The sequence below is a fragment of the Macadamia integrifolia genome, chromosome 1 (genome assembly GCF_013358625.1).
Source record: "Macadamia integrifolia cultivar HAES 741 chromosome 1, SCU_Mint_v3, whole genome shotgun sequence".
NCBI lineage: Eukaryota > Viridiplantae > Streptophyta > Magnoliopsida > Proteales > Proteaceae > Macadamia > Macadamia integrifolia.
The window spans coordinates 8,657,656-8,729,744 of NC_056557.1; the positions used below are offsets into that span (position 1 = coordinate 8,657,656).

Below are 72,089 nucleotides of genomic sequence, written 5' to 3' on the forward strand. Positions count from 1 at the left end.
ATAGAGACCCATGGTTCACATCTAAATTCTAGAAGAGCCTCCAGCATGCTATGGGGACAAAGGTGAACCTAAGCACTGCTTTCCATCCACAAACTGACGGACAATCTGAGAGGACTATACAAATACTGGAAGATATGTTTAAAGCCTGTGCAATGGAAATGAGTGGTAGTTGGGAAGAAAACATACCTCTTATGGTGTTTTCTTATAATAATAACTATCAAGCCATAATTGGAATGGCTCTATATGAGGCATTGTATGGTAGAAGGTACAGAACTCCCTTATATTGGGATGATGTGGGAGAACGGTGAATACTTGGGTCAAATATGATACAAATACTATGAGACTAGGTTGATGTCATTCAAAAGAAAACTAAGGTGGTCCTGTCACACCCCGTTCACACCGAACCGGACCAGTGACCAGGTTAACACCGGTTAACCCAAACCTGACAGGATCATCTGATACAGTATTCCACCACAGCATACACACAACTAATAAAAGCTTATCAGTTCAGCGGAAGACTTGGTTTACCTGTGAATATTCCCGTAATACTTGATACCCGAATTGTGATACAATAGTTATGTACATGTGGGCCCAAAGGCATGATATTTACACAATAAGAGTACAATTCACATATCAAGTACATAAAAGAAATCATCAAAAATCAGAGTATACAACTCGGCTCGGTATCAGAACCTAGAGCTCAACTCGGTATCAAAGGTTGAGCCCAGCTTGGCTTCACCAGGTAGAGTCCAGCTCGGCACCAAAAGTGGAGCTCAGCTCGGCCTCAAAACTATGATCCCGCAGCACAACTCTTGCACGAGCAATCAGTGCCGTGCCCTAACTCCTCAGGGGCCCACCAGTCCTCTTCAGGGAACTCAACCGTGGGACCCACCCCGTGCTCATCTGGTTGATGACCTGTAAAATCATCTAAAAGAGGTGCACACGTGGGATGAGCTCACTAGCTCAGTAAGTGGAAAGATGGACCACACAGCAATCCACACAACAAATCATAATCATATGCACTACATGCTATGCAATACATTTTAAATCACATCCACCTAAGAAACATTATTAATTCTTTGGTTTAGTGCTACTACAGCCACAGTGCGCGTATACTTCGGGTATGAGCCGCGAACTCTATCCCACGATATGCCCATAGGATTATCGGAGAAGGCCCACCGTGAGTACTCAGAAAAATAAAACATGCCGGCCACCGGCTCTCAACATAAAATAAATGACAGAAATTAAAGGTGTTGACTCCAGCAATTTAAAAGCAGTACGATTGGCCCTCTTGAATATACCGCCGGGGTTGTCGACTATCCTAATGACCAGCCGGGCATAATGTCTAATCGTCACAGTGACCCAACAACCGCGACCACTGCTTCCCCCCAAATGGTAACCCAACACCTTAACCCCTATTGGGAAGGGTCGTAGCACGGGAAGGTGATAATCCTAAACCGCATGCTCCTATATGACAATAGTACGATTGCATAGTGCCACCGCGTCCCATACCACGGGGCACCAATGCACTCGTTTCCAAGCCGACTACGACATCTAGTCTATTAATGCATCATGCACAATGATGTTAACATTCACCACATAAGCATGTCATCACTTGATAATTAGAAAATAAACACAACACCCATGGCATAACAATATGAGGATGACTAATCTACATAGCATTTTCATGATGACATGGCTAGTCTAGATACGATTAAATAAATTCCAAACAATGCCTTGAAACAAGGCCAAACATCCTCTCCCCACTTACTTGTAGTGTACAAGGATTCACGCTCGATACGGGTGAGATCCGGTGCGTGAAGCGTACGATTTGGTGAATCTATCATGAGTGAGTGGGGTTAGTACTTCACCACTTTGGAATCAAGATTAACATGATCCAATGACAAGATCATGTTTAGAATCCTAAAATAAGGTCACACGTCCGATTTGGGTCCAATCGGACGTAAAAATCACGTTCGGAGCCTCTCGGATGGGTCAGACAGCCCACCTATCTGACCCACCAGTCAGACCCACCGTCTGGACCGGTGGGTAGGTCGGCCCATCGGTTGGCCCATCGATCTGGCCCACCGATTGGGCCAGAGGGTCTGCTAAGACCGGGGGGTAGGGTGGCCCGCCGGTTGTGCCCGAGGGCCCTGCCCTCTCAGGCGGGTGCCCACAGGCGGGTCAGATGGCCCACCGGTCTTGGCGGGAAACCTACTATTTCTTTCTAACTTCCCCCAATCTTTGGAGATCCAAATGGGGCTTTTCCAAACCTATTCTTCACACATTCAAGGTCTTATAGGATGGTTCTAACCTATATCTAGGTTAGATTTAAGGAATGGGAAGCCATCTTACCTTCTTTGCTCAAGAACACCTTCAAAATCTCAAAATCACTTCAAATCCACAATGCTTCTCCAACCTTATAAATACTTCTTCGAATCCTTCAAGATCAACACATAAATCATCCATTAAACCTTAGATTCATCATTTTAAAGGGGACTTACAAGATCTTGAGAAACCCTACCCAAATCAAGGATTTTACTTGGGTATGGTGAAAATTTAAGGAACCCAACCCTTGCTCACCTCTAAACGTAGATCTAGTGTTGGAGATTACTCTTCTGGCGTCGGAATGGGAAGATCACGCTTCGGCGCCGTTAACATCCATCTCTTCTTCTTCTTCCTTCTCTTCTCCTCTTCTTTCCTTTCTTTTCTCTCTCCTCTTTACTCTTCTCACCAACGTCCGAGTGTCATAAATGAGGAAGAAAAGAAAATAAATGTTATATATATATATATACTTCTTTAAAACACTAAGTAATTCACATGGGTGGGTCACTCAGGTGGGTGGATGCGCCCACCTGTCCGCCCACCTGAGGGCCAAAACTTGGGATTTTGACATAATTCGGCCCTCGGTGCGAATCTCACTCTTGGCATACGATGTAATATACGTATACACCTTAATATACGGCTACATACCTGCTTTATCCGTACATGGCCTTATGATAGGTGCATGTGCACGGCTTGGGTATTCCCGTCTCTTCTGGCACTGGCTCGGACTTGTCGGGCCAGCCGGTGTTTAAGGTCACCCTTGCCATCATAGTCCATAAGGAACCCACTCTAATTCTCTCCGATTCGGGTCCTGCATGGTTAAACCGGGTCGACTGTGTAATCAGACCGAGTTTAAGAAGTAGGGTATTACAGGTCCAATCACACCAAAAGAGCTATGCGGACAACTGTAGGAAAGACATTGAATTCCAAAAGGGGGAGAAGGTATTTCTGAAGATCTCTCCTACCAAGGGCTGACATAGGTTCCATAGGAAGGGCAAGTTAAGTCTAAGATATGTTGGCCCGTTTGAGATCTTGAAACGGGTTGGCTTAGTAACATATATGCTAGCCCTTCTACCTTCATTCAACATAAAGACCCATGGTTCACATCTAAATTCTGGAAGAGCCTTTAGCATGCCATGGGGACAAAGGTGAACCTAAGCACTGCTTTCCATCCACAAACTGATGGACAATCTGAGAGGACCATACAAATACTGGAAGATATGTTTAAAGCCTGTGCAATGGAAATGAGTGGTAGTTGGGAAGAAAACATACCTCTTATGGTGTTTTCTTATAATAATAACTATCAAGCCACAATTGGAATGGCTCCATATGAGGCATTGTATGGCAGAAGGTGCAGAACTCCCTTATATTGGGATGATGTGGGAGAACGGCGAATGCTTGGGTCAGATATTATACAAATACTATGTGATTAGGTTGATGTCATTCAAAAGAAAATTAAGGCGGTCCAATCATGCCAAAAGAGCTATGCGGACAACCGTAGGAAAGACATTGGATTCCAAAAGGGGGAGAAGGTATTTCTGAAGATCTCTCCTACCAAGGGCTGACATAGGTTCCATAGGAAGGGTAAGTTAAGTCCAAGATATGTTGGCCCGTTTGAGATCTTGAAACGGGTTGGCTTAGTAGCATATATGCTAGCCCTTCTGCCTTCATTCAGCATTGTTCACAACGTATTCCACATTTCAATGTTCAAGTGGTATGTCAATGATCCATCACACCTGCTAGCTATGGAACTAGAGTACTTAGAGGCTGATATGACTTATGAAGAATAGCCTACTGAAATCCTGGACCAGAAGATAAAGACCCTTTGCAACTGATTCATTGCTTTTGTAAATGTGAGATGGGCCAACCATTCACTTGAGGAAGCATCATGGGAGAAAGAAGATGAAATCCAAGCAAAATATCCTCAGCTTTTTGGATAACCAGGTAACTTCAATTTCGAGGATGAAATTTTTAAAGAGGTGGGCAGATGTAGAGCCCTGCTCTTTAAACCAGATTTATTGACCAGTTGGTTCGGTTTGGTCTTGTAGGTCCCAAACTGGAAAGAGTCCATGCTAGTGGCCGGACAAGATTGAGCCTGTACCCTATGTGACTCGCATGCCTAAACCATGTCCTTGCACATATCACAAAGTCATGTATGAATAGAAAAGGTATGTTGTCATGTTGAATGATAAGAACTTAGTCCATAACACATGACGAGAGCGAGATAGATGTTAAGATTCTATTTCCCTCCAAAATACAGCAAGGTTGGCTTGTGTTGGCCAACTGGTGGGTGTCACTGGTAGGTGCAAGACCCACCAGTGTGACCCACCTATATAGGTAACGTAGACCCCAACATGCCCAACTTAGGTGAGCACGTGTATTTTGACCTCCTCATCATAATGAGACCCCGTACGCCCAATAATGTCGGCTATTTTGGCTAGTATCACAATTTGATTACGTTTTGGTTCCTAAAGAGGCAAAACCAAATAGGCCTTAGAAAATATTTATTAGCCAAGGCATAAATAGCATATATGCCTTCTCTCTCTCCCATTTATGATTTTCAGCAAAGGTTGGTGAGAGGAGTAAAGAGGAGGGAGAAAAGAGGAAGAAGAAGAGAAGGAAGGGGGAGGAAGAAGGTTTCCCCTTGGTTTTCAGGGCGGCAACTTAGCTTTTTACTATCGAAATAGTCACCAGTGTTTGGAGATTTACATTTTGAGGTAAGCAACACCCTAAACCATTGGAATGTGATGAAACCCTTTTGTGTATAGTTAAATTAAAGGGATAATGGAACCCTTGTCTGATTTTCTTGAAGATTTGAGGAAAGGGAAACAAAGATTTGGAGTTATTGAGGTGACATTTCGAGTTTGGAAAGGAGATCTTAAGTTTTAGGTTTTTCGAGCTAAGGTATGATTTCTTTCTCCAAATCTTGATGATGACTTAGATCCATGGAATAATTAAGTAAATGAAGCTTAGAATGTATAGGACATGAAGTGGGAACAACCCCCTTGGGTCTCCATGAGGAGAAATGAAGAAAGGAAGAAGAACAGCAAAACCAGCAAAACACTAGTGCGTAGCACCCGGTCATCAGACTTACCAGTGTGACCTCTCAGTCTTGCCTGAGCTTTTGGGCCTACTGATGGGTAGCACTGACGGGTACCCTGACCCACCGATATAACCCACCAGTCTCACCAGTGCTTCTAGGCCTACCGATGGGTACTAGATCCGTCAGTAGCATCCATTAATTCCCTTGGACTTACTGGCAGGTAGGACCTATGTGAACCAGACCTATCAGTATGACCCACCAGTCTAGGAAATTTGCATAGGTTCACCTACCCACCTGTATGACCCACCTATTGCCCAAATGAGCTCCGTTGGAACTCAAACTCGTCGACAACCTCCTTCATGCTATTACACGTGTCATGACCATAACTTATGTCATTTATAATTCCAAAATGGACGTATTCTAAACTCCTATCTTTGTTAGGTTTTGAGACCCTCGTCTTCATTCTGGATCTTACCCGTACTGCAACTACATATTCTCCTATAAGAATAAGTAAGTCGGGAGAGGACTTTGAACTTATTTTGGTAGCATTTTTTGGCATCTTATTCATTCATATATTATCATGACATTACGAGTGCTTTTCTCATGCATATGCTTGATTTATGTTGTATGCATTTAGAGATGAACATGTTGTATCTTTATATTCTCGATGATTGTTACTTGCTATGAATCTGAGCATGGATTGTTAATGATGGATTATGATGATGATTTACCAGACATGTATGGGATTTCTAGAATAGATGCCATAGTTGGCTTGGAAATGAATGCATTAGTACACCGTGGTTTGGAACGTGGAAGTACTATACTGTCATATTATCTTATATAGGAGCATTTGGTTAGGATTTCACATTCCCTCATGCTATGACCCTTCCCAATAGGGGTTTATGTGTTAGATTATCACTAGGGGGAAGCACCAGTGGTGGACCGTTGTGGAGGTTAGAAGTATGCCTAGCTGATCATTAGGACAATTGGTAACTTTAGTGATATATTCAGAGGGCCAATCGTACTGATTTTATTTTCTACTATGATTCGGCCATGATTTATATTTTTCCTGTGGTTCGGCGACGATTTACTTTTTTGAGTGCTCATGGATTGCCTTCTCCGACAACCCTATAGGTATATACCGGGGTGGGGAATGGTCTCATACCTGGGGCATACGCGCACTGTGGTTGTGAGTAGTATGAAACCTATGACCTTGTAATAATTGCCTAGGTGAAAATAGGTTAAATGAATCTTATGCATATATTATTGATGAGGCCAAATATGTCCCTGTCCTCAGCACGATTGAAGCTTGTTTGCACCAGTACAGATGGCCAGCCTGCCATCTCGGTCTCCCCTCAGGACAACCTACCACCTCGGTCTCTTGATGGGCCGACCCATCACCTCAGCTTTGCACAATCAAGTAAGGTCCTCAGAATTGTGCACACTTCCACTCCTACATTCAAGGGACATGACCCCTAATTATAGGGGCAGCACTCAATCCACTCACATCGCCAAAAGTGTCCACCCTTCTCACGACTTGTGTCTTTAGGGTAAGAGAAGAATATTCCTGGAACATGCCCTGGAATCCAAAATATTCCCGGAATCATAGAGCCATTCTCCTTAAGGACTCCACGGTTAACAGGACTCTCCACAAATGTCTCTCCTTCTCTCTCCATCAGCAACCTATAAATATCAAGGTAAGTTGTTTGAGATTTTAAATGTAACCGCAAGCATACGGATCAGTGTAGCTACGGGTCGAACATAGGGAGAGCAGCCACTTTATTTTTTTACTTCTTTTAATAATACGAAAGTGAACCGATTAATGGTTGTGATATAATTCTAATTATCGTCCTAAACATATGTATCTAAAATAAATTCCTAACCATTCGTCATCCAAGAATTTAAAGACGCAAGCCATGCAATTAAAATTAAATAAATAAATAACTAAAAATAAACAACCCACACAATCAAAAAAAAAAAAAAACAATAAAGGAAAAAATGCTGAAATAAAAATAAAGTAAAAGAAAGGGGAGAAAGCTAGAGAGAGACTCACAAGTAGGTTTCTCTACTTTGCCCGAGGGAAGCATCATAATATGGGAGATCGAACATAACTCTCTGTACTGTGCCCATATTTAACACATACGATGGCACCACGGACCCCTACAATCATCTCCTGTACTACAGTTCAGACATGATAGTCTATGGGAGATCAAACGTAACTCTCTACCAAGCCTTTGCAGCTTCACTAAAGGGTGCCATACTAGTGTGGATGTCGAACTTGAGGCCCCGGTCCATCCGCAACTATGAAGAACTGACGAGGGTGTTCCTCACTCATTTTCAAGCTAGCATGAAGCAGAAGTAGACCTCACAAAACGTGATAAACATGAGACAGAGATCAGGGGAGACTATACAGGATTTTCTTACTCGATTTACCAAAGCGACACTAGAAGTGCAAAAAATTTCCAGAAGGAGTAGCATAAAGCTTGTTGTGTAATGGGATTACCTACCCTAATCTGGTCCTATCTCTGGCCTTGAACTTACCAGACACAATTCCTGAGCTACTAAGAAGGTGTAACTAGTATGCCAACATGGAAGAGGTCCTAGCCTCCAGGGGGATAGTCGACAGGAATGAGCTACAAGAAAAAAAAAAGAGGCTAGAAAGGCCTAAGGATGACTCCCATGAGCCAAAGAAAAATAGGACAGATCGGTCACTTGACACAGCTGAACCCGAATTGTATGAGCTCAATCGTTCATGGAAAAATTTACTTCTGGACATCCAAGACTAGAAATACTTCTGCTGGCCTAGACCAATGGTAGCTAAGCTAGAGGAGAGGAACCCTAACAGGTACTGTCGATACCACTAGGACTGTGGATACAACACTAAAGATTGCAAGTCCTTGAAAAGGGAGATTGATGAGCTCATTAAGGCAGGGTACCTCAACAAGTACTTGAAGAAGAAGTATAATGGAAACTAGCCCAAACTGAGGAGAGATGAGGCCGGGCCGAGTAGAGATAGGGCCAAGCTGCCCAAGGAGCTAGGCACGGACCTAGCTGACACATTTGACAACCAACCTATGGGTCCAACCATATTGATTATCATGGGAGGACCCACAGCGGAATCAGTAAGAAAGGTCAAGGCTCATGCACGGGTTGTGTGCATTACGAAACAACCCGTCAAGACCCTTAGGGAAGATCCTCTTATCACATTCTCAGAGAGGGACCTGGAAGAGCTGAATTGGCCTCACAATGATGCTGTCATGATCTAGTTGATGGTGTCCAACCACCCCTTCCATAGGGCACTAGTAGACACGAGAGCATCCATCGACCCTATGTCCTATGAAGGCTTCATGAAATTAGGGCTTGGCACTGGATCCTTAAAGTCCACCCCTGGGCCTCTGTACGGATTCTTAGGTGCACTTATAGAGTAGAAAGGTAATTGACCTATCAGTAACCATCGATTAGGGAGCTCAAACGACCACCACTATGGTCACATTCATGGTCGCCAAGATAGCCTCACCCTATAATGCGATCCTTGGCTGACCCGGTCTTAATGGCCTGGGAGTAGTTGTGCCCACTAAGTATATATAGGTCAAGTTCCCCACTAGCAAAGGAATTAGGGAATGCAGGTCCAGTCAAAAGGAATCTCGAGAATGTTATGCCAACTTCATAAAGTCTATCAAAAAAACTATGTTCTGGCCTAGCATGCGTGGTGGAAATCATCGATTGCCATGACAAAAGTCTTCTGCACTGAGTTGAGACTAGCCTATGGAACAGTTGCTCAATGTCCCACTGACTGAGGCCAAGCCAACAAAGACTATCCAGTTTGAAGCATTGTTGAGCTCCCAATGTCGCGATGAAATCATGAACTTCCTCGACGAAAACTCTGATATCTTCGTGTGGAAGGCTTCTGATATACTAGGCATCCCAAGGGACATGGCTAAGCACAATCTGGACATTAATCCTAGCTTCAAGCCTTTTCAACAGAAGCTCAGGAACTTTACAATCGAGTGGAACACAATTATTAATGAAGAAGTTGACAAGCTCCTAGCCGTGGGGTTCATGAGAGAAGTAAAATACCCAATCTGGATGGCTAATGTTGTTATGGTCCTAAAGTCCAACGGGAGGTCGAGGATTTACGTACAGTACACTGATCTTAACAAATCTTGTCCCAAGGACTGCTATCCCTTACCCAAGATCGACTCCTTCATAGACTCAACAACATACCACGAGATGCTGACCTTCATAGATGCATACTCCAGCTACAACCAGATAATAATGAAAGTTGAAGATGAGGAGAAGACAGTGTTTCTCACCACTTAGGGTAACGATTGCTACACTATAATGCCCTTTGGCCTAAAAAATGTAGGTGCCACTTTTCAAAGAATGGTCAACACTATGTTTTGAAGCCAGATCAGAAGAAACATGGAAGTCTACGTCAATGACATGCTGGTCAAGAGTGCAAAAGGCACCAATCATGTGTTGGATCTGAGGGAAGCCTTTGATGTTCTGCGACAAAACTAGATGAGGTTAAATCCTACCAAGTGCACATTCGGAGTGACCTCTTGGAAGTTTCTGGGCTTCCTAGTATCGCAAAGGGGAATAGAGGCAAACCCTTCTAAAATTGAAGCCATTCAAGAGATGCGTCGGCCAAGAAACATCCGTAAAGTCTAGAAGTTGATGGGATCCCTGGCTGCGCTGAACAGGTTTTTTTCCCAAGCTGGAGACAAGTGTCTTCCATTTTTCAAGCTGCTGAAAGGAGGAAAAGGACATTAGTAATTCTGCTAGATGGATGAATGTGAAGTGGCATTTGAGGAAGTCAAATCCTGCCTGACCAGGCCCCCTCTACTAGGTAAACCCGAGCCAAGAGAGGTTTTCCAATTATACCTTACTACATTCTTGGTGGCCGTTAGCGCAGTCCTCATAAGAGTAGAAGAAAAACTCCAAAAGCCTGTCTACTACGTAAGTCATGTGTTCCTTGATTCAGAGACACGATACCCAAGGATTGAAAAACTTGCATTGGCATTGGTCATGGCAGCTAGGAAACTAAGTCCTTACTTCTAAGCACACACCATATATGTACTGAAGGATCAGGCACTGAGGAAGTCACTCCACAACCCTATTCTAGTAAGGTGGATGGTAAGCTGGGCAGTTGAGTTAAACGAGCATGACATAGAATTTTAACCCAGGAGTGCAATCAAAGGCTAGGCACTGGCGGACTTCTTGGTAGAGTGCATGTAGGTAGAGGAGGGATCAAAAACGGAGATCGAGCCGAATAGGAAGTGGAAGCTCTTTGTTGATGGGTACATCACCTCAACGAGGAGTGATGCAGGACTTATACTGCAGAGTCCAAAGGCATTTGTAATACAGTATGCCCTCAGATTTGTATTTCTCGTAACAAACAATGAAGCAGAGTATGAAGCCCTGATAACGGGAATTAAGCTAGCAAAGGCAGTAATGGCAGATGACCTAATTGCACATAGTGACTCCAACTGATTATGAACTAGTTCAATGGGCAATATAAGGCCAAGGAAGAGAGAATACTCAAGTACCTGAAGGAAGCTCGTCACCTGATCACTAGCTTTAGTACATTTGAAATGGTGCAAGTTCCACGAGAAGAAAATACCGTGGCAGATGCCCTCTCCAAACTGGCTGCAGTGGAACTCAATGACTGCGCAAGCTTAGTATACTTTGAGGTGCTAGAAAAGCTGACTTATGAACAAGAAGTGATATGTAGTAATGATCCACAAGTAGCTGAGCCAAGCTGGATGGATCCTATTACAGCCTACTTACGAGATTGGCACCTCCCGGGAGATCAGACCGAGGCAAGAGTAGTTAAGAGAAGAGCATCCAACTACACCCTCCAAGGAGGACTACTGTTCAAAAGGGTAATATCTTGGCCCTTGCTGAAGTGACTCACACCAAGCCGGGCTGAAGAGACACTTCGAGAGGTCCATGAAGGAATTTACAAAGACCACATGGGAGGAAGGGCACTGGCCTACAAGGTATTACACCAAGAATTATATTGGCCCAAGATGCAGCAAGATGCAATGAAGTTCATCCGGTGATGCTTTAAATGTCAGGTGTACGCCCTGATACCGCATGTCCCAACCATAGAACTTAGCTCCATAATCTTCCCGATTCCATTCATAATGTGGGGAATGGATATCTTAGGACAGTTTAAGAAAGGCAAGGGTGATGTCTAGTTCTTGATTGCTACCATAGACTACTTTACAAAATGGGTGGAAGTAAGTCCCTAGCAAGGATCACCGAGCAGGCCGTGGAAAAGTTCATAAGAGACGACGTCATATACCACTACGGTGTCCCAAAAGTGCTAGTAACTGACAATGGATTACAATTCGACAATAGGAAATTCAGGTTCTTTTACAAAAACTTCAACATTGATTTTTGAAACACTGCAGTCGCACACCCTCAGTCAAATGGCCAGGCAAAAAAGGCCAACCATACACTTCTGGATGGAATCAAGAAAAGTTTGGACTGGGAGAAGAAAATTTAGGCCGACCAACTACTTAGTGTGCTCTGGGCTTATCGCACCTCAGCTTTAACCCCTATAAAGGAAACTCCTTTCTGGCTAGCATATGGGACTGAAGCCTTAGCCCCTGTGGAGATGACCCAAGCTTCGTTTCGTTCGACGGTATTTGATGCATCACAAAACAAGGTAGGACTTTAAGCAAACATCGACTTCATAGACATAGTTCGAGAAGAGGCATTAATATGAAATGAAGCCTATAAGAAAAAGGTGCGGCAGTATCTCAATCGAAAGGTTCGGTCATGAGGATTCCTAGTAGGTGACCTAGTACTCAGGAAGGCAGTGGCAGCAGATCCGAGAAGGGAAAGCATGCTAAGTGCAAACTGGGAGGGCCCTTATATAGTCTCCAAAGTGGTTCATCCCGTTATTTACCACTTGCAGACTTAGGGGGTACAACTATACCAAGGGCATGGAATGTCAAGAATCTCAAATTTTTTTATCAGTAGATCACATTGAAGTCCCACACGTTTGGGTGTTAGTCTTATAGGTTTCATGCTTTCAGTACCTTAGTTTTGATATTGCATTATTCAATTTCATTCATGGAGTAGTTTTGACTCTATTTCGAAGCAATGTATTTGTTATAAGTGCATGCCACCTAATAATAGACAAAGAAGTTCTCTCTCAAATACTTGCTCACTGTTTAAAAGATCGAGCCCCAGATCGGCGCTACTAAGACCAAATCCAAGTTTGACACTTCGAAAGACCTTAGCACCTAAGGTGCCAAGACCGAGACCTAGCTCGACATCCTCTAAGGTCGAGCCCTAGCTTGGCACTACTAAGACTAAACCCAGGTGTGGCACTTTGAAAGACTTTAGCATCTAAGGCGCTAAGACCGTGCCCCAACTCAGCACCTACTAAGATCGAGACCCAACTCGACATCCTCTAAGACTGACCCCAGCTCGGTGCTACCAGGACCAAACCTAGGTTTGGCACTTCCAAAGACCTTAGCATCTAAGGCACCAAGATTGAGCCACAGCTTGGCATCCTCTAAGATCGAGCCCCAGCTTGGCACCTATTAAGATTAAGCCCCAACTCAACACTTGCCAAGACCGAGCCCCAACTCGACGTCCACTAAGATCGAGCCCCAGCTCAGTGCTACCAAGACTAAACCCAGGTTTGGCACTTCAAAAGACCTTAGCATCTAAAGCGCCAAGACCGAGACCTAGCTTAGCATCCTCTAAGGCTAAGCCCCAGCTTGGTGCTACCACGACCAAACCTAGGTTTGGCACTTCGAAAGACCTTAGCATCTAAGGCGCCAAGACCTAGCCCTAGATCGGCACTACCAAAACTAAACCCAGGTTTGGCACTTCAAAAGACCTTAGCATCTAAGGTGCCAAGATCGAGCCCTAGCTCGGCATCCTCTAAGATTGAGCCCTAACTCAACACCTGCTAAGACTGAGCCTTAGCTCGGCGTCCACTAAGATCGAGCCCCAGCTCGGTGCTACCAAGACTAAACCCAGGTTTGGCACTTCGAATGACCTTAGCATCTAAGGCACCAAGACTGAGACCTAGCTCAAAATCCTGTAAGACCGTGCCAAAGCTCGGCACCTGTTAAGACTAGCCCCAGCTTGGCATCCTCTAAGATCGAGCCCTAGCTCGGCGCTACCAAGACCAAACCCAGGTTTGGCACTTCGAAAGACCTTAGCATCTAAGGTGCCAAGACTGAGCCCCCAGCTCAGCACCTGCTAAGACCAAGCCCTAACTTGGCATCCACTAAAACCGAACCCCAGCTCGGCGCTACCAAGACTTAACCCAAGTTTGGCACTTCGAATGACCTTAACATCTAAGGCACCAAGACCGAGACCCAGCTCGGCATCCTGTAAGACCACGCCACAGCTCGAAACCTACTAAGATTCAACTTGGCATCCTCTAAGACAAAGCCCCAGCTCGGTGATACCAAGACCAAACCCAGGTTTGGAACTTCGAAAGACCTTAGCATCTAAGGATCCAAGAGCGAGCCCTAGCTCGGCAACCTCTAAGACTGAGCCCCAGATCAACACCTGCTAAGATAGAGCCCGAGCTCGGCACCCACCAAGACTGAGCCTGAGCTCGACAGCCACCAAAATCGAGCCCCAACTTAGGGGCACTAAGACCGAGCCCTAGCTCAATGCTACCAAGGCCAAACCCATGTTTGACACTTCAAAAACACCTAATGCACTGAGATTGAGCCCTAACTTGGCACTACTATGGACAAGCCTATGCATGACACTTCCGATGTCAGCCAGATAATGGAGCCACAATCCGACGGCTAGGTGAATCATTATTCTTTGAAAAAAACACTCATTTGTTGCCGCACTTAAAGTACAAGAAAATAGGGAAGTACAAAATTTCTGAGAAGCAAAGACATCAGAGAAAATACTTTTCATTCATAAAAGAGAGGTAAAAACCCTCAAAGTACATCACTCCCAAAGGAGACATTTACATAAAAAAGAAAAAGAAACAAGAGAGAAAAAAGAGAGGAAAATAGCAACAAAATTACAGGGCTTGGGGGGCTGGTCCATATGCTTGGCTCTTCACTTGGTTGAGGAGTCCTTAGGGTCGGCTTGGGTCACCTCCTCACTAACGTCGGCCTGGCCACTGAGCTACATTGAAGGAGTGGGGGTGAGAGCACGTTGCTTATAATCCGTTAGATTATAGCCTGGCATCTTTCATAGGATGAACTGGATGGCATTGTCCGAGATGGCATTGAAGGAAGCAATTTAGACGTCAATCGGCCACTTCTGACCAGCTTCACAGTTCAGCTATCTCTCAATAGCAGCTTCATCATTGGCCTCCAGCTCTACCCGATGTGACCTTTTCATGTCATAAATCTGAGTTGCGTGCTCTACCTCTTTCCTCTTACCAGCATCCTGAGCCTCAGCCAGCTCGCTCTGGAGGGCATCCTTCTCCTTAATCAGGTCACTATTGGCTCTGAGCTACTTAACAACCTCGTGCTCCAGCTCGCCAGCCCTCAACTCGGTATCATCAGTGCGAAGCCCCTCAGATCGGGCCTTCTTCTTCTCAGCCTCCAACTGGCCCACACTTATGTGCAGCTCCCCCCTGGAGGCACTTCACCTCAGCCTCCGCCTTCGAACAGGAGACGACCATGTTCTTAAACCACTAAGTAGCCTTAACCAAGAAATAAAAGCCCTACGAAGACCCAATATAGCAGTTAGAAACACCCAAAACTCAGGAAATGCAAGATAAAGGCAGTGGAAACTCACGTCGCCAATAAGCGTGTACATCAGGTCCGTAAAATTGATGTTGAAAATCTCCTTGGCATGAGTAATGTCCCTCCTGGGATAGCTCTGACAGCACCAGACCCGAGCATTGTTAGGGTCCAGCAAGGTGCCATTCTCTATTAGGTCCTCCCACGTCGACGGAGTCCTATCCCGCGTCTAAGCAGCCTTGGGTGGGTTGCTAGGTTGTGCTCCCTCATCAGGTGAGTGCTTTCTCTTTTGACGCTCCTGGCCAGTGATAGCTTAGCCTGGCGTGCCAGTCTGCCCTTGGGCCTTATCTCTAGAAGGATCCTCTGGCCCCCTGGATGAGCCTTGAGCTTCGTGCCGAGGAGTATACTTGACGTGCTCCACCCCAGACTTGCCCTCTATGATGATTGGTGAGGACTTATAACCTACATCAGTAGGCAAAATTGACTTTTTGCCAGCGCCATGGCTCGGGATGGACTTGCCCTTGTCTGCACTCTTCTTAATGGCCTACTCAGCCACCTCCTTCTTCCTAGCCTTCGCCACCGCCGCGACAAGTACCTTGTTGTCTACCTTCATGTTCACCACTGCAAAACAGAGACAAGACAAGCTAAGTTAGCACAAAGATCGTGCTAAGTAGATAATGTGACCAAACTCGATTGGACCCTCACCAGGGATCTCACTCAGCTCCCACTCTCGGAGGAAGTCCTGGTCTTGCAACATCCGGATGTCCAGGGCCTCCCCACCCAAACATATTTGATAAGTTTGGAGATCGGCCATAGATAACTTTAGAGCTCAATTCAGTGTTGACAAAGTGGGCTTTGTCCAACTGCCCTTAAAAGGATTCCCCTCCATTGCCACGCAGAAGTACCTTTCCTTCCATTTCTTCACCGAGGAAGGCATATTGGTAAACACCTTTACCTTACTGTAGGGACCATCCCTGTCCCTCTTGGTAAAGTAGTACCACCCCAAGGTGTGCCTCTTCACCAAGAATAGCTTCCGAAAGACCGCCAATGTTGCAGTTAGGCCCAGCTTTGAGACGAACACCTCAAAGCCAAGAAGAATGCACCAGGAGTTTGGGGTAATTTGGCTCAAGGTGAGGCCCCAGTACTCCAAAGCCAAGCTGACTAGTTCGGGCATCGAAATCCTGAGTCTATTCTGAAAGACAACATCATAGAGGGCCACCTTGTTCCCAAAAGCATCTACATGCTCGTCGTCATCAAGGACGTGCATCACCACATCCTCGGGGATATCATACCGACCCTGGATCAGGTCTAGGACCTTGGCCGTGAGTATACTCTATGTGTTGATAGCAGTCTTTTTTCCACCAGAGGAAGTGGCCAAGCCTTCCCCCTCAGACTCTGCTGGGCCTCCTTTTGAGCCTCCAGCACTAGATGGCCTAGCCATCGAAGTACCCTTTGCCGCAGCACTGGGGGGTTGAGCTGGGGCCCCGAGCCAAGATTAACCCTATTCAAGGCTGTCACTGGTGAGACCACCTCAACAAACTTAGTATCTAAGATACAAACTCAATACCTGAGCTGCTGTCATAGCCCAAGCCACTTGAAGTATTACTGTTAGAGGATGAATCATCGGGGATGAGGCACTCCGGGTGCTCGTCCCCAGGCTTTACGACGTGAGAGGAGTTTGGTGGATAGAGTCCGAATCATGGTCAGATGCCATGTTGGGATCACCTGGTTTGACCCTAGGAAGAATAGAAGGATGAGCAGAAGTAGAACAAGTCAGGACCATGGTATGGGAGCTACTTACTGGTTGAAGAACAGGTTAAAGTCACAAAGCAAAGCTGATCTGTGACTCTAAAGATGACCACGCCGAAGCTATGAGCGAGCTGAACTAACTTGATCTCTCGAACAAACGCGGTTTTCTAGGTAGAAGAGTGCTCCATTTATAAGAAACTTTGGCGGAGATTGAACGGCTGGATCTGGCAGAAATCAACAGTTACCTAGAGCAGCCTCTTTGCTTGCCCGAGGAGAATTAACGATGGGGTGCCATGCGACAGACGCAATGAGTTTCGTGCCAAACGAGCAACACACACTTATAAGGTCGAATTAAAGCTCTAATAGTCTGATCCGAATTGCTAGAGCGGGGGGCTGGTGATGACGCCAAATATGTCCCCATCCTCAACAGGGTTGAAGCATGTTTACACCAGTACAGATAGTCGACCTGCCACCTCGGTCTCCCGTCTGGATGACTTGCCACCTAGGTCTCCTATCAGGCTGCCCTGCCACCTCGATCTCCCAGCGGGCTGACTCGTCACCTCTGCTTGGCACAATCAAATAAGGCACCTAGAAACATGCATATGTCGACCCCTACATTCAAGGGATGTGACCCTAATTATAGGGGCAAGACTCAATCCACTCATATTGCCCAAAGTGTCCAACCTTCTCATGGCTTGTGTCTTCAGGGTAAGAGAAGAATATTCTCGAAACATGCCCTGGAATCCATAATATTTTTGGAATCATAGAACCATTCTCCTCAAGGACTCCATGCCGAAAAGGACTCTCCACAAAGGTCTTTCCTTCTCTCTCCATCAGTAACCTATAAATATCAAGGTAAGCCTCCCTCACGGGGGATCGAACACTTTTTTTGATTGAAAACTCTCTTGAGCAAACTATTGTGGAAAGATCTGACTTAGGCATCGGAGAGTCCCCCATCGATCAGCCCAGCTCTCCCCTATCTTTTCTTCTGTGCAGATCGACTAGAGCATTAGGAGTTGCAAAGAAGATCGGCTGGTCAATTTTTACCACATCAAGTATCATTTGAATTGTAATTGCTTGTGTACGTCTTTCTTTCCATTTACTGAGCTAGTGAGCTCACCCCTCATGTACATACTTTTTTTCAGATGATTGTGCAGGCTACTCGGTAAAGGAACCCATGTTGGGTCCCATTGACGAAACCCAGTGGGGGATTGGTGGGTCCCAGAAGGATTCGACCACAGTGACTGTTGCCCGTGCGAGAATTATGTTACGGGGCAATAGCAGCAGACTCGAATTACAGTTCTCCTTTTTTATTCTTTTGGTATACACCTTTTTTGTACTTACGATAGTTAAATTGTTATTTCTTGTGTAAATATCATGCCTACAGGCCCACATGTAAATATACTATATTAAACAATTTGGATATCAAGAGTATATGGGGATTTACAGGTATTTATATACGACAAGACTTTCCGCTGAATTTCATTACTTTATTTCATGTTACTTGTGGCTTGCGGGGTTGTAGTTACTATATCAGATGATCCTAGTGGTTTTGGGTTACCCGAAGGGAATCCGGTCACTGGTCCGGTTCTATGTGAACAGGGTGTGACACTATAAGGCACAACTTTGGAACCATATTCAGGTATGGTTTTATCACATTAAGTAATTTATAATCCAACATTTAATGTGATTAGTGTATTGGGGTTTTTGTTGTTGGTCTTTAATGTCTAATATTTTGCTATTGCAGTATAATATGAAATACTTATACCCAATTTTGCTATTGTTGTTGGTCTTAGGATATATTTTCCATATTTTATGAGATTTGATATCTTTAGGTTTTTTTTTTTTTTTTTAATTCTACAAATTTTATAGAGGTCAAGAATATGGTGGGAACTATATCTTTTTACATCACAAAATTTTGATGATGAACTATTAGTTTATTGCTACCAAGCAAAAATGAACTTATATTTTACTTTTTATGCCAAGTTATTTGTGTGGTGGAAACTACATTGTCTCACATTTCATAACTTTTAGAGGCAAGATTGCTTTTAACATATTATTGTAATCTCTGTATATTGAGCTTGACTGGACATCGGAACAAGTAAGATGAAGAATTATGCTTATAAGTTCTTTTAAAAAAAAACTCTTGTTATTTTACTTGCAAGTTGAAGTATATTTGGCCTTGCTTGGCAACGCAGCCTCTTCTTTGTCAGATCTTGTGAACGATCTTAGAGTAAGTTAACTGAAGTATCATTTATTTGTTCAGTAGCATAGCCTTAAGAAAATTTGCCTCTTTGTTTTTCCCAACCAAGTAGTAGAGATGATCGACGCTTACAACATAAGATATCTATGTTATTTACTAATTTATGTTGTTTTTAGGAATTGGATACATTTACTTTCAGTTTTATCAATCTTTCTATTAAAAAGTCTTCTACCCCATTCTTTTTGTAGGATTTATGACAGCTCTCTTTTGGGGAAAGCAAATGGAAAGTATCTTTTATTCCACACTGAAGTATATACTTTTTAAAACCTCTTTCTACTGAAATCTTCATTTGCATGAAAAGTATTATGATACTGTATGTGGTACACTAGGTTTGATGCTTCAATATGGTTGATGGGTTCTTTTCTAGGGTTATTCCCAGGACTGTCATGCCTAGAAAGATATGTACAAGAAGCTTTGATTGACAAGCCCCCCCCCCCCTTCTTTTTTGTTGTTCTTATTGTCGAGCACAACCTTTCCTAGACTAGACTGGAAAGAAATGACTCTAGAACCATAAAGTTAATCTATAAGGGCTGTTTGTCAAGAACTTGGAGTACTAGATGTCAATTTCTTAAGAAAATTTTCACCCTTAAGTGGGTAATTAATCTCCCATTTGACTCTTAATTTAAGATATATTTTTCTTACTATTATAAATTATAATTTAAGATATGTTGGGTTGTAAATTCCTTTCAATTCTTTCTCATATAATATTGCCCCTTTCTTCCTTTTCTTCCCTTTGCGCATAGAGAGAAGGCAACCCCATGAAAGGCACCTCAGTTCCCTATTCTGAACACACAGGTATGCTCTTCGATTTCTTCTCTACTTTCTACTTCTGTTCTTCTACTCTCTTCCATCTTCTTCTCAACTTCAGTTCCTGAATTTTTTTTGGTAGCAAAACTTTGCTATTGAGTAGAGGGAAGAGAGAGCTCCTCTGCCTCCGCCTCCGCCTCCGCCTCCGCTCTGGTTCTGAATGCAGGTATGACTCCTCTCTTTTATTCTCTTTCTACTTCCTCTCATCTTTGGTTCTTTATTTTTTTAAACCCTGCTCTTGCGCAGAGGTAGAAGGAAGCCTATATTTTCTTCTTTTATTGTGACTTTTAAGTTTTCAATTTTTGGTGGTCTTCTTCTTATCAAAAATTGTGATTCTTATCTTAAAGTTTGAATTGTTACATTGTTGTATGATCAGATAGTTGTTTCTAGCTCTAGCTGAGTAGGGTAATTCAATGGAGGAGTCACAGAGGTAATTTGATGATAATGGTTTGAATAACTTCGAGGGGACAAGAATGGTTATGTGAAATAACAAAATAACACTTATCACCATCCTTGTAAAACGACTTGAAACTAATGGAGAGAACAAGAAATCAAAAGTAGTTTTATATTCCAGTTTATGGTGTTCGAGCTTGTTATTTACCTTGTTGAAATTTTAAACCTTTTCCCTGATATCTGTTAGAAAATTGATTATGATGTCTGATTTATTACTAAGTAGCAAATGAATGAAATCTTGTACTCCATTGTTGAGCCTAGAGCATTCTAAACTAACTTCTTTAACCATTGCAAGCCTTTATTCTTGAGAATGTCTACTGGAAAGAACTTAGCCTTTTTTATTGTCTGGATTGTATTTCTTGCTCTGCAAATCACTAAAGTAAACTCTTTGTGATGTCTTTCTTTCAAAAAGCAACACTTGGGCTGTGCTCATGCTTCTACTAATCCATTGGCTAACCAAAGCATAACCTTTGCCTTTGAATATAGAACTACACAACAGCCTGTTCGATAGTGTATTAGGTATTGAACTTATCACAAGTACTTTCTATTTTTTCATTAGTTTCAAGTGGTCTGTGGTTATTCCTTCATTCTCCAATTCATTTGCTTGTTAATTTATACACACTCAAGTTTCCTAATTTTCTTTTAATCTTGTAAGTGGCAGGAGTATGTCCCAAAATATGATGAGATTACATCCAAGTTGACTTGGCAAGTGGAGAGACCAAGTTATGTTCCTGAATCAAGTCTGAATTGTTGTATATCCTTTTTTGGCTCAAAAGCAATTATAGCTAAAACTACCATACATATCTATAGTACCCCACACACTATCGGTCCATTGTTGGAGTGCTCCATTATGTCACTCCCACTCGCCCTGATGTTGCCTTCGCCATCAACAGAGTCTGTTAGTATATGCACTCGCCCAAGGACTTTGACTGGACAACAGTGAAACGCATCTTGCACTATTTGAAGCACGCTTTGAATCATGGCTTGCTTATCACACACTCTTCCAGTCGTTTCCTACAAGCATTCTCTGATGCTAACTAGGTAGGAAACAACTCAGACTGACTCTCCACTGGTGCCTATACAATTTTTCTTGGTCCAAGTCTGATCTCCTAACATTCTCTTAAGCAAAAGACCGTTGCCCGGTCTTCAACAAAGTCTAAATACAAGGCCTTGGCTGATGCGTCAGCTGAGTTGATCTAGCTTGAAGTACTCTTCCTTGACCTGGGTTTTCCATTGAAGGGCCCTCCTATCCTGTGGTGTGACAATATTGGCGCTACATATTTGTCTGCCAATCCTGTCCTTCATGCTCATACAAAGCATATTGAGATAAACTACCATTTTGTTCGTGAGTATGTGGCCACCAACAAATTATCAGTTCAGTTCATCTCCACCATAGATTAGATTGCAGATGCTCTTACCAAGCATCTCTCTACGGCTCTTTTTCAATTTCTCAGACAAGCTAAAGGTCCATTGAGCTGGTCCCCCACCTTGAGGGGGTGTATTGACCAAGATAGCAGCCTCTTTCTATACCTGGAAACCAGATATTCTAGTGCGCTCTCTTTAGGACTCTAGTAGGTCCATATCTTCTAGGAGACGAAGTATTATCACATGTGATAATACCAAATCAATTGTATTCTTCTGAAATCCTGTCCTAGTTTGTAAGGATCGACTAGGGCATTCCTGTGTACTCTATATATTGTCTCTATTGAGATCATTCAAATTAATGAAATACCAATTCTGATACTCTCTCTATATGAGCTGCGTAATGCCTCTGTCTTTTTCTGTCTCTTTGAGCTGCGTAACACCTCTTTCTATCTCTGTCTCTCAGAGCTGTGTGGCATCCCCCGTCTCTCTCCTCACTCTGAGCTGTGTAACGCCTCTTTCTATCTCCGCTTTCTCTCAGCTGTGGTGGCTTATTTGTGCTATCTCATGGAAGTATCTTATATTTTTGTTAAGAAATCATAGCATCTTAACGCGCGATGCATCTTAACCAGTCCAGTCTCCAGCTCACTTTCCCGTTCCTGTCTTACCAGCTCAAAATCCAGAAAAAGAAACGTAAATCCAGCTCAACTACTAATTGGTCGCACAAATTAACATATAACCTCCTCTGCTCCTCCTCGCGATTCTCCTCCTCTACTCCCCTATTTGAACCCCTCCTCCCCTCACTTCACAAATCATCACTTTCTCTCTTTCTCTCATAGACTATGGAGTTGGGTTTGTTTTCTAAGGATTCAAGCTGGTGGGTCTTTACCCTCCCTGCAGTTTTAGGGATCACTAACCCAACGGATCCATGGGTTTTGTTTTCTATCCTTGTAACTTTCGTTTCCCTTGCTTTCCTTACATGGGCTTTGACCCCTGGTGGCCGAGCTTGGAGGCACGGCCATAACCAAAGGGGACTAGTTTCTATTCCCGGTCCTAGAGGTCTCCCGTGTTTGGTAGCTTATTCAACTTAAGCCGTGGCTTAGCCCATCGAACCCTGGCCTCCATGGCCTCGAACCTTGGTGCTACCAAGGTCATGGCTTTTAGTCTTGGCGCAACCCCTGTGGTTGTCTCTTCCGACCCACAAATAGCCAAAAAGCTCCTTACCTCCTCCCATTTCGCTGACCGTCCAATCAAACAATCCGCTAGAATGCTCATGTTTACCCGAGCTATAGGGTTCGCTCCAAACGGTACTTACTGGAGGCTCCTCAGGAGGATTGCTTCCTCTTACCTCTTCGCACCCAAGCTCATCGCAGCCCATGAAGCTGGTCGTCAGCTAGACTGCGCTGCCATGATGGTTGGCATCATGTCCGAACAATCCCAACATGGGGCTGTGGTGCTCAGAAAGCACCTTCAAGCAGCTTCACTTAATAATATCATGGGTATTGTTTTTGGGAAGAGATACGAAGTGGGTCGGGAAAGCCAAGAGTTGAATGAGCTTCGTGAGATGGTGAAGGAAGGTTTTGTGCTTCTTGGTGCCTTCAACTGGTCTGATTATCTTCCATGGCTAAGGGCCCGTTTGATAACGTTTCTGTCGTTTCTGTTTCAAGAAACGACAGAAACATAAATTTCCGTTTCTAGAAACAGAAATGGAATTGAAGGTGTTTGATAAGCCATGTTTTTAGAAGTCGATAGTAACCAATGAAAAAATGGCCACAAGTCGTTTCTAGAAACGGCGAAACAAGTTGAACTTGTTTCGCTTAGGTCGTTTCTTGAACCATAAATAAGTAAAAATTTCTATTTCTATTTCTGAAAATAAGTTAAACGAAACAGTTTTATCAAACGCTTTTTACTCTGTTTCTGCTGTTTCTGGAAACAGAAACGGCAGAAACGCGTTTCTTGAAACGTTATCAAACGGGCCCTAAGCTTCTTCTATGATCCCTTCCATATCAAACAACGATGCGTTGCTCTTGTTCCTCATGTCAGGAAATTTGTTCGTGGAATTATTGAAGAACACCGAATCCGAGGATCTGATAAGCCTTCCAACAATGCAGATTTTGTTGATGTCCTCCTTTCTCTTGATGGTGACGAAAAGCTCGAAGAGGATGACATGATTGCCGTCTTATGGGTTTGTATTTTATACCTTATTTAAGTATCTATAAGTCTTTACATCGGGTTACATCTATTACTTCTTCCTATTACAGGAGATGATATTCCGAGGAACTGACACTACGGCGCTACTGACAGAATGGACCATGGCCGAGCTAGTGTTAAACCAGGAAGTCCAAACGAAGCTTCGAGAAGAGATGGACAATGTTGTCGGCCAGAAGGGCGTAACTGATGGGGACGTGGCCAACCTTCCATATCTCCAATCAGTGATCAAGGAAACTCTTAGAATCCACCCACCTGGGCCACTTCTATCCTGGGCACGGCTATCCACTGAAGACGTTCAACCGAGCAATGACATGATCATTCCTGCACACACCACAGCAATGGTTAATATGTGGGCAATAACTCACGACCCAAAGGTTTGGGAGGCACCATTGGCTTTCAAACCAGAGAGGTTCATAGAACAGAATGTGGACGTAAAGGGCAATGACCTCAGGCTGGCTCCATTTGGAGCGGGTCGTCGGGTCTGTCCAGGGAAGAACCTTGGGATGGTGACCGTGAGCCTTTGGGTGGCCAAGTTAATCCAGAATTTCAAGTGGGTTGCAGACCCGAAAAACCCTGTTGACCTCTCTGAGGTTTTAAAGCTCTCCTGTGAAATGAAGAACAGTCTCTCTGTCGTGGCCATTCCCAGGAATGAATTCCTTTGCCCTTCAACCATTTAGGGCTTGAGAAAACGTTCCTTCTTCGCTCTTAAAAATGTGTTTCATCTGTCAATAAAAAGGATGTAATGGTCTCTGGTTTGTTAATGAATAATTTTAAAATAAGATTGCGTATATATGTCTTAATTGTTGCTGTTGATGGAAATTCTATGTTCACATGAACAAATGTGAATATATTATAGAATATATATAGGCTTATTAATACTATGCATGATTGGTAAGTTCATCCTCCAGCACATCACATACTTCACAAACCTCACCGCCCCTGCATATTAAGCTTCAAAGATCTGATCACCTCAATCATCTCGAAAATCAGAAGTATTGACCTGTAGTTCCCTTCATACCGCCTTTTATTTCTCTCCCAACATAGAAAATAAGAAACAATAACGGCTCCCACCATCGAATGCTCTTTGGTGTTGGTCATCTTTATTTTTCGATTTTACCAAATCAAGAAAATATCAATGGATGCATGGTTGGTCCAAGAAAAAACAAAACAGTCTAAGAAAGCCTTCGACACTTGACAAGAAAAGCAACAACTGAGAAAAATATGGTGTAATGATTCACTAGCATCTCCACACAATTTGTCATCAAGTCATCTGTTTGGAAGTTTCCCATGGGCTATTCTCCCTCCAAAAGTTAAATGATGGGGCAATAATTTTTTTAAACCAAATTGTGGATTTCTAGGGAACTTTAGGATTTCTTACCTGAATGTCCTCCCAAGTAGAGCAGGAAGAAAAAACACCTGAAGTGGTTGGAGCCTTACCACTTCAAGTGGTTGTCTGATCTACCAGGTTACCAAGTTATGGTCATTCTTCACAACCCTTCTTATAGTTCAACATTTCAAATTTTAATGACCTTGATTGGATGAATTTGGGGAATTCCTTTTTGTCTTTCTAGGGAAACACCATTGGATTGTCTCTTTTTTTTCATTTGTTTGTTACTAAAGGGCAGAGGGGGTGTTAATTTGGATTTTAGATGAGCTAAGAACAATGTCTGATCTTCTTGGCTTATGTTCTCATAGTGGCAATTTGTGTTCAAGGTTGATTTTGATGAGTCGTGATAAAGCTAGAAAACAGAAGATAGAAACTCTATTGGTTCTTTTCCTTTTTGTTCGTAAAAAACTGTAATGTACTACCATTTTCCATCCTTTAAGAGCATAAGGTTGAAAGCATGCAGAGGGTGCTGGATAATGTTAATTTTGGTGGTCAAGTTTTGGTTGGATTTTTTGGCCCTATGAGAATGTCATCGGTTGTTTTTTTTTTCACTTTTATGTTGTTTAATAGTTTCAGGTAAAACACCTTGGTTGATCTTCCCCCTTTTGGTTACTTGTTTTGTTGTGTATTAACAAAATACATTTTGTACTCGTAGAAAGTCCATTTCACCCACATCTATCTCATCTTGTTCTTTTTTCTCTTTGTTTTAACTTTGTGATTGAGTGTGGATTGCTGTCAGCTTGAAGGCCTATAGGACCTTACAAACTAAAGCTCATAGTCAGCCTAAGAACACAGAGATCAATTGAGGTTTTTCAGGTTTCAAAGCTTAGCCGAGCTACCTTACATCAGGGATATTAGAAAAAAAAGATTATGTATTTATTGATACCTACAAGGGTACTAGTATCATGAAGGCATCTTCTTCAAGAAGTATAACTCTTTAGTTTTTAACTTATAGTTTGTAAATTCACACTATTACATTAATCGATAATGATGTCAAATCGTTGCATGTAGATAACAAGAAGAAAAGATGGCCACCCCAAAGGTGGGGTTTTTTAATCTATTTTTTTTCCCAGTGATTTGTACTTTTCTTTTTTCTTCATTTTAATAAAATCTCTTAATCTTTAGTGAAAAAAAAAAAAGAGGGCCAAGTAGAAGTGTCAAAACAATGGAAATTCTTTATGGCCTGCTTTCGCAAAGTTTGGAATTTTGTTTCAAACAAAGAACATTGGATCGTAGCTAATGGGCATGATATTAGTCCCCAGGCTGACATCTGGATAGGAGATAACTCTATTGCAGAGTCATGTGGCTTAGATTCTGAGTTCTTAAAAAACTCTTCTCTGAAGGTGGTTGATGTCATCCACAATTTTCAAAGGAATTATCTTCATGTCCGATCCCCTCTTCTTCATCACTATTTTGATGTTGTGCTTTCCATTAGCTTGCCGTTCTCTAACTTGAAAGATAGATGTGTTTGGAGTTGTAACCCCTCGGGCATCTTCTCTTCCTTTTCGGCGTGGGATGAGATACGAAAACGTAACCCAAAAGTCCCATGGAGCTCATTGGTTTGGGGGCCGCTCATGCAACCAAGGTTGTCCACTTTTGGGTGGCATTTAATGCATAAAAAGCTTCCCACTGATAATGTTGTTTCGACAAAAGGAATCTCTTTGGCTTCCAAATGCAGCTTATGTGAAGAGCAAGCTAAGTCTTTCAACCATCTATTCATGGACTGTAAAATTGCTATGATGGTATGGAACATGTTCCTTGACTTTTTTGGTGTGATTTGGCTTGATATTGAAGATTTATCTCAGCTAATTCAGTGGTGGATTAGAAAGCACAGGGTGATGGTTCTTAAGGAACCCTGGTCCATGGGGACAGTCATTGTGGCTAAAAACATTTGGAAGGAAAGTAATTCCAGGAGGTACGAGGACAGAATGCTCTCTCATTTCTTTGTCTGTGAAAAGATTAAAAGAGTTTTTCAAGACTCTGAAGTCACCATTTCCAACAGATTGTCTCATTTCTTTGATATCATGTGGTTTATTGATGTAAGGATGTAATGGTCTTTCCACCAAAAGAAATAAAAAGGATGTAATGGTCTCTGATTTGTTAATGAATAATTTTAAAATAGGATTGCGTTTATTTGTCTTAATTTTTGTTGTTGATGGAAATTCCATGTTCACATGAACAAATGCGAATATAGTATAGAATATAGGTTACTAAAATGCTTAGAATATATATATATATACTACTATTAAAAAGTACGTACTCCCTATCTTTGGTATACATTTTCAAAAAGACAAAAAAAAACATTGACATCTACTTAAAAAAAATTTCAAATGTCCAAAAAACCCCTCAAAATGGAAGATAAAAAAATAATAATAATTCTCTCTCTCTCTCTCTCTCTCTCTCTCTCTCTCTCTCTCTCTCTCTCTCTCTCTCTAAACGGGGAAGAGAAAAGGGAAGTAATTCTTTCTATTACTCTTCCTTAAATCTCTCTCTCACTCACTCTCTCTCTCTCTCTCTCTCTCTCTCTCTCTCAACGTGGAGGAGAAAGGGGGAAATAATCATTAATTATAATTAATAAGTATTAAAAATGATTAAAAAAAAATAAGGACATAATAACCCACAATAGGTGTGATTTTTCTTTCCCTAATTATGGGGGATAAAAAAAGGAAGATTTACAAAGACAAATATGCTGAGAGAGAGAGAGAGAGTTATGAGAGAGAGAGAGAGAGAGAGTGAATACTTATGGAGAGGTTTACTACATAAAAACAATTTCCCTCAATCCTCTTCCATCGATTTTAAAAATTTTTACTGCATAGAATCCTTCATTAATAACACCATTACTTCTCTTAAATTATCTCTATAATACATTATTCTTCCTTATATATTCCACAAAGATGACAAAAAAAAAACAACTACAATATCCCAGAATTTCTCAATTTTAGATTTCTCTTCTACTACAATAGCTTAGAATATCTCAGTTTCAGATTTCTTTTCAACTACAATAGCACAAAATTTCTCAAATTCAGCTTCCTTTGTTCTTGGATCACTGGCACTGCATTTCTCAATTTCAGATAGAGGAAATTATACATTCTCCTCCCCTGACCTTTGGCTTAATATCATGTTCCCCCGCGTACTTTCATATATAGAAATAACCTCCCCTGTAGCTTGAAGATTCTATCAAACGTACCCTTTCCATTAGATTTACCTGTTAAGTGATGATGCCATCACTTAAGTTGCTAATTCTCTGACCAAGTTACCCTTTCATATGAATGAAGGGTAAATCGACCTAAAACCACTAAAGAAGAGGGAGAGAGGATTTAGGGATTGGGTTTTCTCCTTCGTCGCTCGTTGCTCTCTGCAATCTTCATTGATGCTCAATGGTCCTCGCTCAGTGGTCATCGTTGGTCGCTCCTCGGTCGCCGGTCGTCATCGCATTGGTTCTGATATTCATTGTCCCTCGCAGCTCATTGCTCTGTGAGAGCTTTGCTCTGTCCTTTGGCCTGGAATCGATTCTACTCATCCCACTCATTAACATTCATTAACACGAGAAAGAGAATCGATTTGAACTCTGAATCAGACTCGTGTCGTGCCCTGGACTATGTCCGATCACATTGCTCTAACGAATCCTTGGCGATCCTGGAGATGTTCGTGGAGTCGGATTATGAAGTTGGAGCATCAAATTTGTCCAAGGCAGCTGTTTTCGCTTCTACAGCTTGAATGTCGTGATGAGATAGACTCGCTGGCCGTGGTAATGATCCAATTGAGAATCTCACCCAATTTCCCTTGATGCTTAAGGCAGTGATGTCGTCATGGGCTCTTGCAGCCATTTCAGGGGTTGGGAATGTGCAAAGCCAGATCCTCGATTTCTTGTGAGGCTCCCTAATTTCAGATACCCATTTGCCCCAATTTGGCATTTGGAATCCTCTGTAAACAGGGTATTTTCTTCTGTTGCAATCTCTTATCCTCTTTGATTTCTTCTTCTTTTATGTGTCTAAGATTGGCTTGAGAAGAGACTGAGATGAAAAGGTGAAGAGGGAGAAGAAGGAGATGATGTGAAAGAGTGGCCACTGCCCTCTGCTTTTGATTTAGGGAAGGGAAAGGGGGTTTTAGTTATCTAAGATTGCAACCAACCATTGACACGGCAAAGACTCCATATTTTGATGGATTGAAACCCTATGATAACAATCTTTTCCACAGGAACAATCTTTTCTGGAGTCATCCGGATGGGCCTTGCAGAAAAAACAGGTTGACCGATAAATTTTGTTGACCAATAGCTTGGAAATCCAATCCATTGTTGAAGTACCCAGTTGGACTGGTTAAGAAATCTGCATAGCTGACTTGTACAGATCCTGATTGGAACCCATCAGTACAATTGGTGGCCGGAAAATTGTAGTAATCGGTGGTAAAGTCAGAAACCGGCGGAGATACTACTTGAGCTCCAAAGAAGTCTGAAGAAGCAGCAGCGGTGCCGTTGGAGTAGTCCTGTGCGACGACGACCCCAAAGTCTTCGTTTCTCGACGTGGGTAAGATCTGTCCCGTGACTACGTTATTGGGAAGATTGTTGGTATTGTGTTGAGCAGTACTAATGGTGAAGGAGTTTGTAGAAGTTGAAGCCGCTGCTCGGATTCTCTCGACCAACCTCAGCATCCGCGACATCTCTTCCAAACTTTGGGGGTTTCAAAGAAAATGTGAAAATGATGAAGAAAAGAGAGAGAATGAATAGAATATAGGCATACAGCACTAGAAGGTAAATTGATCTTTTTATAGGTCAGTTTAACAACTTCTGTTACTTTGGGGTCATTTGATAAAATCTTCAAACTATAGGGGAGGTTATTGCTATATATGAAAGTATGTGGGGAACATGATATTAAGCTAAAGGTCAGGGGAGGGGAGTGTAATTTTCTCTTTCAGATATTCCACATCCACAGGGTACGTTTGACAAATTAAACTTTATTTTTGTTCAAATGGATCATTGGTTGTTGAAAGTCCAATATAATTGGTAGTGCAAGCCATTTATTTTCTCCAAGTATAAAAATTAAATTTTGTGCTTATGCAAAATCTGATCGTTCTTCAGTTGACCTTTGGTTTTGTGTTTATAATTGGTTTTGGTTTTGTGATTTTATTTGTGAGATTGATGCTATTCTCAAAACCTTCGTAGAAGAAGACGAGGTATATGTTTCTTGTGTTTCATGTTCTCATCTCCTTTTTATTATGGGAATTGTATTGTTTAATTGGTGGATTTTCTCTATTGTATTCAAAATAATTAGGTTTGATCTTGTTTTCAGAAAATACAAACTTTGAAAAATCAGGTCATCAAGTTTTGCTGAACTTATTTTAAATGGATTAACCCAATAATATTGTCTTAAGAAAATATTTAACTAGGAGACTACCAATACGTGCATTTGCATGTGTATTTTTACTAGTATGTATATATATATATATACTAGCAAACATACACGTGTGGTCATATGTTGATTGATTGATTGAGAGAGAGAGAAAGAGATGATTGTGATGACTATTGATAGTTAAAATAAACATTACTACAATCAAGAGCAACTCAAGGTGAAAAACATGAAGATAGATCAAACATTAAAGAATATATAAGTACTTACTTGGAAATAAAATAGCATCTTCATATAAATCCAAAATTCACATAACTACTTAGACATATATAGTCATGAATTTATTGTATTAAGGAAGGTAAGGAAAAACATTCCAACTTAATCTCGTAGCTATCATATAAATCATTTAATTAGTACATGAATCTGCAAAATTTGTTCAGCTTACATGGCTCTCTGCAAGCATACCTCTTCCCGTAAAATTAATTCAAAAGAAAGCAATAATCAAATCAACTTTTGACGATTATCATAGTGAAATTCTAAAGTCGTCCTATAATTTCTTCATATCTCACCATAATGGAATTGTTTCAACTTAGCAGAAGTTTGAATGATTCTTTAGACATTTTTGCTAATAGACCAAGCAACAAAGCAAAAAGTTGTACTAATGCTCATATGTGTGAGCACGTGTGTAGATAATTTTTCATATGCACAAAAGCAAAAACAATCAACTCCATAAATTTATTTATTCTATCAAAGAACAACATTGTAGCATGTAAGCAACTACATTCCAAATCAATGTTGGTACCAAGGGATACCTAAGAAATAGCTGCAAAACCTGCAAGTCCTCATGCATCTTCTTTCATAGCCAAAGTAGAATGACCACAAGGAATGCTAACTATATATCTAAGCTCTGGATTGAGTGAGACTCGCATGTCGTGGTTACTTCCATCGAAAATCAGAACATTCCCTAGTGTTATCTGCAGAAGTGATGGTATTTCAAGCGCTACCTTGATCACATCTCATGGAATATTTCGCATGGATATTATGAAATTAATACTGTTACCGATATTTTAGCTAGGAGGGCAGCAAGATCTCAAGTTACTTCTTTCTGGGATAACACTCCATCTCTTACTCTTCAAGAGATCAGATAAGATTATCAACAGAGACCCAGATACCGATTATTGTAATTCTATTTTTTTTTAGGTGGAACTCTGATCCAAGTGATTTCTAGTTTGTATATTCTCATTCTCTTTTAATGAAATATTTTGCTAACCTTCAAAAAAAAAAAAAAAAAAAATTGTTTTACTGGAAAACTGGTAGCAAGGTGCATCAGGTTATAACCCAAACACTTGAAGTAACAAATGGATAAAATAGATAGCTAAAAAGATATCAAAGGAGCATGTTTCAAAAGCATCAAGAAAAGGGTCACATGTAATCACTATTTGCAAAAGAGTAGCAAAAGGCACAACAAACAAACTTACCACTTGGCAAAAGGAGCACCTTGCGTATATTGTCCAGCAGATCTTGAAGCCAAACCATCTAATCCTTGGCACCAAGGTTCATTGTTTGAATATGGTAAATAAACCAATTACTTGCAACAGAAGCAACTAAACAAGGATTCACTCAAAAATAATCGTTTAGTCTCATAAAAATAACAATAATATAGAAATATGTAGTGTCAGCATATCTCATCAACTTTAATGCCTGGCAATATTTTCACCTCACACAAACAATCCATAAATTTCTTCCCAATTGTTGTGATTGGTAATGGATGCGAACCTCTTCCCACATGTTGCATTTGATCAATCAATGACAAGGATACAACACCTAAGAGAAGCAATGGATTTCTAAAACAGATATGCCTAGAAATGAGAAAACGTTTTTAGTTTTAGTAATCTCAGCTAAGAAATTAAGATAAATGGTAAAAAAGATTTTAGGGTAGGGGTAAGATATCCAAGAATGCATTTGGTATGGTTTCTTTTCTGGCCCTAATATTGTGTAAAAAATTTATAAGAAAATATTCTAATTTAAACATCGCCTCTTACACATATAGACAAAAGAGATAACTTAAGTGTAATGAGAGATCCCAAGGGGACATTAAACATCAAGACACAATATCTTAGACAAATCAATGATCTTACATGAATTCCAAACCCAGGATAGACCAAAATATAATCCAAATAATCAAGATAATTTAGAATAGAGTAGATAAATTGCAGTGGCTTAAAAGATCTGCCATCAAATTAACCAAAATAAATAATAAAAACACCTATTATTGAGTTAGCATGAACCTGGAGTTCGAAACCAAATTCATTTGCATGGAAATTGAGTTCAAGAGAAAAGCCAGAAATGACCTGTTGCTTTCTACTTCTTCTGACCACTTTACAATATTAAGTTGCATCAAGATTCAAATCTTCTCAGGACAAAACCTATACTGGATCAAAATTTAAACCCTATACGTTGTGAGGTTCTCCCTCACATGTTTAAGAGCACCACTGTTGTTAAAGGTGATGGCAAGAGTGTGGGTTCTGCAGTAGACTGGGAATACTTTTTAGGTAACTATAATCTTCTTCCCTTTGAAATGCTCTCTTCGATAAGCTCCATAGAACTAGAAATGAAGCTAATTTTGGGTTCTGTTTGATCACAGAGCAACCTACATTTGAGAATGCAAGGCAGATGATTGAAGCCATAGATGAAGAAAACATGGTACTCACCAAAAGATTCTGTGGTGGTGACCTAGGGAAGAAATTTGATCTTTATAGGGCCACAAATGACACGTGCATTTGTTCGGTGTTATGGAATACAAATTTTTCAATTAATTTATTTGATTGCGAGTTCAAATTAGAGAACTTTCAACAAAAGCAAAATCAAACACAAAAGATAGAAAATAACCACCTCCTCTTCAGCGGATTGTGTTTTATTGTGAGAGTAATAAAAGAGAGAAAAGTGTTATGGAAAGGGAAGAAAAATAAAGAGTATAATAGAAGAAGAGAGTGAGTTAGAGAAACACAAAACGCCATACCTATAAAGAAGATAATGATCATTAACGGTGAATCGAAACTGTTTGGTTTGGAAAGATTATCATGAATTCTTTGATGATGGATAGATAGAGGAGCATAAAACTTGTAAATAAGAATAACCATTATTAATGGAGATACAAAAATATTTGGTGAGAGAGAGAGGGAGAAGTTACCAAGGATATTCAGTGGAGGCTATAACATATTAGGGTTATTTAAGATTGAAAAAAAAAAAAAAAAAAAATAAGAATGTAAAGACATATGGTATTTTTGGTAAAATATGATTTTTTTTTTTTTTTAGAACAATATGAGTTTGCAGAATAAAGACAAACATATCACACCTCTTATTCTCTACCATGGATTATTATCAAATCCAATAAAAAAAAAAAAAAAAAAAAAGATTATCGACCTTCCCTTTAGTTCTAATGTTCATTTTCCATATAGTTTCAAAGTTATCTTACAAAAAATCGAATTTTATTCTTATTTGAACAAAAAAAGACTTTCCTTCTTAACTCTATATATTTTAAGTAATGCCATTTAATCTCTATCCTTACACAATTATCATCTTTTATAAAAATTTTCATTGGCGTCTTTGAATAATTTTAAATTTCAAAGTTACATTATAGATGTAGGAGACTTGCATACTCTTTCTCTCTCTCAATGTAAAACAAGACATGTAGCTTTGATTTATTATTAGTAAATTTGGCCCCCACGTGCAAATGCACGTTTGTTTTTACTAGTCTATATATATATATATATATATGGCTAACGACGGGTATCCAAGCCTTTAGCCTAACTAGTTTCACGAGTTCATATTAACCTCACAATTGCATGAATTGGGTCATATCGGGGTTGAATGAGAACCATTCATCACTAAATGGAATAAAGAGCACTTAATATCCCGTGCAAATGACCCAAGGAGATAAAAGGAATTAAACTTAGAACCACACGCTTTGATGCATTAGATATAAATGCTATCCCTATAGGTAGGTAGCTATTTCTTTTGCATGTAAGTTAGAGCATGTGGGTAATAAACACTTGAGGCAAGGTATAGCCCACATGCATAAACTCATTTTGTCTTGTTGTGATACATCCTTATCTTATTGCTCTTATTGTAACTCAGAACTTTAACAAGATCACCAAAAAAAAAAAAAAAAAAAAATTACTTAAGCCCATAAGTAGGTTATAATAAACCTTAGCTTGCCACTGGAAATTAATATGGATTAATATTAGTGTAAGATTTTGGTATGCTACATTAAGTTCCATTATACTTTTTTTTTTTTTAATGCACAGTTCTATTAAATAATCAGTCTTTTTTTTTTTTTTTTTTTGCCCTCCCATTACTTACCAGGAAGAATTGTTTGGATTGACGAGAGAAAACTCTCAAGACCTTAGGGTGCATAGACTTAGATATGATGTTCCATGTGAATAAGCCTATAATGAAAATTTTGAACAACTTAATTGGTTCAACCTCATGCTCATAATGGCTAACATTACCAAGAGCATAAGAGGGTCAATACTGGAATGTAATAAAGTTAAAGACTATACGAAGGCTATTAATAACAAGTTTGTAAGATATAAAAAGTCACAAATCAGCACCGTAGTGGCAAAACTATGCCCCTTTAAATACAATCAATGGAATGCATGAGCATGTCATGAAAATGAGGGATATAACATCTCATCTTCAGCTTTTTTTTTTAGGGCTAAAAGGCATATGTATTAATAAGGAGAGAAAACATTATACAAAGCAGAAATTTTTTAAATTTCAAAAACAACTAACCAAACAAATCTCGAGGCCACTCCCCATTTTTGGCATTGCCATCAGCAGAAAGCAATCAAGAGACAAACAAAATAAAATTAATTAAACCCTTAAGACGAAAACACAAGGATACCCATCTTCCAACTCATTCGGTATTGCGGTCTACCAATACCATCTGCTTGAAGTCTTTGACAACAATGAGATCATTCTTTTCTTGTGCATTTCATACTCAATTATATCCTAAAATAGTATGGTCCTTTTAAACTCTCCTACAACACATTAACAAGAAAAATGGTGTCAGTGAGCTCCTGATCACCATGTGTGTGCATGAGAAGAGGTTGAGGAATGAACCAATAGAAAATGCATATCTCACCACTCGTGCCAAGGGGCAAACCACAGGTCCTTGCTGAAGAAGGAAAAAATACCAATAAAAAAATGAAAGGAAGGAAGGCATCTGCCAATGCTTTTTCTACAGAAGGAAAGGATAAATGAAAAAGGATAGCTAATTAAACTCAAGAAGTTATTAGAGAAGGAAGGTATCTCCTTGTAGACATCTTAGTTTGTCACCCCAGAGAAGGTTCATTAGGAGTGTCAATCGATCGATCGGGTTGGGCCTAGCAAACATGTACCTTTGCACCATGACCTACATATTTAAGGAATGAGTCGGTCTCTGTTTGGATTCTAGGCTTTAAAGTGGGCTTCTACTAATCGGGTCTTGAATGAGCTAATACACCATTAAAGCCTTAATAATTTAGAATAGATTTTTACAATTAATTCTACCCAAAAAAATAAATCAAAACCAAAAAATATGTATATATATATATATGCAAACGGTTGGCTAGCTAAACGTGTCAAGCTGAGGTAGGCTTGTAATCGGTCAAGCCTGTCGGACTTATACTGTGCACTAGAAACGACATATTACAAATAAGCCGTGCTTGAGCCAAGCCTGTTTATTAATTGGGCTAGCCTTTGTCAGGCTTTAATTAGGCAGGCGCAGTCAGGTTGGGCCAGAAATTGACACCCCCGCTACTCATGGTAATGATGGTTGTTAATTAACCAAGGGAAGGATCTATTTAAGGTCTGAAAGATCCTTCATGATTTCAAAGGTGTTGTAGATCATCTAGATGAAATGACCAAAATGCCCTTGCAAGATTAAAATATGGTAAACTGATACTAAACTCTATCCAAATTTCCAAGTAAAATGACTTTCATATTATATTTCATCATACTTATATGAGTTGAAATTGCCACTGGGGATTCTTCTTCATTGAACACGACCAAATACTTAAGCCCATTGCACGAGGGAAGCTTGAAACTTGAAAAAGAAAATGATGAAGCAATATCTCGTGCACATTGCAAATTAATTTGCAAGATAGGGTGATCACTTATTTAGATAGAGGAACCTGAGGACCACAGGAAACCATTGGATTCTTTATGGTTCGAATTGTAGAGGGTTACAGCAACTAACTGATCACGATTAGTAGGGAAAAAAAAAAAGAAGAAATCCAAGTGTCAGTATTTAATTTGGCGTCGTGCATCTCGTGGGAGTAAAGTAGTTGTAATCAAAGAAATTTAACCTCAATAATTGAGCATTTTATATGACATATTAAGATCACATTCAACATTCTTATAATGTCAATAATTAAACTCCCAATAACTAAATAACAAATTAAGGGCTGTAGCCATTTATATTATAATCCTATGTTTCGTCTTTGCAGTTCCTTAAAATCATTTTCTCTAGGTAGGCCCAGCCCATTTTTGTTTTCAAGCAAATCTTTTTATATTCCCAAAATGGCCAAACTGGATTTTTGAACCAACCTGATCATTGGTTATATATATTTGGTGCCTTGCATGCATGCCTCTGCTGATTCCATACATCAACTCAATGGTCTAATCAAGACCTTGAACAGCCCATTTGGTTGGACCAATTGGCCACCCTCCCACCCGGCCTTGAAGACAAGGGGGCTCCAACTCTTTAAATTGACATGTCCAAACTCCAAATAGAACAACTTTGGGTGGGATGGCTCACCTGCCACATGATCCAGTTCCCAGCCAAAATAAGTGGAAGGCTGATCTGTCTTCTAGAGCACTTTGTTAGCCACACTTTTTCATGTTTTATTTAAAAAACTCTGAGGTCATGCTCTTTCTATTGTTGGAAATAGATTACTAAAAGGACATATAGGGAAAGGTATTCCATCACTTTCAGTCTAAAATACATCACTACATCCTATTTTTATCCTTACCGGAAAAAAAAAAAAATTCCTATATTTATTTATTTTTATTTTTTAAAATTCTGACTGTCCGATGTTTAGGAAATAGTATTGATTGATTACATGTTAAAATTCATGTTGTTATATGTATTTCAAATTCATGTTCCTATTTTGAAGATTGTTCACTTCGACATTTTTATGGCAATCTAAATGTAAATTATTCTGAGATCTATGATGGTGTAGAGGGCTTGGGCTGATATATTTGTTTTATTGTCTTGTTCTGTAAGTAAGTGAGATTTGAGGATTTTTGTATTAAAATTGGTGAGAGTTCTTGCTGCAAACTTGGGTGTTCTTGAGAGATCTTCATGATAAAATTTCTTCCATCATGTAATGAATCATCTATAGCTTTACCCGTGGACGTTGCACATTACATTGGCATGTGAACCATGTGAAATCTCTACATGATGGAAGAAATTTATACATAGTTTTGCCACTTAACAACTTAGGTTGAACTGTTGAAATTTAAAATGTGAACAAAGAACATTAGGGTCTATTTATACAAAAAAATTCAGTCCAACATGAATTGTAACTTGGAAGTTTTTAGAGGTGTGCTGTTCTACTACTGTGTGAGGATGTACCGATCCCCGCTCCCATGAGGATAAAGATTCGGCTCCTCTTCAATTCTTAATCTTCCAGTTCTTACCCAATTATCTCTGTGCGCGTGACACATTTTACATACCAAAATTCAACTGTTGTTGGGTAGAGAGGCATTAGAATTCCAAAAAACTTCCTAAACCATTGAATTTTGAAAATATACATGTGCCGCACTCACAAAGAGAATTAATTAGGCAAGTATAAAGCGATTAAGAATTGGAGACAAGCTGGTTCCTAAGGATAAGGATAAACATACAGTGTTTAAAATTTACACCCATATTTCATTCTCAATAATGATTTGGATTTGATCAATTATATGTGTTTATTGATGAAATAAATGGTTTTTTGGGCCTATCTTTGTGATTATCTATTAAGAGTTTAACTTACTATCACCAATTTGGTGATATTTTATTTTGTAACAACTTATTATATCCATCATGTGGGAAACTCAGGTTGATTTGAAATTTTGTTGTCAGGTAGACCCCATTATTTTCTATTCATATATCATGTTTAAATTAATCAAAGTTATCCACAATATTGGAGAACAGACTACTAAAAATTCGAGACTACAAAAAAAAGGATACATGAAACTATAAGGATCGACTCTGAACAAACATGCACAAAAGAGTATGTCATTCTATAGATGACTAAATAATTGAAATTGAATTTAACATATCCAACGGTGGACTTAACCAAATCATTGAATCCACATGATAGATTGAGTGCCATGATTACAATGCATTTGTCACCAAGTATGGTAACGGTAAGATTTTCCCATTTATTAATTATTCAAACGTGGCACACATCCTATATCTTCCGTGTGCAATCGTGTATAAATAACCCTAATGTGCTCTCCTTCTTCACAACCTCCTCCTTCTTCAGCTGTGTTTCTTCTTTTTCTCTTGCTTCATTATCTTTGTGTGTCATTGTGTGTGTGATCACATCATTGTAAGGAAAGTATGTCTTCCGAAGGGGTTTATACATTTGCAGTGGAGATTGAAATCAAGTGCTCACCAGAGAAATTCTTCGACGTTTACGCAGACCATGTAACCATTTTGCCACAGGTCCTCCCTCACACCTTCAAGAGCACCACTGTAGTTAAAGGAGATGGCAAGAGCGTGGGTTCTGTAGTGGACTGGGAATACAGCGTAGGTAGGTGACCATTATATTCTTTCCTTTTCAAAAGTTCTCTTTGGTTACACTTTTTTAAAAAAACATATTCTGGTGAAGTCATTCATGCATTTTACCCTTTCTAAGAAAACCAAACTCTTACTTTGGGTTCTGTTTGTTTGATCACAGTGCCACCTACCTTTGAGACTGCAAGGCAGACGATTGAAGCCATAGATGATGAAAACATGATACTCATCAAAAGGTTCTATGGTGGTGATCTGGGGAGAAAATTTGATCTTTTCAGAGCCACACTGAAGGCTTATAAGAAGGAAAACAAGAACTATGTGAAGTGGTCTATTGACACCAAGAAGACTCATGGGGAAATTCCTGACCCACATGACTACATGGTATTCATTGAGAAGTTCACCAAAGAGTTCGACACTAGCCTTGTCAGTGGCAAAATTTCTGCATAGACAGAAATCAGAAGTATAACCTAGAGGGTATGTGTGGCACCTAGTAGCATCTAATAAAAGAGAGATTTGGAAGCTTATCCAAATACTGTCTTATCTGTGAAGGTTTTCTGGCGTCTGTTTTTAGAGTATGGCTTTGTTCAGTCATATATATATATATATATATATAGCTAGGGTTGCTGAAATTTCTCTACTTTCATGAAGTTGATCAAGATAATCACTGCTTAGTTGAGTTGGTGAAAGGGGCTAGATGATATGTCCCAATCTTCTGTATTATACTATGATGTGTGTGTAATACCAGAAACAAAGCTCCATGCATCTATGATGAATTAAAAACTGAGTACTTTATTTTCTTAGTTATGGCTTTACTAATCTAGAACATGTCCCTTCTATCCAAGACATGGATAATCATCTGTTCGTGTAGCCGATTAGATTCTCTGTGACATTTAGAAAAATAACAGACCTTTGTGATAAGGATTTGCATCACATGTCGATCCAAGTGGTTTGAGTTAAAAGGGGATCTCCCAAGTTTTCAACACTTTTATGTTTCACATGGTTCTAAGGGGCCATTAAATTGGATCTGTTTAATCTGTAAGATATTGCTATTATTATTTTGGGTACAATATGAGAGATCATTCAATAGTGAAATGATTAAATCAACTTTTCAAGTGGAAAAATACAGGATGATTATATCTTATTTGCTTTTGTTTTATGGAAAGGATGAACATACGCTTTTGATAGAAATAAGGCTAGGTATGTTGCTGGTATACCTAGATCTGCATCTATCTCAGCCCTCCTCCCCTTAGAAAAGTATCCTATGCCCTTCCATTGATTGAGCCACTAGCTTTAGGAAAACCCTTAACCTCCGCCCATCTTTTACTGTTGAATTGTTTTGGTGAATGATTTAAGATGCAGCCATTACCAATTAAAATAAAGAAATTTATAAAATGAAGTGGGGTATAAATATAATCATTTTTCTAGGGGTATTAATTTGGCCAAGCCAACTCGAGCCCACCCTAAACCCAGAAAATGCCTGGGCTGGGATTTTCAAGCCCGTGGCAGGGCTTGGGTTGAGCCCAGCCTAGCCACGCCAGACGACTCACTCATCCTTACATTCCTTCTTTATAATCACTGGCATCCATTGCGGGATCAACCCAGTTTATTTTTTTTTTTAATCATCGACATATACCATCACTTATTATTTTTTGGGGAGGCGTTCTCTGTCTGAGAGTGTGATATAGGGGTATCAATTGGTCGGGCTAGGCAGGTCTCGGTCTGGTCTAGCGGGCCTATATCCTTGGAACATGACCTACCTATTTAAGGAATGAGTCGGTCTCGTGTCAGGCTCGGTCAAGTTCCGGGCTTTTATCGGTCTTCTCCGAATTGGGGTAATCAAGCTATAATCGGGCCTTAGATGAGGAAATGTGCAAATAAAACCTTAAACGGGCCTTAAAACGGTCTTTAATTGTCTTAGATTTAAAAGTCTTTAATATATTTTATTAAATCATCAACCATTTAAAAAAGATATTACATCTAATTACATTCAATAATTGTTAAAAATATCAATATATACTCTATTCTATAAAAATAAAAATAAAAAAATCAAAATATACATATCAATGGTCGGGTTGAACATGTTGGGCTGAGTCGGGTTAGTAAACGGGCCAGGCCAGTCGGGTGCCCATCGGGCTTACCTCTTGCCCCATGTACTACCTGTTTATAAACGGGCCATGCCTGAGCTCGACACATTTAATAATCAGTGCAGGCTACGCTGGTCTTTAAACTGTCGGGCCCGATCGCTCTAACTGGTGCGGGCCTGGGATTGACACCCCGGGTGGTTCCTATGCCTATGCGAGATCCAAACAATATCCCTGTTTTGGTTTAATCTATGAGGGGTAGTAGGAAGTTCATTTTATATGGAGGATAGAGACATATACAAGGGTCCAAATGCAGGAGCCATGCTCCTAGACATGAAACATTCTTTCTTACTTGTTAGGGATAAAGAACCCTTCTAGCCACCCATCTTCATAGCGCCTAAATATTTTCCGAAGTCACTAAATGGGCTAGTCGTAAATCTAAAAAACTCTTTATGGCAGGGCCTTGCAAAATTCCTGTTGAGGACAAGGGAAGTGCATGCAGGGCGGACCATTATGTAGTAACTTGACTCCTCAATTCATTAGATAGATGACGTCCTCTTTGGGTTCATCTACCGACACCATGTTCATTTACACTGGTTGAAGAACTTAAGGCTTGACCTTTCGCTATCTATGTTGGATTGTACTTATTCATCTTCATCCCCCCTCGCCCATATATCAGGGTAGTGAATTTTCTCCCTACTTTTTATTTATTTATTTAAGAATCAAAGCCATCTTAAGGACTAAAGTCCAATCTAATCTGAGTATCATAACCCAATCAATGTCAATTAGGGCAAGGCTGTATTGAGTTAAGCAATAGAGAGAGAGAGAGAGAGAGAGAGAGAGGCCTTCTAATTGGTACTCAGATTAGAATTGGTTTAATCCTGGGCTAGCAGTAAACAAAATGTTAAAGTAGAAAGAGAAACAAATTAAAAACCCTCAACTGCCCAAGGAGAGAGAGAGAGAGAATTTTTATAATTATAGAATGGGAAAAGAGTAGGCATGCTGCCAGGGTGCCAAGAATTATTATCCTCTCTCTTCCCTTTTGAAAAGGGCTCCTCTACCCTCTTGTGTCTAGCCTTGTAATTAGTGAAAAGAGACTTAAAGCTTTATCAGTAGAAAACGTGATTGAGGATTGAGGCCAAAACATTCATCACATCATTATTTATAATTAATAAAGAAACAAAAAGGTGTTATAATTGAATATCAAGGATTAGGTTAGATTTGGTTGACTAAGTGATTAGCAATATGAATCAATCAGGAAGAGTGAGTTTTGGCCTTATAGAACTTTTTTTCCTGTCGTTTATATTGAAAAACAGTATGATACTTAACAGATCTAAGGTAAAACTCAAGGGCACAAAATAACCAAATCAAATCCAATGAACCTATGATTTTGTTTTAGTAGTATAATATAAGGTTGTGTATATTATGATCATCTCTGAATCTTGCAATGATGGAAACCTCGTACATTGAGTATTATAATATAAGAGAAAAATATCTACGAATTACAAGTGGAGGCAGCTCCTTCTTTTTTTTTTTTTTTTCTATTGCCATTGGCTTAGAGAACCCTCTCCCATAATATAAATGATTGAATTATTATTATTATTAATTTTTTTTTCACTTTCTTTTTGGGGAAAGGTAGGTGGGTGGGTGGGGTAGTGCAATGACACAATTCTTAAAACCTTTCAAGTCTTGGTTGAGAATGATGATGAGGGATTTAACTAGACAATGTGGAGTGGTTATGTATATTTATAAATTTCAAGTTTTGGTTGAGAATGATGATGAGGGATTTAACTAGACAAGATGTGGAGTGGTTATGTATATTTATAAAGATTTAATATAGGGAATTCTCATTCTTTTGGGGTTAAAAAATTCTGAACATTGGTATAACATCAGTTTGAGCACTAGCAATGCTTATCCATGTGCACATCTTCCTCCCCAAAACATATGCTATCCTTTTTTAGAGGCCATGGGTTATCGATTCTTACCCTATAAGAAAATAGAGAGAGATATGTAAAGGGTTCTTTCTTGGATTCACTAAAAACATTGGATTTAAGAAATTAGATATTTTCATTCAAAATGAAGTTCTCAAGGTTTCAAGAGACGCCATAGTTGTAATGCAAGGACAAATGATTAAGTATTTGTATACATTACAAGAAGTGTTAAAACAAATGGAACTATCATTGGAACTCAAAAGAACAAAAAAAAAATATTGTTCAAGGATGGTGAGAGATTTAAGTAGCCAAAATGTGGAGTGGTTGTATATAATTAGTTACGATTGATTTTTTTTTTTTTATTGTTAACTTCCAGGTATACTTAAACTTAGGGGTGTCAATTCCTAAACCGAAACGGTAAAACCGGCCGGACCAAACTGATAACAACACGGATCGAACCGAACAGAAGCCTTATTGGTTCAGTTCAGTTTGGAGTATTGCAACCCCAAAACCAAACCGAACCACACCAGAAACCGGATAAACCCGAAACCAAACCGAAACCTGCTCAAAACCCAGACCGAAACTGAAACCAAACCGGTAAGAAACCAAAACACTCCAAAATTCATTAAAAAAATCAAAATTTTCATAATTTTGTATACATTTGTTTGGAAAGTCGAATCCAAACTGGACCAAAAACCAAAACCAACCTGGTTACAAATCGATTTAAGAAACCGAAGACAAATCGAAACCAAACCGCACCGAAATCGAAACCAAAACCAAACCGAAACTGGAATTTCCTTATTGGTTCGGATTCAGTTTCAGCTTTCCCACACCGAAACCGACTCAACCTAGAACAAAACCAAGCCGGACCGACCGATTGACACCCCTACTTAAACTGTTCAAATACAAACTCATCTTTTACTTTGATCCTCCACATTTAACATTGTCATTTACTGAGGATAAAACAAACAAAAAGCAATAGATCACAGCTAGGATGTGCAGTATACCCTTTGACAATGGATCAACCTTCTAATAATATGCCTCCAATTCTACCGCAATAATTGGCCCTTTTATTATATTAAACTCTTTAATTTCTCCTGAAAATAATTTAATCGTTCAACATGAAAACACGTGATAATTTTTTTCCTTTAATGCCACATTCTTCCACTGAGAAGGAAAAATATTGGAAAGAAATCCGTTTCGTTGTCCAGCAATAAAAAATGTGGGCCCTTTAAGCACTTTCCTAGTGCCCTTTTTATTTTTCTAGATTTTATTTCCATGCAATTCCAAATGGGTTTCATTCTCTTCCATAGGGGATCAAAATATTCTGAGCATTGGTATGAGATAAACTCTAAGACTCGCAATGAGTATCCATTTACACATTTGCCCCCATTATCCCACCTTTTTTGTTTGGTTTTGGGTCATGTATTGTCTAGAGCCCACCCATTTATTACTAAGCTTGTATATGTTTAATTGGGTTATTTTTTGAGTCCATATACGTGCATGAATATATAAATTGTAATCGTGGAAGGGTTAGGTTTTTAGAGTGCTTCTATTATCTTTGTGGGGGAAAAAGCCTTAGGCATATGTAAGGAATCACACAAGGACGGGAAAGTGGTGCAGAGATTTTCTGAGTAGTGAAAATTCTTTGGTTTTCATATGTTAGTATAGACATTCGTGCTGAAAACACATTAAATTCCTTGTGTTTGTGCATGATTATTTCTTTATTACTATCTTGTGTTTGTGTATTAGATGGTATTAGAGTGAGATTCGATAATTCTTCACAGGTGGAATTTCAAGACCTATGAAACCAACGATGTGCAACGATCAAATAGGAAAAAGAAGTGTGCAGTGAATCTCATGACCAAAAAGTAAAGCATCATCACATAGTTTGCTTGAACCATCCTATGACAAGAGCCAGACTCAAAGTGTCGTATGAGTCAAAGGGGAAAGAGGAAGGTCGAAGCTTTGATTGAGTATATGAGTAAAGCTGTACATGTACTGAGGGTGGGAAGACTTACAAAAAAATTCAGAAAGATGGGACAAAGTCAAACCTAAATTTGTCCTTTGATAATTTCTATTTGAACTGAAATTTTACATGTGAGCAGAGAATCTTGAGGTCTATATATCCATAAAATTTGAACCCATCTTGTCAACCACTTGGCCAAATATTTCCAACCACCTTGACAAACTTATCGAATCATCATTTTGAAAAACTTAACCTACAAATTATATTTAGGAAAAAGGCTCTATTGAGTCTAAGGTGTTTACTATGTTAGTGTGTGTGCGTATAAAATAAATTGGGCAAGAGATTATTGTCTGGTAGCATAGCCCCTACACCAACATGGGGCCAATGATTAAACTTCTATGGCTTGCTGGTTTCGTTTTGATTACAGTGCACATTTGGCTCAAGAGAAATTCAAGGAAGTTTGAGGGAAGTTTTCTCCTTCCAAAATTTGTTATGCAGGTCATTCTCAAGGACATTTGTGATGCTAATCCGAAACTAAAATGCACGACCAAATCAATGGAGGATTGAGCTATCTTGAGGCCCTTTGATATGTTTTGTTTTATGACATCTAATTGTAATTGAATTACAGAGGTGGTATAGAAGATTCCAGATTGCGGATGGACAAAACTAAATATAGATGGATATTCCCTTGATAATCTGGGTCATGCAAGTGCTAAGGGAGTCTTTAGGAACTCAGATGGTATCGCAGAAGGTAGCTTTGCTATTTATCTTGGGGTTAAATCCAATTATGTGGCACATTGATAATTAGTTTGGATTTTGTAAGAGAAAAAGGAATTCACAGGCTTATTGTTTAATGTGATTCGAAAGCTGTAGTTTTGACAGTAAGAAGTCATTCAATCCTATAATTTTTTCAACAAAGATAGTTGTATCTCGATCACTACCTCTCTTCTATTTCCTAAGAATATATCTCACTGTTTCACAGAAGCAAATTCAATAGCAGATTTGATTGGATAAAAAAAGTGCCCACTCGAAGCTTCCTTTTCATGGGCTGCTAGCCCCCCTTTGCTTGTCATGATATGATCTGGAATGCCAAAAAAAGGCCCCGATATAGATTTGATTGAGTTATGTATATATATATATAGAGAGAGAGATAGATAGTCTGGTTTGCGTTCGTACTCTTTTGCAGTGTAGTGCTTGCTGATGGCCATCCTAAAGGTGGACTCTACTTTCAATTAGATTTTTGTTTGTTTTGCTCTCTGCTGATGGCAATGCCAAAGGTGGGCAGTGAAAAAATTTATCTTTTGTGTCCATTTGGGTATATCTAGAAGTTAATCATGACATATTTTTCTGTTTTTAATATATTCTTTACTTATTATTTATAGGAAAAAAAATTAATTAGAAAGAAGATCACCTAAATTATAATTCTATCATTTAAAAGGCATGACCAAGGAAATAAAGAACTCAGTTTTTATTTATTCTAGATGCATTGAGCTTTAATTATTTCAAGTATTACACACATCATAGTACCATACAGAAGATTGGGACATATCATCTAGTCCCTCTCACCAACTCAGATAAGCAATGATTAATCTTCATCAAGTTCGTGGAAGTAGAGAAATTTTAGAAACCCTAGCTACTCAACAGATAAGACAGCATTTGGATAAACTTCTAAATCAGTCTCTTTTATTAGATCCAACCTAGAGCCAAACATAGTCTCTAGGTTACTTCTAGTTTCTGTCTATGCAGAAATATTGGCACTGGCTAGACTAGAGTCGAGCTCTTTGGTGAACTTCTCAATAAATTCCATGTAGTCATGTGGGTCAGGAATTTCCCCATGAGTCTTCTTGATGTCCAAAGACCACTTTACATAGTTCTTGTCATCCTTCTTAAAAGCCTTCAAAGTCGCCCTGTAAAGATAAAATTTTTTCCCCAGATCACCACCATAGAATCTTTTGGTGAGTACCATATTTTCTTCATCTATGGCTTCAATCGTCTGTCTTGAAGTCTCAAAGTTGGGTGGCACTGTGATCAAACAGAACCCTAAAGTTAGAATTTGTTATTCTTTGAAAGGCGAGATTAATGCATGAAGAATTTCTCTGCTGAGCATTTGATCTCTATCTGCACCTCAAATGTCGAAACCCCTTCGGAAGACATGCCTTTAGAATGATTAATACACACACACAAAGAGAACGAAGCAAGCGAAAATGAAGAAACACAGCTGAGAAAGGAGGAGGAGAATGGGATGAAGGAGAGCACATTAGGGTTTTTTATACAAGATTACGAGAGAGATATGAGATGTAATCTACAAGTGGGTAATTAATAAATGAGAAAATTTGATGCGTAGTGACCATGCAAGATTGGTAATCTCGGGTCCTGTGGTTTCTTGGCCGGTATCAGTTCAAGGGAACCTTCCGCTTGATGCGCAATTTGGACATAGGTTTAGGATGTGCTAGGTTTCTTTTAATGTTATTTTTTCATAGCCATCTATTGATGCGCAATTTGGACAGATTTTTTTTTTTTTTTTTTTTTTTTTTTTTGGGTAACCTGGAGATAGGTTCAGGGGTATGACTTGATGAGTTAGTGTGGTTGTCTCTAATTTTTCCAGTTTACCTTGTACATTTTTTCTATATTTTTGTTTTTTTATTTTAGATTAATCCATTAAGAGAAAAAATTGAGAGTAAAACATGAATGTGAATTTTACACTATATATGTTTATTCTTATTGGAGCAAGGGCTTAGCACATCCTCACTTAGAAGTAGAGCAACAAGCCTCCATGTCAAGTTATTGTTCAGGTTGGGTTGAAATTTTGTGTATAGATAGACTTGATTATTTTGCGATGATGATTCTTGAGATGATCCAGGCTGAGGGTCTGAGAAGACTGCACTTTCGTTTGAAGTAAAGTGGATGTTGGGAGAAATTTCTGGAAATTAGTTAATATTTTTTTATTAGTCTGAAGATCTCTTCCTGTTGATGGCAATGTCGAAGGTGGGAAGGGATTATGAGAGTAGATTTTTCATCTTTTTAGTATAATATGATCTTTTACAGAAAAAAAAAAAAAAAAAAAAAGTGGCAAAACTATGTATTGAAAAATTCAAAAAGACTACAGTGAAGTGCATGTCCGCCATACACAGAAGGGTCTGCTTACATTTTTTTTTTTTTTTTTTTTCTTTTTTTTGTAAAAGATGATACATTTAATATTAGGGCAAGAGAACCTTGTTGGTCGGCGCAGGAAATGCCAGACCCATTAGCCAATGAAAGGGGTGATAGGAGCATCTTCAATGCTCGACAATCTTTTTGCACCCATACTAGTCTGAGCATTTTCTACGCCAGAATAATAGGGTACATTTTCCCTTCATATTTATATAAATTTAACATATAATTAATTCACATTAGTTCTAAAACATCTACTAATTAGAATTTTCAAATCACCTTCCAAATGACAAAAAAAACATGGGATGTGATAATCTATTTTTGTATGTCTAACGAAATATTTTTCCCAATCCTTTTACTACTTCTTACTAATAATTAATCTATACCAGAGTAGAAAGAGCATGGAATTATCCATATATAAAACATGAAAAGTGTGAAGACAGATCAGCATCCCACCCATTGTGGGAACCAGATAATGTGGCAGGTGATCCATCCCACTAAGTTGATGCACCATATATGCCTTTATATATAGCCAACAACCAGGTTAGTGAGTTCATTATTTCTATTGTAGGGGTTCAAGACTTTTCAACCTGCAGTCCATGTTTGGATTGTGAAATATTTTCTTGAATACAAAATTTGGGTTGGGTCTACCTAAAGAGGAGAAATATGTTGGGCACATTGTCGGTTGGTATATGTAAACTACTGTGCCTGTCATTTTTTTTTTTTTTTTTGTTTAATAGAATTTCTTCTCCATCTGAAATGAACCCTTGGCCCCACCCTATCCCTTTTGTATGATGCTCCCTCTCATACCCCCATGAGAAGCTCTGAGAAAATCATTTGAAATATTATGATCATGTTCAATGGAAGCTTGGTGATATAATTCTGCACATGGTTCTGGGAAGGATGGCAAATTCAGGAGAGAGAAGCTTTCAGGCGGAAGATGGGAGACCTATTGGTGGTGTTAATCCTCATGGTGATCGGCTACCTGATAGAGGAAAACAGCGCTGAATTACTAATTTCTGGGCTCCTGCCAGCACTTCGAGACCACCCCTTGAGCCAGTGGAAGCACCCCTTCTTACCCTAATTGAGCCTGATGCTCAGATCCAAGAGAAATCCTATGCCAGTGTAGTTGGGCTTGTGCCCCTTGTGATTGATGACTTGTGTGAGCCTGTCTACGCTAGATCTTCACCCAAGGTTATCATTCCACAGGAAGCATATGAAAAGAGATTGGAAATGTATGCCTTTGCATTGACTGGAAGATTAAACTTCAGATTTGTCTCCCTTGATGAAGTCAGGAAAGAGGTCGCTGAAGGATGGAATTTAAAGGGGAAAGTGAAGATGATTCCAATGGGAAAAGGATTCACTATTTTTCAATTTGAATCTGAGAAGGATATAGTGGCCATCTGGAGAAGAGGTTCCACCAAGCTGGGGGACCAATATGTTCGTTTCCAGCGATGGAGACCAAACTTCAACATTCACGAAAAAATGGTGAATAAGACCCTAGTTTGGATCAAGTTCCCTGATCTTCCTCTAAAATACTAGCATGAGAAGATTCTATTGTCCATAGCAAAGGCTGTAGGGAGGCCTGTTGCACTAGATCAACGCACAAAATAGGTATTATATGAGAATTTTGCCCGTGTTCCAGTCGAAATTGAGACTGGGAGTCAGAGATCGGAAGAGATACAAGTGGAAAGGAAACCCAGGGACTGACACCCCCTTCTGGTTCAAACAAAAGATGTTCTATGAGGACAACAATGGTTCGTGCAAAAGCCTAGACATCTAATCAGGGCTTGCAAAGAGAAGAAGCTGGCTAACGCAAATGAATCATTGCAAGAAAAAGAGCCAAGAGTACTAGGTGTTGTTTATGTTGATGATGAGCCTCGTAGAGCTTTGAGGACTGATTTCTTCACTCTTTGCAGGGTTAGGACTCTAAGGATAGAGGAGAGGCCAATGGAACTCGCAGGGGATCCAGTTCAGACGATGAGGGATCTTCTTCTGAGGGCGGTGGCAACTCTATCGCCATGGAGGGTGGTGTTGGTGGTGACACTGGTGGTGCAAGCTTCTCAGGAGGCAGTGATGGAAACCAGGGAAATTTTTTGGAAAGGCAATTCGATGAGCAAATCACTCCCCAATTGAGAAGACCTTCCCCTTTGGTCGACGAGATTGGATTGCCAAATCAAAGTAGGACTCTTTCCAATTTGGAGTCACGCCCAAATTTAGAAATTATTCTAGAAGTTGACCGCTTGCATATCGATAGGTCCGACGCACCTCTTGCTCCTATTTTCGATAGTTCAATGAATTTGGATCAAGGGCTGAAGGCTATTATTGATAATAGGAGAATGGTCAATTCTACCTTAATGAGGGCAGTCATCAACAGGGCTTTCACAGGAGCCTGTAGCATGCCGTTAGAGGTGGTGCTGTGGCAACTTTGGGTCATCCTCAGAAGGAAAAGGAGCCTATAGAGGACGGTGTGGAAAAAATTGATAGGGCCGCCAAAGACAGGGATGAGGCACAAGGAGGCTAGACAGTTCATCAAAAGAAGAATGGAAAGAAAGTGAGTTCATCGGATCAGGCCTCTGCTCGGGCTGATCGATTAACTTCATCCCACTTGTGATCATGCGGATCCTCTTCTAGAATGTTCGGGGTATGAAGAAGAACTTTACCAGAGTTTCTCTAAGGGGTTTTGCTCGTGATCATATGCCGGATATCATTTTCTTAGTGGAGCCAATGATTGATATCTCAAAATTCCCAAAGTTGTTTTTTATCAAGCTTGGTTTTATTCTAATTTCATTCATAATGAGAGGAATAACCAAGATCCCAATATTTGGGTGATGTGGAGAAGGAACATAGATAAACCTGCGGTTACCTCAATGTCCGACCAGTAAATATTGATGAAAATCAACTGGCAAGGAGGCACTGTTGACATTTCGGTAGTGCACGCTAGATGTCTTAGAGTTAATCGCAGAAGCTTATGGCTGAACCTGATGGCGGGGCCTTCAACTAATCTAAGGATGATTATTGGTGATTTCAACGCCACCCTTTATGACCATGAGCGGCGAAGTTTGGGAAGGTTTTGTATGGGAACGGTTGCGGAATTTGAGGCTTTGGTAGATTCCACTTTCATGATTCAAGTTCCCTCTTCAGGGCAAAAATTTCCTTGGAGTAGCAATAGGAAGAGGGGAAGCATCTCTGCTACAATAGGAAGAGGGGAAGCGTCTCTGCTGTTTTGGATTGAACTTTTGATAACTCCGAGTGGTTGAACACCTTCAATGACTGCATCCAACAAGTTCTTCTGAGAGCGGCCTCGGATCATGCCCCAATCCTGGTTGTTCTATGAATTCTACCAAGCCAAAGAACTGCCCTTTTCGGTTAAATAAATTCTAGTTGGATCACAAGGAATTCACTTCTTTGGTGGAGAATACATGGAATATGGAGATCTTTGGATCCTCCCCCATTTTCATCCTCACCCAGAAGCTTAAAAGTCTGAAGCCTATCATTTAGACTTGGTCGCACTCAACCCTTTCAAACCTGGATATGGAAGTTAAGACATCCAAAGCTGATCTTGAGGAAATTCATTGTAGAATTGAAGATGAGGGAATTTCTGATCATCCTCTTTGACGCAGAAGTTCAAGCTAAAAATCAATACTCAAAGGCTATGGAGACCTACGAGAAAATGTGGGCAAAAAAAATTGAGAATCAAATGGTTGAAGGAAGGAGACAGGAATTCTAGATTTTTTCACGTTATGGCCAAAGTGAAGAGATCAAAAAATTCCATAAGAACTATTCAAAGAGAGGATGGAACGGTGATTAGTGACCAAGACCAGATGTGGTCTTATCTTGTGGATTTCTTGGAAGCCTTTCATCGTCATGTTGACGTAAACAGGCATCTCGACATCCTAGACTCTATTCCTGTAGTCTTAAACAATGAAGATCGAATGATGCTGGATGCAATTCCCTCCGATGATGAAATCAAGGTAGCTGTCTGAGACCTGGACCCGGATAGCTCACCTGATCCTGATGGCTTCACTGGAGCTTTTTTCAGAAAGTGTTGGGATGTTATTCATCTGGATGTTTGCAGAGCGGTGAAGAGTTTTTTCTCATCAGGTATGCTTCCGAATGGAGTTAATAATTCTTTCCTATTATGAATTCCTAAAGTCGAGGGTGCTCGTACCTTGGATAAATTTAGACCCTTATGTATGGGTAACTTTTTTTGTAAAATCCTATCCAAGATTATGGCTTCCTGTATCAGTATTCATCTCCCAAATCTTATTTCTCCTGAACAAGGAGCTATCCTGCGTGGGAAACTCATCCAATCAAACATTAGATCGGCCATTGAACTAGCAAATTTGATAGGTAAGACTATTAGCAAGGGTGGTGTGGGCCTGAAGATTGATAGTAGGAAAGCCTTTAATACTTTATCATGGGATTTTCTCTTTCTGACCTTTAGAAAATTCAGTTTTTCAGAATCGATGATTAGATGGATCTATGAAATTTTAAAGTCAGCCAGGATCTCAATCCTTCTCAATGGAGGGCCTGTTGGCTTTTTTGAGGCTAGCAGAGGTCTCAGGCAAAGAGATCCAATCTCTCCAATTTGGTTTATCATTGCTGAAGAAGTATTATGTAGGGGCCTAAAAGACCTATGTAGGAAAGGCCTCATTAAATCTCTCTTTGGACCCCGTGGAATTTCTATACCTTCTCACCTATTGTTTGCAGATGACATTTTCATCTTCTTGAATGCCTCTAAAAGATACGTTTATAATCTTAAAACTTTCTTGGAGAAACACCAGAATTTCTTAAGGTAATGCTTCAATCTCAATAAAAGCAAAATGTTTCTTAAGAGGGTTACTACTTCTAGAAAGGCATGGTTTGCTGAAGAAATGGGTATTCCAATTTGCAACTTTCCAACCAAATATTTGGGTGTGAAAATCTTTCAAGATAGGGTCAAGAGAGATCCTCTTTTACCTGTGATGGATAGGTTCAAGTCAAGATTAGCAGGATGGAAGGTTAAGCTTCTCTCCATGGCAGGGAGAGTGGAGCTTGTCAGATTAGTTATTTCAGGGATGCCCTTGCATAGCTTCTCCGTATATTGGTGGTCTGCCATGCTTATCAAGCATCTGGAGAACTAGATGAGGAACTTCATATGGTCGGGAGAGGTAGACTCCACCAAGGTCATCCAGTTAAAAGGGAGTCGGTGTGTAAGCCCAAACGAGAGGGAGGATTGGGAATAAGGTGCCTTAGGGATGTCAATAAAGCCCTTCTCGCCAAGATGACTTGGATAATAAAGCGTGAAAATTCTTATCTAAGTAAAATTATTCGGGCAAGATTCCTATCTCATCATGGTCTCCTAAAGAAGGATTGTAGTCGATCCTCTATTTGGCCAGGCATCAAGAGAATGTGGAGCTTTGTGTCTCAAAATGAAAGGTGGATTTTGGGTGATGGAAAAAATATAGATTTTTGGATAAATAATTGGTTTGGTTCAAAGTCTATTGTTGAGCTCTCTGATCTAGGGGAGAACTCCTTCAACAACCTCTTTCGTACTGTAGACTTGTTCATAGAAAATGGAGCTTGGAAATTGCCTGCGATTGACTCAAGCCTTTTAACTCGAATCTTTGGCCAGATTAAGGATCTTCCCCCTTCCCTTCCTACCCATGGAGGATAGAGGCATGTGGAAGCTCAATCCAATGGGAAAATTCTCAATCAAATCAACATGGGAAGGTCTTAGGACCGTAGCTTCTGTTGTTCCTTAGTTTTCTGTTGTTCAGAATGAGGACTTACCTCCAAGGTGCTCTGTTTTGGCTTGGTGTTGGGTCCACGAGAAACTTCCAACTGATGATAAAATTCAGAAGAAAGGAATTTGTATTTCCTCCAGATACAACATGTGTGGGTGCAGTGTGGAATCCTTTGATCACCTCTTCCTAGCTTGCTCTTTTTTCCATTGATGTTTGGTCCCGATTTGCAGCTCTGTTTAATGTTGCTTGAGCTAATCAGCGAACAGTGGCAGATGTCATCAAATGGTGGAGTATCAAGGGTAGAGGCTGGTCGATGAAAAGGCCCTGAATGATAGGGCTGATTGTGACTCTTGAAGCTATCTGGAAGGAGAGAAATCTAAGGCGGCATGAGTGCAAGGCTTGACTTGCTTCCTTAGTGGTAGCAACGGTTTTCAAGGAGATTTCTTTCATATCTAATGTTATAAAAACATTGCCTTCTTCTGCTTCGGACCTGGTCTTGAGTGGGAAATTTCTTCTCGACATTCGGCCTTCTAATCCTATCAATCCTCTAGAAATCCATTGGTGTAAGCCTCCAATCTCTTGGGTCAAGCTTAAAGTTGATGGATGTTCCCTGGGTAACCCTGGTCGAGCAGATGGTGGTGTCGTCCTCAGAGATCACCAAGGGAAAAAGATTCTCTCCTATGGATTTTTCCTTTGTGTGGCCACAAACTTTCAAGCAGAAATATGGACTATCATAAAGGGGTCTAATCCATGTGCTTAATCTTGATGTGAGAAGAATTTGGATCGAATCTGATTCGGTAGCTGTTGCTGTCCTCTTCCACTGCAAGCGCATCCCTTGGTTTGTTAGGCAAGAGTGGAACAACCTTCTTAGCTACATAAATTCCATAGAGTGGGAAATTACCCACTGCTACAGATAAGCGAATCCGGTGGTTGATTTTTTAGAAAAAATGTGGCAAAAACTGGGGTGACTGGTGTTGGCATTCCTCTTCCTCAGCTTAATTTCAAAAGAATTAATCCTGGATGAAGCTGGCCGTTCGCGTTTCAGATTTCATAGATAGCGGTTGTGAGCCTCTGTTGATGGCAATGCCAAAGGTGGAGGCTTATTTCGACTAGTTTGTTTTTTGTGTATTTGGATGTAAATTCTTTTTGTTTCTCTGTTTCTTTTTTCCTCTTTTTTAATAAAATCCCGATCTTCCATCTAAAAAAATGGAAGCTTTGGGAAGCACTAGTAAGGAGTGATTTGATTAAAGATTGAAAGGAACTAAAAGAGCTAGAGGCAGACCTAAAATGACTATACTAGAATTTGTGAGGAAAGACATGCATTGCCCAACTGTATCCATATAGGTCCTTGTGGGAAGACACATTGCTAGAGTGCCCAGCATGTGTCAACCTCTCTCATTTCCTTTTGGAAAAGACCTTGTTCCTTGGAAAGCTGGTGGCATGCCCAATCCTCTTGCTAACCGCTTATGCGACCACTGCACCAACACACAGGCATCTGGTGGAGGGGTAGTGTGGTCTTTTTATGCCTGCATATGTTTGGACAAAGAACCACGCAAGTAGGCAGGGTTTTTTTCTCCTAACCACTACTGATAACTTCTCACAAAAGGCATATCAAATCCATAATCTAAGAATTAAAACACAAGTTCTTACAAATATTGGCCTCAATATTAAACAAGAGGCAACTAGGTAACTAATGTAATGGATGCGCGTCTATAGATCTACTCCATATGGGTTTTACAGAAGGGTAGGGAAGGAGAATCGGCCTATCAGTTGCCAAGGCCAGAGCTTTTAGGAAATGGATTTAGCGAACGGCCCAATATTTCGACTTCTTGTTGATGAGGACAACTACTGCATGAAACCAGATATCTCCCACATGTTTTGAGCTCGACCTATTAACTGATATAGAATGAGAACAAGGGCATGGCACAAGGCTCCGCCACTGCGGGGTCTAGGAAGGATCATAATGTATGCATCCTTACCCCGCTTTACGGAAAGGCCATTTCCTTACTTGGATATAGAATGAGAACATCAATAAAAATTCAACTGATAAGGGTACATAGATTCAGCATTTTAAACATATGGATGTACCAAAGTGTATGCTGAAACTGCTAATAATCATAATTTAAACTACTACTCGAGTGGATTTCGATCCTAAGCCAACGACTCAAGAACACACACCAACTTCTTCCTTGATCACCTCCTTATTCACCATTACAAGCATCTATCCAACCTTTTTGACTGAGAAATTACTTCTTCTTGGCAATGAACAGGCCCCACCTCTGCTCACCAGATGAACTCCTATTCAGCTTTGCCCTCCAGCCATCAACAATTTCATTGTAGTCTTCCTGAAGAATATTTGTAACCAGTAAGTAATACGAGCAAACAACAAATATAGAAGACCGAAAACAGAAAGAACAACGCACCTCAGAGAAGTCTTGGATGAATTCCTCTCTGTCCTTCTCAACAGCATTCAGTTCCTTCTGTAAGACCTTGATGAACTGGAGAAACGAAAGGAAACCTAATACTGTTAATTCTGAGGCACAAATTGCATTAACGTTTTCTTTTAGGACAGGGGGAAAGGGGGGGAGGGGGGCATGTTAATCTCTGTTAAAATAGTTTTATCGTAACCTGATCAGTACGATCCTCGGCAATAACCTCATCAAAACCAGCATCCGTAAGCATCTGCCAAAGACAAATTGGAATTAGGACTGAGCTATATCAGAGAGAACAAAAAAGATGAAGCTAAACAGAGAGAGTTCCCAGAGGTGATTGTACCTGGCCATATGCTGCTACATCATGCAGATCATATCCTCGCTGCTGAATATACTCTGCAAACTCTGCTGATGGAGTTCCAGCTTTCTTGCAATAATCACTGATAAGAACTTTACCTCCTGGCTTCAACCACTTGAAAAAATTTTTAAATAGAGCAGGTTTGTCCTGAAAATACAACATAAAATGCATTGATATATGAAACTTTGAAACTTCCTTGTCTTCCAGAGAGTAAATGCCTCAAACTTCATGGAAGGTCACGCAAGACATTGGCCCAGGGGAGTGGGGGAGAATTAGAAAAACATAACATACTCATGTTAAACAACATTTCTTTGCCATTTAATATAAAACCATGGAAATATTCTTCAACTGCAATCCTGTAACATGGAATGCAAAATCATAATTCATGTATTTACCTAGCTCCTTGTATTCTCAAGGGATAAAAAATTTAATGTCTTTAGCCATGAAGAGTAAACTCAGAGAGGAAAACATTTTAAAAAGCTACAAGTCTATCATTGTCACGCTGTAACATAAAAATGAAATCTCAATCCCTCAGAAGGATTGTAGCGGACAAGAAGTATATTTGCAACTACAAAAGTCAACTTTACTTCATATATATATGTAACTTAAACTAAACTTTGTCTGCATCTGTGTACAGCATACATCAAATCACCAAATATTTGTGAAAGTGAGAATATTCTATAGGGCAATGTAGTATATATCAAAGATAACAGAGAAAAATATATGGAATACTTAAAACAGAATAGTAAGATGCTTTCACCAGAGTCTTTAGGTAATCAACAAACAAGGGAAGAACCCAGTCTATTATGGACCTTACCGGTATGTGGAGAATGGTATCACGACTGTAGATCACATCACACGAGTTATCAGGTAATGTTTTCTTGGTGCAATCAGCAACCTCAAATTCGACTGAGCATTTACGTCCAATGGCACGTTCAATAGCAAAGGAAACCATGTTTATCGAAAGATCAATGCCAAGAACATCAACATCAAAGTTCTCGGCCATGTAAAAGTCACCTCCCCCAATGCCACAACCCACATCTAGTACTTTCTGACCAGGTTTAAGCTCAAGTTTCGCGATGAATTCCTTTGTTGTATCTGCACAAATATATGCCAATGCAAAATGCAAATCGAAGGATAATGAGCATTAAAAGACTGACCTAAAATTCTTAATACAAAATTAAGAAATCCAGAAAGAGTTCAGAACCAATAAACAGTACTGTTGACACGAGCAGTAAATGAGTTTATCAATATCTAATATGAGATTAGCTATCACTGAAACGACTGAGGTAATTTAGTGCCCTATACAAAGACGGCACAAGGACTCCTTGCATAGGAAACCCCTTAAAATAGGGAGATTAAAAATAAAAATATTTTTTCCAACATTGCTATTGGGCTGTAAGGCTAATGAGGCTAACAGAATCTGTTTGTCAGCATTTTAAAGTACATATTTACAAGACAAAGTAAAGAAAATAAACAGAAGAAACCAACAAAAAATGGTGACAAGATTTTTTAGTTGTAGTGACCATCAATACAGCATACAGCTTTTGAACACTTCTGAAAAGCAATATATGCATATGTTTCTCATCGAAAAACAAGATCTGGAAATTAGTAATTGAACTCTCTAAGCACCATAACCATGAAATGAATGCAACACCAAGAAACAATGCTGCAGCTAACAAGAGACAAGATTAGTGAAAGATAACTTAGAATGCTCGGTCATGTGCAACAAAAACCAACGACAGAACAAGTCATGATGTGGTGTGACTTGAAGGTGTTAAAAGGACAGAGTCACAGAGGGAAGAGAAAATTCCAAAGCGAAACTAACTACCATGACTCCTATCAATACAGCTAAACCGACAGTGCGAGTACTTGATTTTAGTCCGAGCGGATCATAGACTTCCGGCTCGGTGAAAGCTTCCATAACGCGATCATGGATGTGGCTAGCATGCGGACAATAAAATCCTAATTGCCATGTTAAAAGGACAGAGTCACAGAGGGAAGAGAAAATTAACTTGGGTTGAATGGAAAGACTGGAGTGCTTGTAATTTAACACAAGATATGACTGAGATAAAGTACAGCAATAGCAATAGGATTCAAGTGGTCCAACCCAGAGTTGATAATGCTTATTTAAAGTGAGGAGCTCTGACATGATATGTTGATGTAGTAAGCTGTGTCATTATGGAATGTAAGACTAATGCGTAGCTAGATTAACTTAGTTGGCATTCTGAATGAAATTGACTTAGTAAAACAATCTTATGTCAGCATGTTGATTAGACCATCGACAAAGCATATTCCCCAGCAAGGCAAGTGAAAGACAAAATCCTCTCCCTCTCAAAGAGTAAAGATTATCTAAATGGTAGTTTCTACGTCCACAATTGTCCCACTGACAGAGCAATTAATCAATGAAAATTATGCTTGCTACACTGCTCAAAAAAAAGGATAACACAATGCAAAAGAGTTCAGGATTTTGGTTTAATTGAGTCTTATCAAAAAAAGAAAGAAAAAGTTTGTTTACCAATCCCCCCTGTGCTCACAAACCCTTCACCAAATACACGTTCATAACGCAATATGCCACTACATTTATACTGGACATTATCCAAGAAGCGTTGGAATCCCTTATCCTCAAGTGAGTTCATTTTTTGCCATATCCAGCAAATCTGCATTATACAGTAACCATATTAGGTGCGTCTCACTCAGATGCATAAAGGAAAGAACTGCTGAGGAATACACAAATATATACCTGGTTTTGGTTCTTTTTGTTTCTTACATAAGCTCCAATGCACTTGCAGCCAATAAGAGAAAGTTCAAAAGACTTCCCTGAGTCATCATTCATGTTGCATTCTTTAAAAACCTGCATTGGAGCTCAACATTGAGGGAAAATTTAGAGGTCAGTAAATAAATTGTTTTCCACACACAAAAAAAAAAAGGGTTACCAACTTTCTGCACAGTTTCTCATGAAAAGCAGTTATTACAAAAAAAAAAAAAAGGTTCAACAAGCTTTCGTTCCATGATAACTTCAAAAAGGAAATGGCAACCGAAAAGATAGATAGAATGACTTGGAAAAGACTCACCTTGGTATAGTATCTTGGTTCACGATAGTGCGTTGGGTTGTTTTTCCGTTTGCTGTCTCCAGATTGATGAAAACATGATTCTCTAAAGAAAATAAACCCACCAACCTTCAACCATTTGACCATTCTTTTGGCTAAATTCTCAACCTGGGAACCAAAGAAAACAAATGATAAGACAACTATGGACCTTGTAAAACTTGACATTCTTTTTCTTTAAGGGAAAAGGAAAATGTTACATGTCAAATTAGATAGAGATTATGAGCTAATATATCAGAAATTTATAATATGTGGGCTCTGATAAATTTCAATGAATATTATTTGTTAAAAGACAATCCAGCACCCAGAGAAAAACCAAAACTCGCGAGTCTCCTCAATCACCTACAAATTTCAAAGTTCAGATGAAATACTAAATAAGATAAAGTCAAAAGGATTAAAAAAAAGGAGAGAGAGAGAGAGAGAGAAGATGGCAGAAGGAAGTAGGACAACCTGTGCAGATTGAAAGTGTTCGCTTCACCTTTGGTTTATATCTAATTTATCTCATCCCTAGTTTTAACCTCAAAACTCTAGTTTACAACCATGCTGTTCAGAAACTGACCCACAGCAAGCAATTCATGGGATTTTATAGATTTTTGTGAGATGCTTTTAGAAAAATAACGATACTGTCGACAACATTTTAAACTAAAGTTGGGTCAAATTTTACATATGCATACACAGTTTGGAGGTCAATGCAACCTTCATATATTTAAACTCATAAATTATATTTGTAGGTTGGTCAACAAGCGTGGGTGAAGGAGAGTCAGAATAAAAATAAAAATTGAAAAAAAGGGGGTTACCTCTTTATCTGAGAGATACATGAGAAGCCAGTTTGAGAATATCAAATCCACAGAATTTGGAGCAATATTCAGGTCTGGAGATGTTACATCAGCACACATAAACTTGACATTCTTATAATGTCCATTGATACTTTCATTCTGCGAGTTCCCAAATTGAATATTCAGATTTGTGGATATTCCAGCATGAAATAATTTGTTCGCTTCCATATTTATTTGCACTTTCTAATTTTACCTTCTTTATGACACTTTCAATGAAGTCCAGAGCTAGAACCTGACCAGCTTCCTTAGCCAATTCACCAGTGAATCGACCAATACCTGCTCCTAGCTCCAAAACATTTTTCCCCTTAAAAGGTGGAAGTAGGGAAAGAACCTGTTCACATACAGAAGAGATTAACTATAAGAAGTTGCATTAAGAGATAGAAACCTAGAGTTTCATTAAGAAACAAAACTAATTTTTCTCTCTGTTTTTTACTCAGAAAGATAATATAATGGGTGCACTGCAGCAGAGGACAGAAAAGTTTAAAGGTGAAGCAAAAAAGAGGACATCCATTTGAGTGTGAAAATAGAACAGCAAAATGGACAACTCACCCAACTTAACACTTCATGGTAATCTGAAACTTTGTAACATCAATGGCTAGGATGACTAAAGAGATCCATATCCAGTAACTATTTTGCAATGTGAAGACATGTCTACATTTCAAAACATCTTATTAACATGCTTCAGTTAGAGGTCATAATAAATGAGTTCGACCAAGGTGGAGATTGTTGGTGTATGATGTCTTGTATTCCGTCGCAGTTTAAATCCAAGGAGTATTGGTGTAGCACCTAGACAGGCAGGACAGTGGTCCCGCTAGCCGGTTAGCGGGCCATGGGGGTTGCAAGGGGGCAGGAGGACCCCCTGCTATGCAGGGGGTGTAGGGGGGCGCAGTCCCCCGCTTGAATTTTTTATTTGAGGGCAATTGTGTACTTTTCGGATTAGGGTTTTTTCGCTATATATTTGTAGCGAGGGTTTCTTTCTCTGTAATGCAAGCAATACTGAGAGGTGTGAAGACGAGCGCTGTAACCCTATTCTCCATTGATAGTGAAGCAGGATCTCATCTCACCGAGGACGTAAGCAACCTTGCCGAACCTCGTAAAATCCGTGTGCATTGTTTGTTTTGTTTTTCCATTATCTTCTGCATCGTTTTAGGGTTGCGTTTCTACAGTTGATCCCATGCTTGAAGATGCAACTTACATCATGTATGAAACAGGTAGGGTATAATGAGTGAATTAAACTTGTTAGGCACATGTACCTGCCCACTTGGTCCAAACCTACTGGTGGGGCATTTTCATGGAGTAACCTGCTTCCTTCTCACTTATGTGATGTGAATGCTATATGAAAATCAACAACTTTTCTAGATTGGAATTCATGATTTTTCAGAAGCATTGATCCAATCACTCCAATAAAGTGGATTATGTACAATGGGGAGCAAAAACAAATTCACTGGCACTACCAAGATGGTGTTGAAGAAATACCACAGAATTTGACTTCTCATGTGTTGTTTTCTTCTTTATAACCCTTCATTGCAGTTGTATCATATATCGTGTGTGTGTGTGTGTGTGTGTGTGTGTGTGTGTGTGTTTGTGTGTGTGTGTTTTTCCTACTACAAACTTAACGTTGTTTGAAGTGATAATACAGGCATGTAGCTTTGGAAACAGCCTCTCCTGCGAAGCAAGGGATAAAGCTGCATAAATTTGCCCCTCCCAGACCCTGCAGTAGCGGACCCTGTGTACTGGGACGTTCTAATAGAGGCATGTAGCTTATCAACTACCAAGCCATATCAGTGTGCTTAGTAACAAATGAAAAAGGGGCATCGATGATGACACAGATTACCTTTGTTCAACAGTTCTTAAACAGAAATCACATTAAATATGGACAAGATATCCTGGTTGAAAACCAACAGGACATGAAACAGAGGAATGAAATGCAACATTGATTCTTCAGTCCTTTACGGTTTATTCTTCCCACCAATACGTATAATGTATCTCACTTGGTGGACATTCACTAGATGAAAGCAGAGCTAAAAAGCATTCAATATGTACAAAAAGTAACAGCAGTGAACATATTTGATCGAGAACGATGATTAGCAACAAACATTGTCCCGCTCAACGGGGACCGTATCTACATTACTGTCTATGCGATCTATCATAATATCCTTCCCATGATTCAAGAAGACCAGAACAGTAAAATTCAACATATATTCAACCCAAAAAAAAAAAACCCTTAATTGATCACCGAAACAAAATCGTAAATCTCTAAGTACGAAGACAAACAGCATTGCCAGAGAACAAGTGGAAGAAGGAAAAAGCAAAGCCCCGGATGTTGAATATTCTTTCTATAATAAATTTAGAGAAAGAAATAAGAACAATTACCTCAGGCCTCTCTTCTTTGTCAAGGTCAGAGGCTTTGGAGTCGAGCATCATAGCTTCCACAGTTAAGTCCGCAGAGTGTTCCACCCAGTAGCTTTTCTGGACCTCACGTTCTCCTCCGACTAAACAACAGGAATACGAAAAAAAGACAGAATCGCATTGAATGAGAAATGTAAACAAGCTCCATTACATCGATATCACCTTGAAGAAGACAATTTCATTTCAAACAGAAAACATACCTTGAGCAGCCATGGCTAGCAGTTTCTTCTTTTTGTCAGATCTAAATTAGATCGAAAAGCAAGAGTGAAATCTGACGTAGAAGTAGAAGATGAAGAAGAGCGAAATGTGCTAACAACCTTCAACGGCAATGCGAGATCTAGAAAAGCTCCTGGATCTTCGGTTGTTCAATCGCCCTTTCTGCTGCATCGGCAATCAATATCTCTCTCTTTCTCAATCCTTCTGCCTCCTCCTCTTGCAGCCTGTCACTGGCCTTCGCTTCTGCGCTTCTCTCGGCGCTTTGGTCCGTTCTGTTCTTATAGTTGAAGTCGGGAATCAAGAGAATCGGAATTAACGAAAGGGCCAAAGCAAAGCGGAGAATCGGACGCGTCGTATCAAGACAACTCATCCTCTGCCACGTCAGCTTTCGGGAATCTCGTGGCGGTTTCTGTGGAAGTCCCGTTATTGGATCTGTAGACTCTGTCGCTGTTATGGACTACTCCGCCAATTAATCTCCACCGTTTGATCTAATCAAAGATCGAAAAGGCCAAATAGGGAAGAGAATTGAGTGGCTTGACAAAGATTAAGGATTGGGATCGAACTGACGGTATAGATTTATTTTGGTGAAATAGACGGTGCCGATTTGTAATTCTGAAAGGGAAGAATTAGGGATACATGGGAGATGGGACATTGGAAAATATGACTATGAAAGAGTGGAAAAGAATCTGTATGCCACACTAATGATTATCTTGAATAATATGAGAGAGAAATTGCTTGCGAATCTCTTCCCCCAATATATTATTGGTTGCATTATTTAAGTCTGGGACCTACGTTGCATGGTCTGTACTATGATGACATCTAATTATCTACAGGGTAGGTGGAGATTTCTTTACCATTTTATTTCCTTTTGATTTTCCCATCCCTTACCCTCACACAACTAGTTGGCTCCTTCCCGAATCAAAGAACCATTGCCATTTTCATGAACAATTGAAGAAATAATTCTTTAAATCAGTGGGACAAGGTTTGTTAGCATCGGAGCATCTCTCTCTCTCTCTCTCTCTCTCTCTCTCTCTCTCTCTCATATGAAATGGTTTCACTCCTCTCCTATGTATGATAATGTATTATCACATCCAATTAGTGAGCTCCCTTGGGTCACTTGCTCGAAAAACCCTTTACTTAAAGAAATTTCCTTATCAACATATTTGTGTGAGTATGGATCATCTAGAGAATAAATTTTAAGTCAAATAATAAATAACGAATGGGACACAATGTTTGATAAAAAAAATTTAAAACATAATATATACTTTATAATCTTCTATTGCATTACTCACATCCTTTCCAAGTGTTGAATAGAAATTTTACCAATGAAATAGAAATGAACCTGTTTATCATATCATGTACCGTAATTTTACAAGTCATAAAACATTATATTTTACTAGACATATGAAAATGTAAATCCTTCTCCACATTCATTACCAACCCTCTTAAGAAAAACCTAAATGAGTGCCTTTCTTTTATTGAAAAAAAAATATATGTATGAAAACAATTGAAAATAGACATGTAAAGTATCCTTGAAGGTGATCATAATTCTATGTTCGGCCAAATTATTCAGAGAATTAAATAATTAGAATCTAGATTCAGATGGCCATGTGGTGTTTCATTGGCTTGCATACTGATGCAATATCCACACAAGCGAACTGGGTGAACCGTGTGAGAGAGAGAGAGAGTTGGGGTTTGATACGTTCTCTCCCCCCCCCCCTCCTCTTTTCCCGGTTGCTTAACTTGACCGACGAAGGTTTGGAAGGAACTTTCGAGTGGTGGAAAGTGGCCGAGGATTCCCACGCTTTCCTTAGGGTGGCCCCAATTCATTTCCCGTCCACACAGATTCCGGAAAGTGGAAAGGCAAATCTGAATCCTAGCTATCCCTTTCCAAGGACAAGACAAGAAAAGCAGAGAAAATTATTTCTTATTCTGGTTTTGGCCAGCCTTCCTCGAAGGTGGTGATATTCAACCAAACACCATCTTCCCATGTGAGCTGGTATGTTAGTCTGTTACATACTTCCAAATGTGGGTTGGATCCAAGGCTCGAAACAAAAAAAAAAACGTATACTAAGGTCCGTGATCCAAAGCGTACATGTGGAAAGTTGCCTTTGGTACATGAATTATAATCACTTTCGGAAAATATCTTCAATAATACATGTGGGCCGTGACTTTTCATCAGTTTCAGTGATTTGTCATGTGATAAGAGATAAACGAACAAGATCAGTCCCAGGGTCTCAGTATAATGAATGAAGTATTGGGAAGTAGTTTTCGGGAGCACACTCTACTCGAGCAATTTTTGATTTATTTCTCCCTTTCAAATAGTGGAAAGAGATGTTTTACATAAAAGAAGGAGAGATAGACACATGAGAGCATTAGTATAGACTACACTCATAAACATAAAAAGGGAGACTCTTTAGGACCATGGCTCTTGTGCCTATGCAAAATGATTGGTCCACCACTTATGAAAAGATAAAAATCTCATCCCATTGATGCTTCCACGGGTGGTTTCGTTGGTCCCTATGATGGTGAAGGGCCAATGCTTTTTATTTTTGGTAAAAGAAGCAATGTTTTCAAAAATAAAACTGTCTTTTACAAAATATCATTAGATTCGATACAATGATCAACTCACTTTCAGCCATTTCGAGGCTGAAATTTAACCATAGTTTGGAGATCACCCCTCTATCAGGTCAGCATTGATGCAAATCAAAATGAAAATAGACAATGTAATAGAAAAATGTAGGAGAATTTTAATGTAACAATGAGTGTTACAATTATTAGAAGGGCATGTGGAACTATTTCATCTTGGAGGCTAATCAAATTGCATAAGAGACACATACAGTCTTAAAAAAAGTGGCCGGTGGCATGACTCAATCCCACCGTTTTCCTCTAACAACTACAATCTTTTGCTGCAATAGATGAATTCATGATTGTTCAGAAATCATTAGGCTAATTTTTTTTTTCTTCTTGACAACCAAACTTAGCCTAATTGCACTTTAGTAATTCCAAGTTGGTACATTTAAGTCAGGATTAAGTCTCTCTCTCTCTCTCTCTCTCTCTCTCTCTCATATTATCATTGTTCTATACATGTTTACCTTGTCTTACCTTTTGTTTGTTTGTCCGAAAAAGATCCTCTCTAATTAATTGGGTGCCCAATTAGTGATCCAAGGGCTGAAATGACCTTGGGATATGCACCCACGTATTGGGACGCATGTCCAAAGTCCTCCCAACCCTTGAATCACTAATTGAACACCCAATTTAATGAAAATGAGGCAAATCCTGCATGTCCAAATGGGTAATCCTCAAGAGATCTCTATTATATTTTTTTGGACAGAACAAATTCAAAACCTTCGAGTTTAAAAAGAAAAAGAATATGTAGTACTGTTGTATATAAACTCTTTACTCAAATAGAAATGTTTATGTATATACAACATAAATAAAAGGTAGAGATGAAGGAATGTAGTATACATTATTCAGGTATATCTTTTCTCCTTCCTTCCCTGACCCAAAATTTAGCTATACAGATACAAGTTAAATGCTATTGTAAATAAGGTTGCCCTATATTTACATTTCCTTGACTCTATTTTCTCCCATACAAATGATCTGTCTTACTCTATTGAGACTGTTTGTGCACTTGTCTAGAAGAATTCATCTCAACCTACATAACCATTTCTTGCATACCTTTCAATATGAGTGATGTCAAGGATTCTATCCATACCACTAGCCAAGAGGAACCTGAGAAAAGGTTTAAACAAAGTGATTATTACAAAATGAAGCCTTGGTTTAAATGCAAAACTATATAGAAGAGGGTGGGTTCATGGCACATACTTATCAAGAAGAATTCTTGTCATGGATAAGCATCCACCTTGAACTGATGATTGCATATTTATAGCAATGTTTGGATTATGAATACTCTGCCTAATATGTACCCAACCATACTCTCCATGTTCTTCATCTGAAACTTTGGCCCTAAATGTTCACAACTTAGTTGTAAGGATTTTCCATTTGAATGCTGAACACAAAAATAGAATAACAGTGATGAAGTTATGTGTATTTGCAGACTTGTACCTGTACATTTGAGCATCAATGGCGGCCGGTGTGTCGTTCGAGTCTACTAGGCAGCCCTCACTCACCCAACAGTCTCCACAGGAATCCAACGCCCATCCTGTGAGCTTTCCTTCCTACAAATAGAGAAGGGTTACACTTTATCCCTTGATTGCGGGGTTTCAGAAGCATGCGAGAGGGTATTCTGAGGGTATTTTGGGGAACATACGAAAACCCTATATAGAGTTTGTGAACCCGAGGACGGTGGTATCCCACAGTAATATGAAATTCATATTAATAAAATATTATGCACCAGTAGCTGGAATGAGATTATGTTTTGGAAACCCAGGTGCAGCAGAAAGAACTTAAGTTTAAGGAGAGGATCAACACCTCTACATAGTTTCTGAATTTCTCAACTGCTTCAGCACCCTTTGCCTTTGCATATCTTGGCTCAGAAAGTATGTTCATCCGAAGCTCTACAGACTCAGCTGGATCTTCAAGTTCTTTTATAAGACTACCGATTCCTTCATCTGAACCAGCAAGCTTCATTCTTACCATTTCAATTATGATCTTCACTACCATGTAAGCCCCTGCAAAATAAAAGTATGGTAGGTTAGTGATGGATAATAGAACCTAGTGAATCATAACACTTCACTATCTACCATACAACTTAGTGGCATTTTAGTCCAAAGAAAAAATTTTGATAAAATTACCAAAATACCATCAAATAGAGATGAATATAAAATATAAAATGGCGTCTTTTGTTATTTAACTATCTATGCTCATCTTATGCTGAAATTGTACCGACGAAATGCTTGCATGGTCCTCTAAACACATGGACCAACCCACTTACTGCCATTTGGGAAATAAGGAAGGGTTGTACTTCATTAGGATTAGTGATGGGAAAGAAAACCCTAAAGAAAATTCTTATTCTAGGCTCATGGGTCATTTGATATTGTAAAAACTACTAAGAGAACCAAATCGAAGTTTGAGTTACCATCATCAAGGAAGTGATTTTCTTTCAGAGCTCCATGTCCAGATGTTTCCATCATTAGATGTGTCTCAACCCCATCCTTGTTTAGCTGAACACCTTTGTCGATGACATTCCTATAGCCAACCCGATAGAGGCAGTGATGACCCCCTCTATTGGTAATGAATTTAGTAAGGGCCATACTAGTACGAGCATCAGTAACAATGGTGGTGCCTGGGTATTCCTTCAAGACAATGGCTGCCATGAGAGCTATGAGTCTGTCTCCATTTATTTGGCTTCCCTTTTCATCAACCACGCCGCTTCGATCAACATCGGTGTCGAAAACAATTCCGAGGTTCCCTGAGTTCTCTAATACTGAGGTTCTGGTGAGTGACATAGCAATCTTGTCCTCAGGATTTGGAATGTGATTAGGAAACATTCCATCTGGATTGAGGTTTAGAGAACCAAATGTATCTGCACCAAGCTTGTCTAACACATCCCATGTAAAGAAACCTCCTGATCCATTTCCAGCATTCACAATTATCTGCAACACTCCAGTGGAATAGGATTTCTCATTAAGCATTTGGGGATCTACTAGGATTTTCAGATCTATTGCCATAGAATGTTGATTAGGCTAAGTATATGAACCCATTGTGATTCATGGGTTGGATTCTAATTTGAATTTGTCCAAACTCCAAAGCCCATCTCTAGATCATTGTAGTGAGCTTTTGAACAAGCCCACCATTAATCTAAGAGGTCCAAAGCAATTCAAGTTGGAGGGTGTCTCATATCTGTGATTGAATTCAACTTCAAGCCCGTGCGGTCGTGCGTCTCGTGTCCTAAGTGGCAATTTGGCCAATGGGTTTGTGGGTGGACTTCGTGAGGCCCAATCATAGGCATTAATCTAAAAAGCCTCAAGGCATGGCCCACTTCACAGTTTGGGCCCAAAGAAAAGTTGCAGCTCTTTCAACCTGTTTACTGATTGGCTCCCACATCGGCAGCATGGAGAACTCTCCTTCTTAGAAAAAAAGAAAGCTGCCTTATTGTGTGGGTCCTATGCTCAAACACAAGGGCGTGCAAAACTATCACTCCAACCTTTGTGAAATATAAAATCCTATTCATGTTGATGCCTTTGCTTGCACTATCATTGGCCCCCACACCGGTGCAAGGCCACCGAGTCTAGCCAACTATCTTTTGCACTTTTTTATATTGGGAGAGGGATTTCTAAGCAATTGGAACTGCCCAAGGGGACTTTATCACCCCCATTAGAAGGGAAGTGGAGCTCAAATTGTTTACAGCGAGCGGTGGGGTGGGCCTTCCCAGCCATTGGATGTTCATTGCACCACACCGCCTCAGTACAGATGATTTTGGCGTAAGGAAAGAGGGGGACACATATAACAAGAGTCAATCCTTAGACCATCCATGCTCCTGATGCTACTATTCAAGCATAAGCTCCAACCAATGGCCTTATACAATGCTCGTCCTCTGAGCACAATTGACTTCACTTTATTTAGGGAGGATGGATTTCATCCACCAACAGGTCATACTTTTGTTTTTTTATTGGATTAGATAGCCCAACAAATCCATGGCATCAAATCCCTAGTGGAGTGCCGTTGCTAACCAACTTGGAGTGATTTTGGATAAGACTCTTAAAACGAGCGATTGAGAGAGAAAGAGAGAGACCTGAAAACCCTTAAGCGGAGTGTCGTAATGAAGGGGATGGTTCACTCTTTCCTTGATAATTTCCCTAAGGTGCCTGGTGTAAGCGCTCATGAAATCTACTCTCGTCGGAGGACTCACTACCACCGACACCTTCGCCGTCCTATTGACATACTTACGTGCGGCTCGTTCACATAACCCCTCCACCTCCGTCGCCGTCAACCCCCCCCTAGGAGTGAAAAACTTTAGCCCATTCCTTGTATATGGTAAGTGAGAAGCTGTCATCTACACCACAAGAACAAAAAAAAAAAATGAACCCTACTCTCAATCAATCACAAACTCTAATGGATTCTTGATTTTATAATGTCTCACCATGATTGAACCATCAAAGGTGAATGGTTCTAGTAAAGTACTCATGAAACAAGCAGGGGTGGTTGCAAGTCCCATGTCGAAAACCAAACAGCCGGCGCGAGCTAGACCGGTAAACACGGCGGCGCTCAACGACGGCCCGGAGATTCGAGGGTCTCTCCCAAATGAAACTCTAAAATCCTTGACACCTCGTCCATTTTTCCTGCGTTCAATCACCCACTCACCAAAGCTTTCTGCAATTGCTTCCACGGCGGGCGGCGTTAGATCCACCGTTCGACCCTTCTCGCCTTCAAGGGCGACGCCGCGAACGTCTGGACCATTTTGAAGCCTCTTAACCTTGTCAATCTCTTCATCAACCACTAATTCTGTATATTTGGCTGCATTAGATGATACTATACAACTATGGCTTGTTCTTGGGCTTGAAATTGAAAGGAAAGAGAAATTCAGGTGCGTGTGTCTATGTAGTTTCTTTGAACCAGATGATGAGAAGTTTATTTTGTGGGCATTGGTTGGTATAGTTAATGAAGAAGTTGAAGTGGCAGCCATGAAATTTTTGCTCAAGAGATTTTGAAGTTTGAAGAGAGTTTCAGGAATAAGGACCAAGCAACTGAGTTTGTAGCGAAGATAAGATTAACCACATTAAAACCATAAACTTATAATTCAATATCTATCACACAGAAAATATCTTTGAGCAACCTTCCAAGGACTTGGATTTTTTTCTGTGTTGTTCTATTCTAATGTTCAGATGTCCTCTATTCTTGCATCTAAATTCTAGAGGAAATGGCATATTCTCATTTTGAGTGATAGATTTGAATTCAAACAGACAAAAATCAGTTTATAGTTTTTTAAGGGATTTATTTTGCTTCACCATCCTTATATGATGCTTCATGGCAAGTTGTGTAAAACATGGGGAAAAGAAACTGTAAAAGTCAGTGTGGTCTCCATGCAAAGACACATGTGAGGGTGAAATGATCGCCTACCTCACATGAAAGGAGGAAATTTCATCGATGTTGATGCTTCTATGTACGCTCTTATTGGTCCCTATGCTAGTGCAGAGCCATGCTGTCTTTAACGGAACCCTCTCGTGTAAAATAAAAAAAGAAAAAGAAAAAAGGCACTAGCTTATGGTGGCGGTGTACCTTAAGCTAGTGTCTCTCTATTTATTTCTCTTCCCCCTCTTTGAAATGACCTCCCTGCTTCTTTTATATGATGCTCTATTTGTGCCCCTATTGGTGTCACCACTAACTTACTGCATATTAGTAGTGTGCCTATCCTTCTCTCAAAAAATATATACATAAGATGTAAAAATATATGTATTATATATGTATATGTATAGATGTATGCGAGATAAGTGTTAAGGATTAAGTATCATAATTTTCATTTAATACACCCCATTGATTTAATATAGGAAAAATCTTG

At 39.7% G+C, this 72,089-nt stretch overlaps 4 protein-coding genes and 1 pseudogene across 4 annotated transcripts; 2 read left to right on the plus strand and 3 right to left on the minus strand.

Annotated features, from left to right (window-relative positions):
- Positions 1–22,539: 22,539 nt before the first annotated feature.
- On the plus strand, positions 22,540–24,629 carry LOC122074386 (annotated as a pseudogene).
- Positions 24,630–29,510: 4,881 nt separating this feature from the next.
- LOC122058712 lies at positions 29,511–29,951 on the minus strand. Its single transcript, XM_042621405.1, has one exon. It carries the CDS (start codon positions 29,949–29,951, stop codon positions 29,511–29,513), a length of 441 nt encoding a protein of 146 aa, XP_042477339.1.
- A 9,172-nt stretch (positions 29,952–39,123) lies between these two features.
- LOC122085646 (MLP-like protein 423) lies at positions 39,124–40,210 on the plus strand. The gene is made up of 2 exons (XM_042654142.1): positions 39,124–39,426; positions 39,574–40,210. Exons 1-2 carry the CDS (start codon positions 39,234–39,236, stop codon positions 39,855–39,857), a joined length of 477 nt encoding a protein of 158 aa, XP_042510076.1. The 5' UTR covers positions 39,124–39,233; the 3' UTR covers positions 39,858–40,210.
- Positions 40,211–56,285: 16,075 nt separating this feature from the next.
- Positions 56,286–63,897, minus strand: LOC122078831 (phosphomethylethanolamine N-methyltransferase-like). The gene is made up of 12 exons (XM_042644992.1): positions 63,613–63,897; positions 63,377–63,495; positions 61,197–61,334; positions 60,965–61,102; positions 60,135–60,278; positions 59,804–59,914; positions 59,579–59,720; positions 57,878–58,158; positions 57,046–57,207; positions 56,899–56,952; positions 56,694–56,768; positions 56,286–56,615 (listed from the first exon to the last, which is right to left on the minus strand). The coding sequence occupies exons 1-12, from the start codon at positions 63,623–63,625 to the stop codon at positions 56,517–56,519; spliced, it is 1,476 nt and encodes a 491-aa protein (XP_042500926.1). The 5' UTR covers positions 63,626–63,897; the 3' UTR covers positions 56,286–56,516.
- A 3,105-nt stretch (positions 63,898–67,002) lies between these two features.
- On the minus strand, positions 67,003–71,316 carry LOC122078826 (phosphomannomutase/phosphoglucomutase). Its single transcript, XM_042644980.1, has 7 exons — positions 70,674–71,316; positions 70,326–70,586; positions 68,670–69,186; positions 68,063–68,262; positions 67,697–67,809; positions 67,457–67,597; positions 67,003–67,363 (listed from the first exon to the last, which is right to left on the minus strand). The coding sequence occupies exons 1-7, from the start codon at positions 71,214–71,216 to the stop codon at positions 67,282–67,284; spliced, it is 1,857 nt and encodes a 618-aa protein (XP_042500914.1). The 5' UTR covers positions 71,217–71,316; the 3' UTR covers positions 67,003–67,281.
- Positions 71,317–72,089: the final 773 nt, after the last annotated feature.

Coding starts and splice junctions, on each gene's coding strand:
- LOC122078831 (XM_042644992.1), bottom strand. Junction 58,159..59,578: donor TGTGAGCACAGGGGGGATTG/GTAAACAAACTT, acceptor ATATTTGTGCAG/ATACAACAAAGGAATTCATC. Junction 57,208..57,877: donor ATACCATTCTCCACATACCG/GTAAGGTCCATA, acceptor TTGTATTTTCAG/GACAAACCTGCTCTATTTAA.
- LOC122085646 (XM_042654142.1), top strand. CDS start 39,234: ATGTCTTCCGAAGGGGTTTATACATTTGCAGTGGAGATTGAAATCAAG. Junction 39,427..39,573: donor GGACTGGGAATACAGCGTAG/GTAGGTGACCAT, acceptor GTTTGATCACAG/TGCCACCTACCTTTGAGACT.
- LOC122058712 (XM_042621405.1), bottom strand. CDS start 29,951: ATGTCGCGGATGCTGAGGTTGGTCGAGAGAATCCGAGCAGCGGCTTCA.
- LOC122078826 (XM_042644980.1), bottom strand. CDS start 71,216: ATGGCTGCCACTTCAACTTCTTCATTAACTATACCAACCAATGCCCAC. Junction 69,187..70,325: donor CTCCGCTTAAGGGTTTTCAG/GTCTCTCTCTTT, acceptor GGAGTGTTGCAG/ATAATTGTGAATGCTGGAAA. Junction 67,810..68,062: donor AATTCAGAAACTATGTAGAG/GTGTTGATCCTC, acceptor CTCTATTTGTAG/GAAGGAAAGCTCACAGGATG.